General features: G+C 58.3%; 1 protein-coding gene and 1 long non-coding RNA gene across 3 annotated transcripts; both read right to left on the reverse strand.

The window, feature by feature from the left end:
* Positions 1 to 21,935: 21,935 nt before the first annotated feature.
* On the reverse strand, positions 21,936 to 24,456 carry NPBWR2 (neuropeptides B and W receptor 2). 2 transcript variants are annotated; one of them, XM_048498009.1, is made up of 2 exons: positions 24,334 to 24,456; positions 21,936 to 23,836 (listed from the first exon to the last, which is right to left on the reverse strand). In XM_048498009.1, exon 2 carries the CDS (start codon positions 23,276 to 23,278, stop codon positions 22,280 to 22,282), a length of 999 nt encoding a protein of 332 aa, XP_048353966.1. In that variant the 5' UTR covers positions 23,279 to 23,836; positions 24,334 to 24,456; the 3' UTR covers positions 21,936 to 22,279. The 2 variants fall into 2 exon arrangements, with proteins under 2 accessions (XP_048353966.1, XP_048353967.1); XM_048498010.1 differs by having other exon boundaries at positions 24,081 to 24,400.
* A 4,349-nt stretch (positions 24,457 to 28,805) lies between these two features.
* LOC125432464 lies at positions 28,806 to 48,915 on the reverse strand. The gene is made up of 3 exons (XR_007244477.1): positions 48,902 to 48,915; positions 38,887 to 38,890; positions 28,806 to 29,039 (listed from the first exon to the last, which is right to left on the reverse strand). It is a non-coding gene; the product is annotated as an uncharacterized LOC125432464 (long non-coding RNA).
* Positions 48,916 to 69,465: the final 20,550 nt, after the last annotated feature.

Below are 69,465 nucleotides of genomic sequence, written 5' to 3' on the forward strand. Positions count from 1 at the left end.
ACAGGACCTTGAAGTGTGATGTTAAATGTTGATGTTATATGTTATATGTTAAGAAAGTAAACCATATTGTTTTTAAAATTTGTTGTTGCAAACTCATTCCAAGTTCTGCCCCACAGAACCCACAAGTAGAGGTTACACTACCAGGGTAACTTTTAATGATTCAAAGTGATTTCAGCTCTCGGTAGCGCGGAGGAACAGAAATGGGACCCAACACAGCGAGTATAGGAAAACAGCAGAATTCTTTATTGAGATACTCCGTTCCACAGCAACTGCGCTGCCTAGCAGCCTTACAAGCCGTTTTAAACACTTTCTTTCGCCGGGGCAAACCGGGAGACTATGGAACAACCCACCACCATTCAGTAACAAATACAGAAACCAATCACAATCCAGAGGGCAGTCCTTTCTTGAATTTCGGGGCAGAATCCAGAGCGAGGCACTGACGTCAGCACTGTTAAATCCAAGGCGGGAAAAACACAAAGGATTTACTAGGTGATGAGATCAGGGCAGGCTGATGTCCGTCTTCCGAGGCTTCCTTTGTTACAATTCTGGTCTCAGTTTGTGAATGAAAGGCGATTTCTAAGGTGGAGCGTACACAAATACAGAACAAATCCTATCTTCTACCTAATACAAACATTATTTCTATGCTTACAGAGAAATAAAATACAGTTTCATTTTTATTTGGGGGGGAAAAAAATCAGAAATGGGTTTCTTTATTTCTGACACCGCTATCACATTCACCTTCGCTTCTCCTAACTGAACCCACCAGGCTACCGAAGTCTCTCCTCATAGGGCTTTGACCATCCAGAACTTTGACCATTTTGGTCACCCTCCTCTTGACCCATTCCAGCTTGTCAATATCCTTCTTGAACTGTGGTGCCCAGAACTGTACACAATATTCCAGGTGAGGTCTGACCAGCACAGAACAGAGAGGTACTATTACATCCTTCAATCAAGACCAGTGATGGTGAACCTTTTCGAGACCGAGTGCCCAAATTGCAACCCAAAACCCACTTATTTATCGCAAAGTGCCAACGCGGCAATTTAACCTGAATACTGAGGTTTGAGTTTAGAAAAAATGGTTGGCTCTGAGGTGTGCGTTACTCAGGAGTAAGCTTGGTGGTAGTTGTTGGCCTTGCTTTGAAGCAACCATGCAACTCTTCCAACGGGTGAATCACAACCCTAGGAGGGTTTACTCAGAAGCAAGCCACATTGCCAGCAACTGAGCTTACTCCTAGGTAAATGATCGTGCTTTAGTTGTTTGCATGAAAATCAGTGGGGTTTAACAGCACTTAACAGGGTTACCTACACTGCTTCTCCAAAACTAGGTCTTAGGTTTAATGCTAATAATCGAGCCCAGCGGCCCAGGCCAGCCTAGATGTGTGTGTGTGTGGCGGGGCGATTTCCCCCCCACATGATGAACTCTGTTTGGGCGTGCCCACAGAGAGGGCTCTGAGTGCCACCTCTGGCACCCGTGCCATAGGTTCACCATCACTGCTCTAGACTCTAGACACCAATTGATGTAGCCCAGGATGGCATTGGCTTCTCTTGGCTGCTGCATCACACTACTGACTCATGTTCAGTTTGTGGTCTATTAAGACTCTTAGAATCTTTTGTCTACTAAGAGCCCATAGACAAAAGCAGTATTGTTACCCGCAATAAAATAAAAGAAGCACAATTTTTATTTTATATCGTTCCCTGTTTATTTAGCCATATTTGCTTAGATCAGTGATGGCAAACCTTTTCGAGACCGAGTGCCCAAATTGCAACCCAAAACCCACATATTTATCACAAAGTGCCAACACAGCAATTTAACCAGAATACTGAGGTTTCAGTTTAGAAAAAACTGGTCGGCTCCGAGGCATGCGTTACTCAGGCGTAAGCTTGGTGGTAGTCGGTGGCTTTGCTTTGAAGCAACCATACAACTCTTCCAACTGGTGAATCATGACCCTAGGAGTGTTTGCTCAGAAGCAAGCCTCGTTGCCAGCAACCGAGCTTACTCCCAGGTAAAGGATCGCGCCTTAGTCCTTCGCATGAAAATCAATGGGGTTTAACAGCGCTTAACAGGGTTACCTACACTGCTTCCCCAAAACTAGGCTTAAGTTTAATGCTCAATAATCGAGCCCAGCGGCCCAGGCCAGCCTAGATGTATGTGGGGGGGGGGGGGTGCAACTCTGTGCGTGCCCACAGAAAGGGCTCTGAGTGCCACCTCTGGCACCTGTGCCATAGGTTCGCCACCACTGGCTTAGATAGTTTAGTTAGGCTTTTATTTCTTAAGGCCTCCATCGTGCACGTGACTTTTGGAGGCACTCAGGCCGACTCACGAAGCTACACCCTCCCCTTTAATGGCACTGCAGCTGAAACATAAAGGATGTAACATCACAAAAGGGTGCAGGACTTGTGACTGTTCTACCAACCGCACCCAGGAAGAACACCTTTCGCAGTGGCTACCACCTTTTGTCTCCTGATGGGATCAAACCGAGAAGGTCAAGGTGGGAACCTTGGGCCACCTATGAGATCACCTCCAGCAGAGAAGACCTTGTGTAACCCCCATGCCCAGAATGGGTTGGCCCAGAATGGGTTGACCCAGTAAGGGGGTGGAGACTCGGAGCAGCAGAGAGGCTGCAAGAGCTCTTTTGCAGAAGAAGCAAGGCTACCAGACTCGGACCTTGATTTCTATAAGCCCTTAACACCTTGTTAAGGTAATTTCAATATTGTTGGGGGTGCAACTCTGCATGTGCCCACAGAAAGGGCTCTGAGTGCCACCCCTGGCACCTGTGCCATAGGTTCGCCACCACTGGCTTAGATATTTTAGTTAGGCTTTTATTTCTGAAGGCCTCCATCATGCACGTGACCTTTGGAGGCTCTCAGGCCGACTCACGAAGCTACACCCTCCCCTTCAATGGTCCTGCCGCTGAAACATAAAGGACTCGTGTAACATCACAAACGGGTGCAGGACTTGTGACTGTCTTACCAACCGCACCCAGGAAGAGCACCTTTCGCAGTGGCCACCACCTTTTGTCTCCTGATGGGATCAAACCGAGAAGGTCAAGGTGGGAACCTTGGGCCACCTATGAGATCACCCCCAGCAGAGAAGACCTTGCTCCACCCCCGGACTTGCCTTCCACCAATCAGAAAATAGGACCTTTTATTATTGACCCTCCTCCTTTGTGTTTGAATTCTTCCCCTATAAATTGTGTTGCGTGTGCCTTGTTTGGGGCGGTCGTTTTAGCAAAGTGCTCCTGAGTTCAAGATTCTCAGAGCCGGCTGGATCAGCCCAGAGTCCATGTAGCCCATCTCTCTGCTACTCGCAGTGGCCCACCAGGTGCCTTTGGGAGCTCCCAGGCAGGAGGTGAATTTGACGGAGCTGCTGCTGCTGCTATGAAATGCTTTAGTACAGGAGGGAACGGACAGCAAAGAAACAGACAATTTCGAAAGTCGCAATTCAGCCCACGAAATCCAAGCGGAGGTTTTTTTCTCACCTAGCATCCACACACATTGCCTTGTCGAGCTGGTCCAAAATGGCTCAGGTCCAAAATTGCTCAGTTCTGCCGACGTGGGGAACAGTCTCGAATGTCCCAACGGCACTTTGCTGTCCAGACCTAGCCCATTATTTCTGCTTTAACTCTCTTCAAACTCTTTGGCTAACTTCTATCCCATTAGCCAGAACGGCTGCGAGGATTTCTTTCTCTCCTCAGCAGATGTCGAAAACGCAAAAGCGTCCGTGTATGTCCAGCAAGCCTCGAGCCAAAGTTCCTGTCACTGCGGCCTCTTCCACATGTGCAAAATAATGCACTTTCAATCCACATTCGCAATTGTTTGCTAGTGGATTTTGCTACTCTGCGCAGTAAAGTCCATAAGAACATAAGAACATAAGAACTAGCCTGCTGGATCAGACCAGAGTCCATCTAGTCCAGCACTCTGCTACTCGCAGTGGCCCACCAGGTGCCTTTGGGAGCTCACCTGCAGGAGGTGAAAGCAATGGCCTGCTGCTGCTGCTGCTGCTGCTGCTCCCGAGCACCTGGTCTGCTAAGGCATTTGCAATCTCAGATCAAGGAGGATCAAGATTGGTAGCCATAAATCGACTTCTCCTCCATAAATCTGTCCAAGCCTCTTTTAAAGCTATCCAGGTGAGTGGCCATCACCCCCTTCTGTGGCAGCATATTCCAAACTCCAATCACACGTTGCGTGAAGAAGTGTTTCCTTTTATAAGTCCGAATTCTTCCCCCCAGCATTTTCAATGAGTGCCCCCTGGTTCTAGTATTGTGAGAAAGGGAGAAAAATTTCTCTCTGTCAACTTTTTCTACCCCATGCATAATTTTATAGACTTCAATCATTTCTCGCAAAACTGTCCAGGTCAACTGCTGTGGCTCCGGGAATCTTTCTGGGGCTGTTCTGTCCCTCCCCTCCGGTTATCCACACCGGAGGGTCAACATCTTCCTATGTAGAACCAGAGCATTCCTCCAGGGGTTAAGAAGAATAATGGTCGAGTGATTGCTTACTCAACACGGCGTCTTTTCTCTCCTGGGGTTTCCATCGGATCCAACCTTGAACACGACCCTGTGAGGTTCGCAGCCCCTCGCTGCTTCTCTGGATGCTTCCCTGTTCTGCACTTCTGTCTTTCCAAACACTCTGCAGTTCTGAAGGACACTCAGATGCATCTGCTTGGATGGATTCGTTCTGGCTTCATCCTGGGCCGTTTCAATGAGTCGCCTCTTGAGTGGCCAAACAGAGGCCGTGCCTCTCCCCGTGACGCCGGGCCTGGTGTCCATCCCGTTTCATGAAGCTCCTTGAAGTCCAACCCTGCATCCTGCTTCAAAGGGTGCCTGGCAAACTGGCCTTTCATAAATGCGACAACTCCTCCGGCACCCCCCGGCCTTGCCAAATATGGCACAGCTTGACCGCCACGTAGTCCTTTAAGGCTTCTTCCTGTAGAAGAAAAGACCACAAATCATCCCGATTCCTTTTTTTCCACTCCAGGAAAGAGTCGAATAGTTTCCTTCCCCCCCATATCCACCCCACCACCCCCCATCCCCAGGGTCAGGTCGACCGGGTTTCTCACCTCCTCCGCTGCCTCCATGATGCCATATGCCTGGCCCAGGAGTGAGTAAGTGAGGAAGAGCCCCCCCACCCTCACCCACTCCTGGTCCAGGCGCCCGACCATCGCCCAGGAGGCCTTGAGATACTCGGCCTCCTGGGAAGGGGTGAGGTGGGGCCCCAACACCTGAAACCAAAAAGAGACCCTATTAGGACCCTTCCATTCATGAACCCCCCCAAAAAAGCCCTCTCCTGGGGTCTGCCCCTCTGGAGACTCCGACTTTCCCCCGGGCCCCTTCCAGGGCCTCCACCCCTTTCCTGCTGGAGATTGTAAGCTCCTTGGGGGCAGAGACTCATCTTCCCAGCTCTTCCTATTTGGTCACAGCTGACCTTGGAAAGGGGGCCCCCTCCTCCTTACCTCGCCCACTCGGATCAGGTCGAGACACCTGCGCCTCCAGGGCTGCCCCTTGCCCAGGTGCCACACGAGGGGGGCAGCCCTGCCGCTGAGCCCTGGAGGAAGAGAGCAGATGGTCAAGCTCGGTGGTCCACCCCAGCACAGCCCTCCCCCTTGTTCCCACCTTCCCACCCGCTCCTTTGTTCCCACCCGCTCCCACCTTCCCACCGTTCCCACCCGCTCCTTTCTGACCAGCGCACCCCTCAGACAAGACGGGGACAGGATGCGGGGGCCTCGGACACCCCCGTCCCCCTGCCCCTCCCCATCTCACCCCACGAGCCCCGGCGGAAGGAAGGGGGACCTTCAAGCACCCCCCTTTTCTCTCCTGAGCCAGGCCCCAAGCGTGGCTCTTGTTCCTAGCCTCAGACTCCTACCACAGCGACTCAGGAGGGGGCCGGGAAGAAAAAGGGGGGTGCTTGAAGGTCCCCCTTCCTTCTGCCTGGGCTCGTGGGGTGAGGTCTGTGCCGAACAGCCTCTGGAGAGGCGGCTGACTCAGCTGCAGGGGGCCGAGTCGGAGGGTTGGGAGACGCAGTGGGAGAAACCCCCAAAGCCTGGCTGGTGCCAGAAGTCCCCCTGGAGGGTCTGGGGCCCCTGGGGGGGTTCCATTCAGAGGAGTTCTTCCAGTCCCCATGAGACCATCATGCCAGGACCATCCGGTTTGAGACAGTTTGTCACAGTTTGGGACAATTCAGATCCAATGGGGGGGACAATCTTTCCTCTGGCTCCAGTGGGTCGTTTGCATTGTGAACTGCCAGCGCCACAAGGGGGGGTCTGACACAAAACCGCTCGTGGCACAACAGGAAACCACCCCCCTCCATCCCCTTGGACTTACCCCGCTGGCGGAGCAGCAGCACGTAGAGCCAGCCGACGGCCTCCCGGACCCTTCGCCGGATCTCCGGTTCGGGGTCGGCCAGGGAGACCGCCAGCTGGGCCACCAAGCTACCGAGGAGGGGCTCAGCGACGTTCTGGCGAGGAGAGAAAGAGGAGACCCTTGTGGTAGGACCCTGTGGAGCCCGACCACTCTCTGCCCCCTCCTGCTCTGGGGTGGGAATGTGGGGAGGTCTAGGGGCACTCACCTGGAAGGAGGGCAGGTGCAGCGCGAAATGCAGCAGGGCACTGCCGAGGGAGATGGCCTTGCGCCGGACCCCGGCCTGCCTGCTCTGCATCCAGCGGGACAGATGCTGGGGAGAGAAAGAAGCAGCCGCTCAGCACCAGCCGCCAGCTGAGGACTCTGCTCCTGTGGAATAGCTGCCTGTATCCATGTGCCCTCAGGTGGGGGCCTCGGGGGTGGGGGAGAGAAGTCGTCCGGGGGCCGGGGGGCGGGGAGAGAAAGCCAGGAACCGACTCCTTCCCCAAACCTATCCGGGGCACACTCAGGAAGGCTGGAGGGGGTGTCCACTCTCCCCACTGCACCCCACAGAGGTCCAGGCCACCTGGGGGGGGGGTGGGGGGGGGGGGGGGTGGGGGGGGGGGGGGGTGGGGGGGGGGGGGGGTGGGGGGGGGGGGGGGTGGGGGGGGGGGGGGGTGGGGGGGGGGGGGGGTGGGGGGGGGGGGGGGTGGGGGGGGGGGGGGGTGGGGGGGGGGGGGGGTGGGGGGGGGGGGGGGTGGGGGGGGGGGGGGGTGGGGGGGGGGGGGGGTGGGGGGGGGGGGGGGTGGGGGGGGGGGGGGGTGGGGGGGGGGGGGGGTGGGGGGGGGGGGGGGTGGGGGGGGGGGGGGGTGGGGGGGGGGGGGGGTGGGGGGGGGGGGGGGTGGGGGGGGGGGGGGGTGGGGGGGGGGGGGGGTGGGGGGGGGGGGGGGTGGGGGGGGGGGGGGGTGGGGGGGGGGGGGGGTGGGGGGGGGGGGGGGTGGGGGGGGGGGGGGGTGGGGGGGGGGGGGGGTGGGGGGGGGGGGGGGTGGGGGGGGGGGGGGGTGGGGGGGGGGGGGGGTGGGGGGGGGGGGGGGTGGGGGGGGGGGGGGGTGGGGGGGGGGGGGGGTGGGGGGGGGGGGGGGTGGGGGGGGGGGGGGGTGGGGGGGGGGGGGGGTGGGGGGGGGGGGGGGTGGGGGGGGGGGGGGGTGGGGGGGGGGGGGGGTGGGGGGGGGGGGGGGTGGGGGGGGGGGGGGGTGGGGGGGGGGGGGGGTGGGGGGGGGGGGGGGTGGGGGGGGGGGGGGGTGGGGGGGGGGGGGGGTGGGGGGGGGGGGGGGTGGGGGGGGGGGGGGGTGGGGGGGGGGGGGGGTGGGGGGGGGGGGGGGTGGGGGGGGGGGGGGGTGGGGGGGGGGGGGGGTGGGGGGGGGGGGGGGTGGGGGGGGGGGGGGGTGGGGGGGGGGGGGGGTGGGGGGGGGGGGGGGTGGGGGGGGGGGGGGGTGGGGGGGGGGGGGGGTGGGGGGGGGGGGGGGTGGGGGGGGGGGGGGGTGGGGGGGGGGGGGGGTGGGGGGGGGGGGGGGTGGGGGGGGGGGGGGGTGGGGGGGGGGGGGGGTGGGGGGGGGGGGGGGTGGGGGGGGGGGGGGGTGGGGGGGGGGGGGGGTGGGGGGGGGGGGGGGTGGGGGGGGGGGGGGGTGGGGGGGGGGGGGGGTGGGGGGGGGGGGGGGTGGGGGGGGGGGGGGGTGGGGGGGGGGGGGGGTGGGGGGGGGGGGGGGTGGGGGGGGGGGGGGGTGGGGGGGGGGGGGGGTGGGGGGGGGGGGGGGTGGGGGGGGGGGGGGGTGGGGGGGGGGGGGGGTGGGGGGGGGGGGGGGTGGGGGGGGGGGGGGGTGGGGGGGGGGGGGGGTGGGGGGGGGGGGGGGTGGGGGGGGGGGGGGGTGGGGGGGGGGGGGGGTGGGGGGGGGGGGGGGTGGGGGGGGGGGGGGGTGGGGGGGGGGGGGGGTGGGGGGGGGGGGGGGTGGGGGGGGGGGGGGGTGGGGGGGGGGGGGGGTGGGGGGGGGGGGGGGTGGGGGGGGGGGGGGGTGGGGGGGGGGGGGGGTGGGGGGGGGGGGGGGTGGGGGGGGGGGGGGGTGGGGGGGGGGGGGGGTGGGGGGGGGGGGGGGTGGGGGGGGGGGGGGGTGGGGGGGGGGGGGGGTGGGGGGGGGGGGGGGTGGGGGGGGGGGGGGGTGGGGGGGGGGGGGGGTGGGGGGGGGGGGGGGTGGGGGGGGGGGGGGGTGGGGGGGGGGGGGGGTGGGGGGGGGGGGGGGTGGGGGGGGGGGGGGGTGGGGGGGGGGGGGGGTGGGGGGGGGGGGGGGTGGGGGGGGGGGGGGGTGGGGGGGGGGGGGGGTGGGGGGGGGGGGGGGTGGGGGGGGGGGGGGGTGGGGGGGGGGGGGGGTGGGGGGGGGGGGGGGTGGGGGGGGGGGGGGGTGGGGGGGGGGGGGGGTGGGGGGGGGGGGGGGTGGGGGGGGGGGGGGGTGGGGGGGGGGGGGGGTGGGGGGGGGGGGGGGTGGGGGGGGGGGGGGGTGGGGGGGGGGGGGGGTGGGGGGGGGGGGGGGTGGGGGGGGGGGGGGGTGGGGGGGGGGGGGGGTGGGGGGGGGGGGGGGTGGGGGGGGGGGGGGGTGGGGGGGGGGGGGGGTGGGGGGGGGGGGGGGTGGGGGGGGGGGGGGGTGGGGGGGGGGGGGGGTGGGGGGGGGGGGGGGTGGGGGGGGGGGGGGGTGGGGGGGGGGGGGGGTGGGGGGGGGGGGGGGTGGGGGGGGGGGGGGGTGGGGGGGGGGGGGGGTGGGGGGGGGGGGGGGTGGGGGGGGGGGGGGGTGGGGGGGGGGGGGGGTGGGGGGGGGGGGGGGTGGGGGGGGGGGGGGGTGGGGGGGGGGGGGGGTGGGGGGGGGGGGGGGTGGGGGGGGGGGGGGGTGGGGGGGGGGGGGGGTGGGGGGGGGGGGGGGTGGGGGGGGGGGGGGGTGGGGGGGGGGGGGGGTGGGGGGGGGGGGGGGTGGGGGGGGGGGGGGGTGGGGGGGGGGGGGGGTGGGGGGGGGGGGGGGTGGGGGGGGGGGGGGGTGGGGGGGGGGGGGGGTGGGGGGGGGGGGGGGTGGGGGGGGGGGGGGGTGGGGGGGGGGGGGGGTGGGGGGGGGGGGGGGTGGGGGGGGGGGGGGGTGGGGGGGGGGGGGGGTGGGGGGGGGGGGGGGTGGGGGGGGGGGGGGGTGGGGGGGGGGGGGGGTGGGGGGGGGGGGGGGTGGGGGGGGGGGGGGGTGGGGGGGGGGGGGGGTGGGGGGGGGGGGGGGTGGGGGGGGGGGGGGGTGGGGGGGGGGGGGGGTGGGGGGGGGGGGGGGTGGGGGGGGGGGGGGGTGGGGGGGGGGGGGGGTGGGGGGGGGGGGGGGTGGGGGGGGGGGGGGGTGGGGGGGGGGGGGGGTGGGGGGGGGGGGGGGTGGGGGGGGGGGGGGGTGGGGGGGGGGGGGGGTGGGGGGGGGGGGGGGTGGGGGGGGGGGGGGGTGGGGGGGGGGGGGGGTGGGGGGGGGGGGGGGTGGGGGGGGGGGGGGGTGGGGGGGGGGGGGGGTGGGGGGGGGGGGGGGTGGGGGGGGGGGGGGGTGGGGGGGGGGGGGGGTGGGGGGGGGGGGGGGTGGGGGGGGGGGGGGGTGGGGGGGGGGGGGGGTGGGGGGGGGGGGGGGTGGGGGGGGGGGGGGGTGGGGGGGGGGGGGGGTGGGGGGGGGGGGGGGTGGGGGGGGGGGGGGGTGGGGGGGGGGGGGGGTGGGGGGGGGGGGGGGTGGGGGGGGGGGGGGGTGGGGGGGGGGGGGGGTGGGGGGGGGGGGGGGTGGGGGGGGGGGGGGGTGGGGGGGGGGGGGGGTGGGGGGGGGGGGGGGTGGGGGGGGGGGGGGGTGGGGGGGGGGGGGGGTGGGGGGGGGGGGGGGTGGGGGGGGGGGGGGGTGGGGGGGGGGGGGGGTGGGGGGGGGGGGGGGTGGGGGGGGGGGGGGGTGGGGGGGGGGGGGGGTGGGGGGGGGGGGGGGTGGGGGGGGGGGGGGGTGGGGGGGGGGGGGGGTGGGGGGGGGGGGGGGTGGGGGGGGGGGGGGGTGGGGGGGGGGGGGGGTGGGGGGGGGGGGGGGTGGGGGGGGGGGGGGGTGGGGGGGGGGGGGGGTGGGGGGGGGGGGGGGTGGGGGGGGGGGGGGGTGGGGGGGGGGGGGGGTGGGGGGGGGGGGGGGTGGGGGGGGGGGGGGGTGGGGGGGGGGGGGGGTGGGGGGGGGGGGGGGTGGGGGGGGGGGGGGGTGGGGGGGGGGGGGGGTGGGGGGGGGGGGGGGTGGGGGGGGGGGGGGGTGGGGGGGGGGGGGGGTGGGGGGGGGGGGGGGTGGGGGGGGGGGGGGGTGGGGGGGGGGGGGGGTGGGGGGGGGGGGGGGTGGGGGGGGGGGGGGGTGGGGGGGGGGGGGGGTGGGGGGGGGGGGGGGTGGGGGGGGGGGGGGGTGGGGGGGGGGGGGGGTGGGGGGGGGGGGGGGTGGGGGGGGGGGGGGGTGGGGGGGGGGGGGGGTGGGGGGGGGGGGGGGTGGGGGGGGGGGGGGGTGGGGGGGGGGGGGGGTGGGGGGGGGGGGGGGTGGGGGGGGGGGGGGGTGGGGGGGGGGGGGGGTGGGGGGGGGGGGGGGTGGGGGGGGGGGGGGGTGGGGGGGGGGGGGGGTGGGGGGGGGGGGGGGTGGGGGGGGGGGGGGGTGGGGGGGGGGGGGGGTGGGGGGGGGGGGGGGTGGGGGGGGGGGGGGGTGGGGGGGGGGGGGGGTGGGGGGGGGGGGGGGTGGGGGGGGGGGGGGGTGGGGGGGGGGGGGGGTGGGGGGGGGGGGGGGTGGGGGGGGGGGGGGGTGGGGGGGGGGGGGGGTGGGGGGGGGGGGGGGTGGGGGGGGGGGGGGGTGGGGGGGGGGGGGGGTGGGGGGGGGGGGGGGTGGGGGGGGGGGGGGGTGGGGGGGGGGGGGGGTGGGGGGGGGGGGGGGTGGGGGGGGGGGGGGGTGGGGGGGGGGGGGGGTGGGGGGGGGGGGGGGTGGGGGGGGGGGGGGGTGGGGGGGGGGGGGGGTGGGGGGGGGGGGGGGTGGGGGGGGGGGGGGGTGGGGGGGGGGGGGGGTGGGGGGGGGGGGGGGTGGGGGGGGGGGGGGGTGGGGGGGGGGGGGGGTGGGGGGGGGGGGGGGTGGGGGGGGGGGGGGGTGGGGGGGGGGGGGGGTGGGGGGGGGGGGGGGTGGGGGGGGGGGGGGGTGGGGGGGGGGGGGGGTGGGGGGGGGGGGGGGTGGGGGGGGGGGGGGGTGGGGGGGGGGGGGGGTGGGGGGGGGGGGGGGTGGGGGGGGGGGGGGGTGGGGGGGGGGGGGGGTGGGGGGGGGGGGGGGTGGGGGGGGGGGGGGGTGGGGGGGGGGGGGGGTGGGGGGGGGGGGGGGTGGGGGGGGGGGGGGGTGGGGGGGGGGGGGGGTGGGGGGGGGGGGGGGTGGGGGGGGGGGGGGGTGGGGGGGGGGGGGGGTGGGGGGGGGGGGGGGTGGGGGGGGGGGGGGGTGGGGGGGGGGGGGGGTGGGGGGGGGGGGGGGTGGGGGGGGGGGGGGGTGGGGGGGGGGGGGGGTGGGGGGGGGGGGGGGTGGGGGGGGGGGGGGGTGGGGGGGGGGGGGGGTGGGGGGGGGGGGGGGTGGGGGGGGGGGGGGGTGGGGGGGGGGGGGGGTGGGGGGGGGGGGGGGTGGGGGGGGGGGGGGGTGGGGGGGGGGGGGGGTGGGGGGGGGGGGGGGTGGGGGGGGGGGGGGGTGGGGGGGGGGGGGGGTGGGGGGGGGGGGGGGTGGGGGGGGGGGGGGGTGGGGGGGGGGGGGGGTGGGGGGGGGGGGGGGTGGGGGGGGGGGGGGGTGGGGGGGGGGGGGGGTGGGGGGGGGGGGGGGTGGGGGGGGGGGGGGGTGGGGGGGGGGGGGGGTGGGGGGGGGGGGGGGTGGGGGGGGGGGGGGGTGGGGGGGGGGGGGGGTGGGGGGGGGGGGGGGTGGGGGGGGGGGGGGGTGGGGGGGGGGGGGGGTGGGGGGGGGGGGGGGTGGGGGGGGGGGGGGGTGGGGGGGGGGGGGGGTGGGGGGGGGGGGGGGTGGGGGGGGGGGGGGGTGGGGGGGGGGGGGGGTGGGGGGGGGGGGGGGTGGGGGGGGGGGGGGGTGGGGGGGGGGGGGGGTGGGGGGGGGGGGGGGTGGGGGGGGGGGGGGGTGGGGGGGGGGGGGGGTGGGGGGGGGGGGGGGTGGGGGGGGGGGGGGGTGGGGGGGGGGGGGGGTGGGGGGGGGGGGGGGTGGGGGGGGGGGGGGGTGGGGGGGGGGGGGGGTGGGGGGGGGGGGGGGTGGGGGGGGGGGGGGGTGGGGGGGGGGGGGGGTGGGGGGGGGGGGGGGTGGGGGGGGGGGGGGGTGGGGGGGGGGGGGGGTGGGGGGGGGGGGGGGTGGGGGGGGGGGGGGGTGGGGGGGGGGGGGGGTGGGGGGGGGGGGGGGTGGGGGGGGGGGGGGGTGGGGGGGGGGGGGGGTGGGGGGGGGGGGGGGTGGGGGGGGGGGGGGGTGGGGGGGGGGGGGGGTGGGGGGGGGGGGGGGTGGGGGGGGGGGGGGGTGGGGGGGGGGGGGGGTGGGGGGGGGGGGGGGTGGGGGGGGGGGGGGGTGGGGGGGGGGGGGGGTGGGGGGGGGGGGGGGTGGGGGGGGGGGGGGGTGGGGGGGGGGGGGGGTGGGGGGGGGGGGGGGTGGGGGGGGGGGGGGGTGGGGGGGGGGGGGGGTGGGGGGGGGGGGGGGTGGGGGGGGGGGGGGGTGGGGGGGGGGGGGGGTGGGGGGGGGGGGGGGTGGGGGGGGGGGGGGGTGGGGGGGGGGGGGGGTGGGGGGGGGGGGGGGTGGGGGGGGGGGGGGGTGGGGGGGGGGGGGGGTGGGGGGGGGGGGGGGTGGGGGGGGGGGGGGGTGGGGGGGGGGGGGGGTGGGGGGGGGGGGGGGTGGGGGGGGGGGGGGGTGGGGGGGGGGGGGGGTGGGGGGGGGGGGGGGTGGGGGGGGGGGGGGGTGGGGGGGGGGGGGGGTGGGGGGGGGGGGGGGTGGGGGGGGGGGGGGGTGGGGGGGGGGGGGGGTGGGGGGGGGGGGGGGTGGGGGGGGGGGGGGGTGGGGGGGGGGGGGGGTGGGGGGGGGGGGGGGTGGGGGGGGGGGGGGGTGGGGGGGGGGGGGGGTGGGGGGGGGGGGGGGTGGGGGGGGGGGGGGGTGGGGGGGGGGGGGGGTGGGGGGGGGGGGGGGTGGGGGGGGGGGGGGGTGGGGGGGGGGGGGGGTGGGGGGGGGGGGGGGTGGGGGGGGGGGGGGGTGGGGGGGGGGGGGGGTGGGGGGGGGGGGGGGTGGGGGGGGGGGGGGGTGGGGGGGGGGGGGGGTGGGGGGGGGGGGGGGTGGGGGGGGGGGGGGGTGGGGGGGGGGGGGGGTGGGGGGGGGGGGGGGTGGGGGGGGGGGGGGGTGGGGGGGGGGGGGGGTGGGGGGGGGGGGGGGTGGGGGGGGGGGGGGGTGGGGGGGGGGGGGGGTGGGGGGGGGGGGGGGTGGGGGGGGGGGGGGGTGGGGGGGGGGGGGGGTGGGGGGGGGGGGGGGTGGGGGGGGGGGGGGGTGGGGGGGGGGGGGGGTGGGGGGGGGGGGGGGTGGGGGGGGGGGGGGGTGGGGGGGGGGGGGGGTGGGGGGGGGGGGGGGTGGGGGGGGGGGGGGGTGGGGGGGGGGGGGGGTGGGGGGGGGGGGGGGTGGGGGGGGGGGGGGGTGGGGGGGGGGGGGGGTGGGGGGGGGGGGGGGTGGGGGGGGGGGGGGGTGGGGGGGGGGGGGGGTGGGGGGGGGGGGGGGTGGGGGGGGGGGGGGGTGGGGGGGGGGGGGGGTGGGGGGGGGGGGGGGTGGGGGGGGGGGGGGGTGGGGGGGGGGGGGGGTGGGGGGGGGGGGGGGTGGGGGGGGGGGGGGGTGGGGGGGGGGGGGGGTGGGGGGGGGGGGGGGTGGGGGGGGGGGGGGGTGGGGGGGGGGGGGGGTGGGGGGGGGGGGGGGTGGGGGGGGGGGGGGGTGGGGGGGGGGGGGGGTGGGGGGGGGGGGGGGTGGGGGGGGGGGGGGGTGGGGGGGGGGGGGGGTGGGGGGGGGGGGGGGTGGGGGGGGGGGGGGGTGGGGGGGGGGGGGGGTGGGGGGGGGGGGGGGTGGGGGGGGGGGGGGGTGGGGGGGGGGGGGGGTGGGGGGGGGGGGGGGTGGGGGGGGGGGGGGGTGGGGGGGGGGGGGGGTGGGGGGGGGGGGGGGTGGGGGGGGGGGGGGGTGGGGGGGGGGGGGGGTGGGGGGGGGGGGGGGTGGGGGGGGGGGGGGGTGGGGGGGGGGGGGGGTGGGGGGGGGGGGGGGTGGGGGGGGGGGGGGGTGGGGGGGGGGGGGGGTGGGGGGGGGGGGGGGTGGGGGGGGGGGGGGGTGGGGGGGGGGGGGGGTGGGGGGGGGGGGGGGTGGGGGGGGGGGGGGGTGGGGGGGGGGGGGGGTGGGGGGGGGGGGGGGTGGGGGGGGGGGGGGGTGGGGGGGGGGGGGGGTGGGGGGGGGGGGGGGTGGGGGGGGGGGGGGGTGGGGGGGGGGGGGGGTGGGGGGGGGGGGGGGTGGGGGGGGGGGGGGGTGGGGGGGGGGGGGGGTGGGGGGGGGGGGGGGTGGGGGGGGGGGGGGGTGGGGGGGGGGGGGGGTGGGGGGGGGGGGGGGTGGGGGGGGGGGGGGGTGGGGGGGGGGGGGGGTGGGGGGGGGGGGGGGTGGGGGGGGGGGGGGGTGGGGGGGGGGGGGGGTGGGGGGGGGGGGGGGTGGGGGGGGGGGGGGGTGGGGGGGGGGGGGGGTGGGGGGGGGGGGGGGTGGGGGGGGGGGGGGGTGGGGGGGGGGGGGGGTGGGGGGGGGGGGGGGTGGGGGGGGGGGGGGGTGGGGGGGGGGGGGGGTGGGGGGGGGGGGGGGTGGGGGGGGGGGGGGGTGGGGGGGGGGGGGGGTGGGGGGGGGGGGGGGTGGGGGGGGGGGGGGGTGGGGGGGGGGGGGGGTGGGGGGGGGGGGGGGTGGGGGGGGGGGGGGGTGGGGGGGGGGGGGGGTGGGGGGGGGGGGGGGTGGGGGGGGGGGGGGGTGGGGGGGGGGGGGGGTGGGGGGGGGGGGGGGTGGGGGGGGGGGGGGGTGGGGGGGGGGGGGGGTGGGGGGGGGGGGGGGTGGGGGGGGGGGGGGGTGGGGGGGGGGGGGGGTGGGGGGGGGGGGGGGTGGGGGGGGGGGGGGGTGGGGGGGGGGGGGGGTGGGGGGGGGGGGGGGTGGGGGGGGGGGGGGGTGGGGGGGGGGGGGGGTGGGGGGGGGGGGGGGTGGGGGGGGGGGGGGGTGGGGGGGGGGGGGGGTGGGGGGGGGGGGGGGTGGGGGGGGGGGGGGGTGGGGGGGGGGGGGGGTGGGGGGGGGGGGGGGTGGGGGGGGGGGGGGGTGGGGGGGGGGGGGGGTGGGGGGGGGGGGGGGTGGGGGGGGGGGGGGGTGGGGGGGGGGGGGGGTGGGGGGGGGGGGGGGTGGGGGGGGGGGGGGGTGGGGGGGGGGGGGGGTGGGGGGGGGGGGGGGTGGGGGGGGGGGGGGGTGGGGGGGGGGGGGGGTGGGGGGGGGGGGGGGTGGGGGGGGGGGGGGGTGGGGGGGGGGGGGGGTGGGGGGGGGGGGGGGTGGGGGGGGGGGGGGGTGGGGGGGGGGGGGGGTGGGGGGGGGGGGGGGTGGGGGGGGGGGGGGGTGGGGGGGGGGGGGGGTGGGGGGGGGGGGGGGTGGGGGGGGGGGGGGGTGGGGGGGGGGGGGGGTGGGGGGGGGGGGGGGTGGGGGGGGGGGGGGGTGGGGGGGGGGGGGGGTGGGGGGGGGGGGGGGTGGGGGGGGGGGGGGGTGGGGGGGGGGGGGGGTGGGGGGGGGGGGGGGTGGGGGGGGGGGGGGGTGGGGGGGGGGGGGGGTGGGGGGGGGGGGGGGTGGGGGGGGGGGGGGGTGGGGGGGGGGGGGGGTGGGGGGGGGGGGGGGTGGGGGGGGGGGGGGGTGGGGGGGGGGGGGGGTGGGGGGGGGGGGGGGTGGGGGGGGGGGGGGGTGGGGGGGGGGGGGGGTGGGGGGGGGGGGGGGTGGGGGGGGGGGGGGGTGGGGGGGGGGGGGGGTGGGGGGGGGGGGGGGTGGGGGGGGGGGGGGGTGGGGGGGGGGGGGGGTGGGGGGGGGGGGGGGTGGGGGGGGGGGGGGGTGGGGGGGGGGGGGGGTGGGGGGGGGGGGGGGTGGGGGGGGGGGGGGGTGGGGGGGGGGGGGGGTGGGGGGGGGGGGGGGTGGGGGGGGGGGGGGGTGGGGGGGGGGGGGGGTGGGGGGGGGGGGGGGTGGGGGGGGGGGGGGGTGGGGGGGGGGGGGGGTGGGGGGGGGGGGGGGTGGGGGGGGGGGGGGGTGGGGGGGGGGGGGGGTGGGGGGGGGGGGGGGTGGGGGGGGGGGGGGGTGGGGGGGGGGGGGGGTGGGGGGGGGGGGGGGTGGGGGGGGGGGGGGGTGGGGGGGGGGGGGGGTGGGGGGGGGGGGGGGTGGGGGGGGGGGGGGGTGGGGGGGGGGGGGGGTGGGGGGGGGGGGGGGTGGGGGGGGGGGGGGGTGGGGGGGGGGGGGGGTGGGGGGGGGGGGGGGTGGGGGGGGGGGGGGGTGGGGGGGGGGGGGGGTGGGGGGGGGGGGGGGTGGGGGGGGGGGGGGGTGGGGGGGGGGGGGGGTGGGGGGGGGGGGGGGTGGGGGGGGGGGGGGGTGGGGGGGGGGGGGGGTGGGGGGGGGGGGGGGTGGGGGGGGGGGGGGGTGGGGGGGGGGGGGGGTGGGGGGGGGGGGGGGTGGGGGGGGGGGGGGGTGGGGGGGGGGGGGGGTGGGGGGGGGGGGGGGTGGGGGGGGGGGGGGGTGGGGGGGGGGGGGGGTGGGGGGGGGGGGGGGTGGGGGGGGGGGGGGGTGGGGGGGGGGGGGGGTGGGGGGGGGGGGGGGTGGGGGGGGGGGGGGGTGGGGGGGGGGGGGGGTGGGGGGGGGGGGGGGTGGGGGGGGGGGGGGGTGGGGGGGGGGGGGGGTGGGGGGGGGGGGGGGTGGGGGGGGGGGGGGGTGGGGGGGGGGGGGGGTGGGGGGGGGGGGGGGTGGGGGGGGGGGGGGGTGGGGGGGGGGGGGGGTGGGGGGGGGGGGGGGTGGGGGGGGGGGGGGGTGGGGGGGGGGGGGGGTGGGGGGGGGGGGGGGTGGGGGGGGGGGGGGGTGGGGGGGGGGGGGGGTGGGGGGGGGGGGGGGTGGGGGGGGGGGGGGGTGGGGGGGGGGGGGGGTGGGGGGGGGGGGGGGTGGGGGGGGGGGGGGGTGGGGGGGGGGGGGGGTGGGGGGGGGGGGGGGTGGGGGGGGGGGGGGGTGGGGGGGGGGGGGGGTGGGGGGGGGGGGGGGTGGGGGGGGGGGGGGGTGGGGGGGGGGGGGGGTGGGGGGGGGGGGGGGTGGGGGGGGGGGGGGGTGGGGGGGGGGGGGGGTGGGGGGGGGGGGGGGTGGGGGGGGGGGGGGGTGGGGGGGGGGGGGGGTGGGGGGGGGGGGGGGTGGGGGGGGGGGGGGGTGGGGGGGGGGGGGGGTGGGGGGGGGGGGGGGTGGGGGGGGGGGGGGGTGGGGGGGGGGGGGGGTGGGGGGGGGGGGGGGTGGGGGGGGGGGGGGGTGGGGGGGGGGGGGGGTGGGGGGGGGGGGGGGTGGGGGGGGGGGGGGGTGGGGGGGGGGGGGGGTGGGGGGGGGGGGGGGTGGGGGGGGGGGGGGGTGGGGGGGGGGGGGGGTGGGGGGGGGGGGGGGTGGGGGGGGGGGGGGGTGGGGGGGGGGGGGGGTGGGGGGGGGGGGGGGTGGGGGGGGGGGGGGGTGGGGGGGGGGGGGGGTGGGGGGGGGGGGGGGTGGGGGGGGGGGGGGGTGGGGGGGGGGGGGGGTGGGGGGGGGGGGGGGTGGGGGGGGGGGGGGGTGGGGGGGGGGGGGGGTGGGGGGGGGGGGGGGTGGGGGGGGGGGGGGGTGGGGGGGGGGGGGGGTGGGGGGGGGGGGGGGTGGGGGGGGGGGGGGGTGGGGGGGGGGGGGGGTGGGGGGGGGGGGGGGTGGGGGGGGGGGGGGGTGGGGGGGGGGGGGGGTGGGGGGGGGGGGGGGTGGGGGGGGGGGGGGGTGGGGGGGGGGGGGGGTGGGGGGGGGGGGGGGTGGGGGGGGGGGGGGGTGGGGGGGGGGGGGGGTGGGGGGGGGGGGGGGTGGGGGGGGGGGGGGGTGGGGGGGGGGGGGGGTGGGGGGGGGGGGGGGTGGGGGGGGGGGGGGGTGGGGGGGGGGGGGGGTGGGGGGGGGGGGGGGTGGGGGGGGGGGGGGGTGGGGGGGGGGGGGGGTGGGGGGGGGGGGGGGTGGGGGGGGGGGGGGGTGGGGGGGGGGGGGGGTGGGGGGGGGGGGGGGTGGGGGGGGGGGGGGGTGGGGGGGGGGGGGGGTGGGGGGGGGGGGGGGTGGGGGGGGGGGGGGGTGGGGGGGGGGGGGGGTGGGGGGGGGGGGGGGTGGGGGGGGGGGGGGGTGGGGGGGGGGGGGGGTGGGGGGGGGGGGGGGTGGGGGGGGGGGGGGGTGGGGGGGGGGGGGGGTGGGGGGGGGGGGGGGTGGGGGGGGGGGGGGGTGGGGGGGGGGGGGGGTGGGGGGGGGGGGGGGTGGGGGGGGGGGGGGGTGGGGGGGGGGGGGGGTGGGGGGGGGGGGGGGTGGGGGGGGGGGGGGGTGGGGGGGGGGGGGGGTGGGGGGGGGGGGGGGTGGGGGGGGGGGGGGGTGGGGGGGGGGGGGGGTGGGGGGGGGGGGGGGTGGGGGGGGGGGGGGGTGGGGGGGGGGGGGGGTGGGGGGGGGGGGGGGTGGGGGGGGGGGGGGGTGGGGGGGGGGGGGGGTGGGGGGGGGGGGGGGTGGGGGGGGGGGGGGGTGGGGGGGGGGGGGGGTGGGGGGGGGGGGGGGTGGGGGGGGGGGGGGGTGGGGGGGGGGGGGGGTGGGGGGGGGGGGGGGTGGGGGGGGGGGGGGGTGGGGGGGGGGGGGGGTGGGGGGGGGGGGGGGTGGGGGGGGGGGGGGGTGGGGGGGGGGGGGGGTGGGGGGGGGGGGGGGTGGGGGGGGGGGGGGGTGGGGGGGGGGGGGGGTGGGGGGGGGGGGGGGTGGGGGGGGGGGGGGGTGGGGGGGGGGGGGGGTGGGGGGGGGGGGGGGTGGGGGGGGGGGGGGGTGGGGGGGGGGGGGGGTGGGGGGGGGGGGGGGTGGGGGGGGGGGGGGGTGGGGGGGGGGGGGGGTGGGGGGGGGGGGGGGTGGGGGGGGGGGGGGGTGGGGGGGGGGGGGGGTGGGGGGGGGGGGGGGTGGGGGGGGGGGGGGGTGGGGGGGGGGGGGGGTGGGGGGGGGGGGGGGTGGGGGGGGGGGGGGGTGGGGGGGGGGGGGGGTGGGGGGGGGGGGGGGTGGGGGGGGGGGGGGGTGGGGGGGGGGGGGGGTGGGGGGGGGGGGGGGTGGGGGGGGGGGGGGGTGGGGGGGGGGGGGGGTGGGGGGGGGGGGGGGTGGGGGGGGGGGGGGGTGGGGGGGGGGGGGGGTGGGGGGGGGGGGGGGTGGGGGGGGGGGGGGGTGGGGGGGGGGGGGGGTGGGGGGGGGGGGGGGTGGGGGGGGGGGGGGGTGGGGGGGGGGGGGGGTGGGGGGGGGGGGGGGTGGGGGGGGGGGGGGGTGGGGGGGGGGGGGGGTGGGGGGGGGGGGGGGTGGGGGGGGGGGGGGGTGGGGGGGGGGGGGGGTGGGGGGGGGGGGGGGTGGGGGGGGGGGGGGGTGGGGGGGGGGGGGGGTGGGGGGGGGGGGGGGTGGGGGGGGGGGGGGGTGGGGGGGGGGGGGGGTGGGGGGGGGGGGGGGTGGGGGGGGGGGGGGGTGGGGGGGGGGGGGGGTGGGGGGGGGGGGGGGTGGGGGGGGGGGGGGGTGGGGGGGGGGGGGGGTGGGGGGGGGGGGGGGTGGGGGGGGGGGGGGGTGGGGGGGGGGGGGGGTGGGGGGGGGGGGGGGTGGGGGGGGGGGGGGGTGGGGGGGGGGGGGGGTGGGGGGGGGGGGGGGTGGGGGGGGGGGGGGGTGGGGGGGGGGGGGGGTGGGGGGGGGGGGGGGTGGGGGGGGGGGGGGGTGGGGGGGGGGGGGGGTGGGGGGGGGGGGGGGTGGGGGGGGGGGGGGGTGGGGGGGGGGGGGGGTGGGGGGGGGGGGGGGTGGGGGGGGGGGGGGGTGGGGGGGGGGGGGGGTGGGGGGGGGGGGGGGTGGGGGGGGGGGGGGGTGGGGGGGGGGGGGGGTGGGGGGGGGGGGGGGTGGGGGGGGGGGGGGGTGGGGGGGGGGGGGGGTGGGGGGGGGGGGGGGTGGGGGGGGGGGGGGGTGGGGGGGGGGGGGGGTGGGGGGGGGGGGGGGTGGGGGGGGGGGGGGGTGGGGGGGGGGGGGGGTGGGGGGGGGGGGGGGTGGGGGGGGGGGGGGGTGGGGGGGGGGGGGGGTGGGGGGGGGGGGGGGTGGGGGGGGGGGGGGGTGGGGGGGGGGGGGGGTGGGGGGGGGGGGGGGTGGGGGGGGGGGGGGGTGGGGGGGGGGGGGGGTGGGGGGGGGGGGGGGTGGGGGGGGGGGGGGGTGGGGGGGGGGGGGGGTGGGGGGGGGGGGGGGTGGGGGGGGGGGGGGGTGGGGGGGGGGGGGGGTGGGGGGGGGGGGGGGTGGGGGGGGGGGGGGGTGGGGGGGGGGGGGGGTGGGGGGGGGGGGGGGTGGGGGGGGGGGGGGGTGGGGGGGGGGGGGGGTGGGGGGGGGGGGGGGTGGGGGGGGGGGGGGGTGGGGGGGGGGGGGGGTGGGGGGGGGGGGGGGTGGGGGGGGGGGGGGGTGGGGGGGGGGGGGGGTGGGGGGGGGGGGGGGTGGGGGGGGGGGGGGGTGGGGGGGGGGGGGGGTGGGGGGGGGGGGGGGTGGGGGGGGGGGGGGGTGGGGGGGGGGGGGGGTGGGGGGGGGGGGGGGTGGGGGGGGGGGGGGGTGGGGGGGGGGGGGGGTGGGGGGGGGGGGGGGTGGGGGGGGGGGGGGGTGGGGGGGGGGGGGGGTGGGGGGGGGGGGGGGTGGGGGGGGGGGGGGGTGGGGGGGGGGGGGGGTGGGGGGGGGGGGGGGTGGGGGGGGGGGGGGGTGGGGGGGGGGGGGGGTGGGGGGGGGGGGGGGTGGGGGGGGGGGGGGGTGGGGGGGGGGGGGGGTGGGGGGGGGGGGGGGTGGGGGGGGGGGGGGGTGGGGGGGGGGGGGGGTGGGGGGGGGGGGGGGTGGGGGGGGGGGGGGGTGGGGGGGGGGGGGGGTGGGGGGGGGGGGGGGTGGGGGGGGGGGGGGGTGGGGGGGGGGGGGGGTGGGGGGGGGGGGGGGTGGGGGGGGGGGGGGGTGGGGGGGGGGGGGGGTGGGGGGGGGAGGGGGGGGGGGGGGGGGGGGGTGGGGGGGGGGGGGGGTGGGGGGGGGGGGGGGTGGGGGGGGGGGGGGGGGGGGGGGGGGGGGGGTGGGGAGGGACGGGGGGGGGGCAGGGGGGGGGGGGGGGGGGGGGGGGGGGGGGGTGGGGGGGGGGGGGGGGGGGGGGGGGGGGGGGGGGGGGGGGGGGGGGGAGGGGGGGGGGGGGGGTGGGGGGGGGGGGGGAGGGGGGGGGGGGGGGCTGGGGGGGGGGGGGGCCGAGCATAAACAACCTTCAAAATTAAAGGGAGATGTTAAAAAACAAAGTTAGACGCGTTTTTCTAGATACATTTAATAGCTTTTCCAGAGCTGTCCCCTGAGCAGATAAGTTCTAGGGTTGCTAACCTCCAGGTGAGACCTGGAGAGCTCCTGGAAATACGAGTGGATCTCCAGATGACAGACACCAGTTCCATCGGAGGACACAGATGCACTGAAGGGCAGGCTCTGCGCCATTATGCCGTGCCCTTCCCAGTCTCTACCTCCGAGGCCACCAGGCATTTCCCAACTCAGAATTGGCCACCTCAATTGGCCACCCTAAGACGCATCTAAGAGCCGTGGGTCCACGTTTCAAGCCGCCTGGCATTCCAGCATCTTCCTGAAACTTTTCTGAAAACTGTCGTCCAGGAAGGCGTACAGGAACGGGTTCAAGCACGAGTTGGCGTAGCTCAGGCTGGTGATGAAGTAGGAGATGCCGATGACCAGGGAGGTCTGCGGCAGGTCGGTGGTCAAGGCCACGATGGTGGCCAGGTGGAACGGCGTCCAGCAGAAGAGGCACACGGCCAGGACGACGAAGACCATCACCGTGACTTTCTTCTTGGCTTTGTCGAGGGCCTTGGCGTTGGAGTTCAGGTGCATGCTCCTCAGCTTGTACAGCATCATGGAGTAGAGGATGCAGATGGTCGAGACGGGGATGGCGAAGCCCAAGATGAGGGTGTAGATCCGGCTGGCTTTGAACCACAGCCTCTCGGGCTTGGGGAAGTTGAGGCCGCAGCTCTGGATGCCCAAGTCGTCTTTGTAGACGTTGGCGAAGATGAAGAAGGGGAAAACGATGAGGGTCACCAAGACCCAGATGCAGCAGCTGACGATGCGGGCCGCCCGGTAGGTACGGTGAGGCATCCGCTTCGACTGGACCGTCGAGAGGACCACCAGGAACCGGTCGATGCTCATCACCGTGAGGAAATAGATGCTGGAGAAGATATTGTAGTGGTCTATGGAGAGGATGATTTTGCAGAGGACCTCCCCGAAGGGCCAGTAATGCAGGAGGTGCTCGGCGATATTTATGGGCAGGACCAGCGTGAACAGGTCGTCCGCTATGGCCAGGTTCAGGATGAACATGTTGGTGACCGTCTTCATCTTGGGGGCCTTGAGGATCACGTAGATGACGGCCGTGTTGCCGGTCAGACCCACAGCGCAGATCACGGAGTAGATGACGGGGAGGACGATGTAGAAGTCCGGGGACTGCTCTTGGGCGGTGAAGTTGAACCAGGTGGCATTGTCCGCGACGCAGCTGTTGCCCGTTCCGTTGCCTGCAGTGGGCACCTCTCTCATCTCGGTGGAGTTTGCCATATCTGGGTGGCAAATCGTTCTTCAGGCTGCATTGTCATCGAACAAAGCTTGGAGTTCATCCATGATGAAAAGACATCCCAGAACAGGGGGTGGCTTTCAGAAGGCTTAGCCAAGATGACTTCTTGATCTTCTTGAACTTCTTAGCTCAGATGGGAACGGGGCAGAGAAGGCCGTGCCCCAGAGTTCTCCAATAACAAAATGCTGGAGCAAAGCACAGTTAGGACAGGAAAACGAAAGCGATCTTCGTTGTTCCACACAACAGCTGCCTCCCCTGCAGGTTCAGGTAGTTCAATACCTATCCTCCAACTTCTACCCCAAACCAGAGCCGATCATGTTCCAACCAAAAAGCGGACAGCGAGCTTGACTTGTGTAGTGAATCAGTTGACCTTTCCCGCCTCAGGAACGGCGGAGGATAATAGCGTTTGCTTTCAGCTATGTCCCACTCGCTTATGGCATTTTGCTCCCTGCTGGCTCATTTGGAGAAAATAAAATGCGCGGTTTGACCGGTGCCTCCCAGCTGAGATTTCATTCCTCCCCGGGGAAACCCAGTCTGAGTCCCTGCAGAAAATAAAAGGGGGCAGAAAAGGACACGGAGAACAGATTAAGCCACAGGGAAATTCCAAACACAGTTAACCCGACAGTCAGTAGACCTTTTCTAACCCTTTGTGTCAGCCTATTAAAATACACACATCTCTCTCAACCACTCTCAGACCCCCCAAAATGTCCATTCCTGTGGAACATTCAAAAGCAACCTCCGAGAACAAAGAAGAACACCTGTCAAACAGGAGAATCCCACCCTTACCTTGGCTGAGTTGTCTGATGCCTGTTCCGGGTCAAATTCCTCAACAGGGGGCACGTCAAAACCCTGCAAAACCCCAAACCTCTTCTTCTTCCAGCTTTGCAGAGAGGAACGAGGGGGAAACCCACCAGATTTCAGCCGTCGGGTTGCTGCAATTTCCCTTTCCTATGAAGGACTGAGCCAGTGGAAGCATACCCGAGCAAGAAGCCTACCCCATCCTTAAAACAAACCACGGGTGCCGAGTTCCCCCTCTTACCAGATTGAGCCGGGATCTCTGGCTTTTCGCTCCAGCGTTTCCTGCTCGGTCAATTTGCACTGCTCACGCTCTCCTGTTGAACGCTGAGCTGGAGGAGGTTTCCTCAGCCAGGCTGACGTTGTGTATCCCTGCTGTGCGTGTTTGTGTGTTTGTGTGGTGTGTGTGTGCCCTTTGGGGAATGAGGATAACTAGAGGCAATAAATTATACTGGGGGATAATTATTTATATCTGCTTGGGTGTAATAACCCCGGCGGCACTGTAAAATAACAGATGGGATATGTTATTTCTTCTTCCCCGCCCCAGCACCCGAACGTGCAGAGTAAAAATACTTAGCAGTTACTTTACAAAAATGAGAGGAACGGGGATTTAGGATGAAGGGTCCAGAAGACTCTGTAGAACTAGAACCCTGCTTTCCGGTCCTAAATGTGTCAGCGATTGGATAATGAGAAGGACAACGTAGAGAGATGTGGAGGGTGATTTTTTTTCTTTTTTGCTGCAAAGACAGGGGTGCCAACTCAAGTTAGGAAATTCCAGGAGGTTTGGGGGAGAAGTCAGAAGAGGACAGGCTTGCGTGTGTGTGTGTGTGTGTGTGTGTGTGTGTGTGTGTGTGTGTGTGTGTGTGTGTGTGTGAAGCCTGGTGAGGAAAGGGGCCTCAATGGGGCACAAAGCCATAGAGTTTAGAAGAAGAAGAAGAAGAAGAAGAAGAAGAAGAAGAAGAAGAAGAAGAAGAAGAAGAAGAAGAGGAGGAGGAGGAGGAGGAGGAGGAGGAGGAGGAGGAGGAGGAGGAGGAGGAGCAGTTTGGATTTATATCCCCCCTTTCTCTCCTGAAGGAGACTCAAAGGGGCTCACAATCTCCTTGCCCTTCCCCCCTCACAACAAACACCCTGTGAGGTGGGTGGGGCTGAGAGAGCTCGGAGAAGCTGTGACCAGCCCAAGGTCACCCAGCTGGCGTGTGTGGGAGTGCCCAGGCTAATCTGAATCCCCCAGATAAGCCTCCACAGCTCAGGCGGCAGAGCTGGGAATCAAACCCGGTTCCTCCAGATTAGATACACGAGCTCCTAACCTCCTATGCCACTGCTGCTCCTCCAAAGTATCCCCTTCCTCCAAGAGAACTGATAATTATGGGGGATCCCCGGCTCCTATCTGGAGGCTGGCATTGCTGTAGGATAATTATGTGTGGTTCTGCCATTTGATTCTCCCCACAAGCCTTTAAGCTAGACAAAGCTGAAAAGAGCAATAGGTTTAGGGTCATCCAGAATCCATTCCTTCCTTCCTTCCTTCCTTCCTTCCTTCCTTCCTTCCTTCCTTCCTTCCTTCCTTCCTTCCTTCCTTCCTTCCTTCCTTCCTTCCTTCCTTCCTTCCTTCCAGTGGCGTAGGAGGCTAAGATCTCGTGTATCTAATCTGGAGGAACCGGGCCGATTCCTGGAAGCCCCGCCTGAGCTGTGGGAGGCTTATCTGTAACCCAGATTAGTCTGTACACCCCACACACAGCTGGGTGACCTGGCTGGGGTCAAGAAGCCTGAGCTCTCAGCCCACCCCACCCCACAGGGTGTTTTTTCTGTTGTGTGAGGGCAAGGAGATTGTCAGCCCCTTTGAGTCTCCTGCAGGAGAGAAAGGGGGGAATATAAATCCAAACTCTTCTTCTTCTTCTTCTTCTTCTTCTTCTTCTTCTTCTTCTTCTTCTTCTTCTTCTTCTTCCTTCCTTCCTTTCTTCCTTCCTCTTGCATACCATTCCTTGGCAAAAACGTGGGTGATGAGGTTTTTACCATGTCAAAAATGCAACTCATGAACCAATTAAAAAAATCCTAACCAATCCTAAAATCCAGTAATAACCATGTGAACAATTTTTAAAAAAAATCAAGCTAGATTTTTAAAAAAAATACTGTGGGGTCAGCCTGGTGTGCCAAGTAACAGTAAAATCTAGAGTGACAAGTAGCAGTGAAATCTGGAGAACGAGGTTCGGTTGCCCAATCCTCTACATGAGTGGCAGAATCTTATCTGGTGAACTGGATTTGTTTTCTCACTCCTCCACATGAAGCCTGATAGGTGACTTTGGACCCAGTCACAGTTCTCTCCGAACTCTCTCAGCCTCACCTGACTCACGAGGTGTCTGTTGGGGGGAGAGGAAGGGAAGGAGTTTGTAAGCCACTTTGAGACAGCAGAGAAAGGTGGGGTGTAAATTGAAACTGTTCTCTTCTTCTTCTTTAGTGGAGTGTAATGCCACAGTGTCCAGCCTCCAAGGCACCCACTACACTGCACTGCTCATGCCAAAATATATAAATACCTGTTGTGGGTATAGGGGATAGGAAGGAAGAACATTTTCGCACCCACATCAGACAAGACTGGGGTGACGTGCCAGGCAAGAAGTGAGGGGGACGGAGGCGGGGAGGGGTGATTTTTCCACCCACCCCCATGTGACTCCCATGGGGCATCCACGTGGGGGGGGGGTTGGAACGTAGGGGGGGGGCGGGCGGAAAACAGAGTTCACACCGGGTACAGCATGGCCCAGCTACTCCTCTGAACTTACCCTTGTCACATGAAGTTTGACCAGGCCAGGCAGAACTACTGAGTTGGGCCTGCCCAGACTGTGTTTGCCAAAAGCCTGCCGAGAAAACTCAGCGGCCAAAATAGCCAATACGCTACTGCTCTAACTATTGCTTTGGCTGTGAGTTTTCCACTGTAATAATGTTTCTTGGCCTGACAACTTAATTGGCCTGAATCATACCTCCTTCCTCCTAGTTGTTGCTACCTTTGCATGTGTAAGGATTGCACCTAGTTGATTAAGATGCATTCCTAGCTCAATGTAGCGTTACAAAATATATGGGCGGTGATGGCATCTAGTTGATTAAGATGCATCCCCGCTTCAATGTAAACGCTACAAGATATATGTATTCAGCCTGCTATATGCTACCACTGCTGTAATGGGGCATTCTTCCCTTCAACTCTCCTTGCGCGGTTTTCCATGCTGTGGTGGATAACTGGGTTTGCCCCCCGACACCTTCTCGGGTTCCATGCGTACAGGATGTTTCCGTTGCTCTGTGGGGACAAGAGTCCAGGTGGCTTTATCTCTAGCTGTCACCAGCCTTGGGGTGCCTCGGCTCCGAAGTAACCCTTTCTCCCATTCTTTGGGAAAACGGAAAGGAATAGAGGAGATAAAAAAAGCCAGGTTTACTAGAACTGGCTTTTTTATAAGCTGGGTGCTTCGTTGCTTTCCAATAAACGCAGCTGATCAACAATTCAGAGTCTGTTTATTGATTCCAGGTTTGGGACCTAACAGAAAAAATACAACGCGGAAGTCTTTTGAAGAAGAAGAAGAAGAAGAGTTTGGATTTATATCCCCCCTTTCTCTCCCGCAGGAGACTCAAAGGGGCTTACAGTCTCCTTGCCCTTCCCCCCTCACAACAAACACCCTGTGAGGTAGGTGGGGCTGAGAGAGCTCCGAGAAGCTGTGACTAGCCCAAGGTCACCCAGCTGGCGTGTGTGGGAGTGCACAGGCTAATCTGAATTCCCCCGATAAGCCTCCACAGCTCAGGTGGCAGAGCTGGGAATCAAACCCGGTTCCTCCGGATTAGATACACGAGCTCTTAGCCTCCTACGCCACTGCTGCTCCTTAAAGACTAACAGATTTATTTTGGCACCTTAAAGACTAACAGACTTATTGCCGCAGAGACTTGCTCGGATCTCGGCCTGCGCAAGTGTTAATCGCCGGCCTAAAAAAACCCGCTAGCCTCTGCAGAGTCGCGTCATCTATCACTGTCTCTAATTAGCCAATTTGGTGGCACAGTCATTTTACGGAACAATAAACCGACATCTCCTCATCCTGGATCCGATCCAGCGGCAGCGTAGAAGATGCCGTCATGACGGATGAAAGGGAAGCCATTCTGTTTATCCCTTTCAAACCCAAAGAAGCTCGCTTCTCTTCCCCACCTGTTCGGTAGGCACCTGTGGACATACAGCTGAGGTTCCAGCCAACTGCACATTTTTAATTACCCTCGCGTAATATCTCTCCCGACAAGCGGAGCATCTTTTCAGAGCATCAACTGCCACAGCCTGTGGGCGCATCAAACACACGGTCCACCAGTCCGATCATTTGTTGTTCCCACTGAAGCGACGCCCCAGATGAAGAGTCCAGTGTTGGAAAGTTGCTGCCAAGAGAGTTTCTGGTGTGGTAGAGTGGGTTGCGAGCAGGTGGGTTCTAATCCCGTGAAAACCAGGTTTGGATTCCCTCACTCCTTCACCTGAGCGGCAGAGGCCATTCTGCGAATCAGATGTATTTCCACACCCTCTGCCTTCTTCCTAGCGACCTTGGGTCAGTCACAGTTCTCTCGGAACTCTCTCAGCCCCACCTACCTCACAAGATGTCTGTTGTGTGGAGACTGGAGAACCATACACAGATGCAGTAGGTTAAGACACTCTCTATCGCACAGCGGTAAAAGGACACCAGGAGTTTTCCATTCAGTTGTTGTTTCCTTAAAAGTCTCAGATAGTACAGTCTTTGCTGGGCCTTCTTAACCACCGCGGCAGTCTGTACGCCCCAGGTCAAGTCCTCTTTAACTACGATGCTCCAGAATTGTGCAAACCAGCCACCCGCTCTACTTGACTTCCATTTATAGTCAAGCGCTTTAAACTTGTTTTGAGCTATTCCTTCTATAGTCCACCATAAAGCCTCCTTTGCCTTGTTAGTATTAAGAACCAGGTTATTTTCCCTCAACTACATGAGTCTTCTGGAATAGTTTACAGGCAATCTTCATGCAGCCATTCGGAAGACTCACTTGACCAGTCATTGCTGACATTTTTCTGATACCGAGCTGGAGGGGGCGGGGAGGGGGAAGTCTGGAGTCTGTTTGAGACACCCCAAGAATTTGGAGGGAAGTCTTGCCTTTTACATCCTCAGCCGATGGCTCATTAAATCGCCCCCCGCCGCCGACGTGTGCTTCTTGCGCGCTATCATGAAGTCTAACTTCCAACCTGACTCCCCGTGCAGACTGGCTTCTCATTTCTATTCATTTCTTCCTCGGAAGAGAACAGCTTCCTGAGAAGAGAGCACGGCCGGTGGGGTTTTCTTCCTAATTAGAGCAAAATCAGGAGACTGAGATTTACAATCCAATCCTTAATAGAGTTATACCCTTCCGAGTCCACTGCGGTCGTAGGAGGGTAAAACTCAGCTAGGGGGTTGAAATATTGATTAACTTGGAGAAGGCAGCCGGCTGCTTCTGAAATCCTCTGCGAAGAAGAAAAGGAGGAGGAGGAGTTTGATTTATATCCCACCTTTCTCTCATGTCAGGAGACTCAAGGTGGCTTACAAGCTCCTTTCCCTTCCTCTCCCCACAACAGACACCTGGTGAGGTAAGTGGGGTTGAAAGAGCTCCGAAGAACTGTGACTAGCCCAAGGTCACCCAGAAGGAAAGTAGGAGCGCAGAAACACATCTGGTTCACCAGATAAGCCTCCGGCACTCAGATGGGGAAGTGGGAGAATTAAACCCAGTTCTCCAGATTAGAATCCATCTGCTCTTAACCACTACACTACACCATGCTGGCAACCAATTTTGATCCTCCTTGATCTGAGATTGCAAATGCCTTAGCAGTGGAAAGGAAGAATGAGGGCAAGACTAAACCAAGAGACAAGGAACAAGGTTGGCCACACAACACAACACAAAAAACTTGCCACACAACAGGAATTGCACAAGGAAGTGTTAATACCAACAATGACTAAAGTGCATAAATGCAATATTCACAAAATAACATAATCAAGAATGAAATCATTCCATGGGTCCATAAGGTTCTCCCAACCGTAATTCTATAAATATTTCATTCACAGTCCAATGGATTCCACCAGATTCCACCTTTTTTCCATTGGACTGTGGTGTTTGGAATATGCTGCCACAGGAGGGGGTGATGGCCACTAACCTGGATAGCTTTAAAAAGGGCTTGGACAGATTCGGAATAGACGCCATGATATAAATGATCCGCGATACCAAATCTTGGATCCTCCCTGATCTCAGATTTCAAAATTAGCAGACCAGGTGCTCGGGGAGGCAGCAGCAGCAGGAGGCCATTGCTTTCAACTCCTGCACGCGAGCGCCCAAAGGCACCAGGTGGGCCACTGCGAGCAGCAGAGTGTTAGATCAGATGGACTCTGGTCTCGATCCCAGCAGGCCTTTCTTATGTTCTGGTGTTCCGGCGAACAGGAGAAGAAGGAGGAGGAGGAAGAGGAGGAAAGCCATTTCTAACTCCCCAGAATGCGCTGAACAGGAAAGGACAGAAAGGCAGACATGTGAGGGAAGAATGCCAGATTCCCCATGGAAATGTATTGTCAGGCTTTCACGGCCAAACTCAACTGGTTTTTGTGGGCTTTCTGGGCTGTGTGATCATGGCCACACAGCCTGGAAAGCCTCAATAATAACCAGACCACTTTGTTCCTGAGTTTCCACGACAACTGGTGACCACGGGCCACACAGCCCGGAAAGCCCATGCTACTCTACAACCAGACCACTAATTACAGCCCAGAAAGCCCGGCCACAAACTGGTGACCACGGCCACACAGCCCTCGGGCCTGCCATGATAACCAGAGATTCATGGCTACACAGCCCGGAAAGTCCATGACAACCGGATCACGGCCACACAGCCTAGAAAGCCTCACACAACCTGACCACGGCCAGCCAGTGTTTTCCAGAAAGCCTTACAGCAATCCCGGACTACACGGGCCACACAGCCTCAATAACAACCGGACCACGGCTACACAGCCCTAAAAGCCCATGAACAGAAACGGTATTCCACGGCCATGCCCGGAAAGCCCACGACAACCAGACCACGGCCACACAGCCCGGAATACCGGTTAATCAGACTAATGGGCTGGTAGCCCAGAAAGCACATGACACACCAGACCACGGCCACACAGCCTGAAAAGTCCACTACAACTGTGACTACGGCCACACAGTTTCGAAAGCCCATACACAACCAGACTACCGCCACATGTTCCTTTGAAAGCTCATTAACAACTTTCAGACCACGGCCACACAGCCCGGAAAGCGCACAACCACCAGACCACGGCCACACAGCCCGGAAAGCCCACGACAACCAGACCACGGCCACACAGCCCAGAAAGCCCATGACAACCAGACCACGGCCACACAGCCTGGAAAGCCCACTACAACCAGCCCACGTGGAAAGTTTGTAAGCAGACAGTGAAGGAAAGCAGTTGTTCATATGTAGTTTCTCCTCTCATAACATAGAGAGGTCGTTCTTTATTATATAATAATGCCATGTGTGATCGAGCACTGCCATTTTCATAGTTTTCTAGAGCCTGTGGCATTTTCTATGTCAACAACTAAGTCAGTGGTAGTTTATGAATTCATGAAATAGCACGCGGCCTCATATCTGTTCTTGTGGGACTCCACAGCCTACCTCTCTCCGGGCTGGAGGACCGTATATGTGGACGACAACTCCAAACCATAAAACACAAGCTGTCAGACAGATTCCTTGTATAGGCATATCCATTTCAACCAGAGGCAGGAACAGCTGTTTCTTTTCTCTCACAGAACAGTTTTAATATATATATAAAAAGTTTTAATTAATCCATCCGGTATACATACAAACTTGCCAGGATAATAAAACTGTTGCTCCTGTACAGCCACACACTAGTTAGGCATCTGTTTTTGATTAATGCCTACTCTGCTATAAGGCAGAAATTAATTCAGCCACAAAAAATAAGAGTTAAACCCCCCTGCGGACTTACAGGATTTGGTGATTGCACGAAACGAAAGCAAAGAAAGAGCACAGAGTCTAAGGTTATTTGCTCCTAGCTGTAATCCCTTGCCACAATAGCAACCCAGTGAAGCTAGACCAAGGGGAGAGCGTGGCTAGGCCAAGGTCACCTGCGCATCTAACATACAAGAGCAGAGTGAGGATTCCAGATCCAGAACTCTCACCATCCTAGACAAAGGCAACCATAACACTCCTGCCTTGGCTTCATCAACCAAAATTAGAAAGAAATACTTAGGACTGCTAGGATATGGAGCGCCGGGGTGGGGGGGGGGGGGAAGGCCAAAATAAATTTGAGATATAGGAGAGATATATAGGAGGAGAGGAGCGAAGAAGGAAGAAGAAGGAGAAGGAGAAGGAGAAGAAGAAGAAGAGGAGGAGGAGGAAGAGGAAGAAGAGAGGAAGAGAAGAAGGAGAAGAAGAGAAGGAGGAGAAGGAGAAGGAGAAGGAGGAGAAGAGAGAGAGTGCATGGGACAGGAGGAGGAGGATAAAGGAGTGGAGAAGGAGAAGGAGAAGAAGAAGAAGAAGGAGAAGGAGTAGTAGTAGTAGTCAGGGATTTACATCCCCTCTTTCCCTGTAAGAGAGAAAGGGGGGACTCAAAGGGGTCTTCAAATCTCCTTTCCCTCTCCCTCCCCCCACAACAAGCACCCTGTGAGATGGGTGGGGCTGAGAGAGCTCCAAAGAACTGTGACTAGCCCAAGGTCACCCAGCTGGCACGCAGCTGGAGCTCACAAGCCAATTCCGCTTCACCAGATAAGCCTCCACAGCTCAAGTGTCAGGCCCCTTCCGCACACGCAAAATAATGCATTTTCAAACCACTTTCACAACTGTTTGCAAGTGGATTTTGCTATTCCGCACAGCTTCAAAGAGCACTGAAAGCAGTTTGAACTATTCTGCATTATTCTGCAGTTTGCATTATTCTGCATTTGCAGAATGAGCCTCAGAGTGGGGAATCAAACCCAGTTCTCCAGATTAGAGTCCACTTGCTCTTAACCACTAAACATCCCTGATGTTGTGCCTTTTAGTGGTTTTGCGCCGTATCTTCAAGCATCGGGCATGCATGGATGGGACCTGCGCCCCAAACCAAGCAATTTGCGAGTAAGATACCGTTGTTTTTCTGTTTCGGGAAGAGACCATTGCTTGAAAACTTTGCTAGCAGGTTGTGTTTTACGGCTCGGAGCTGCAGCCTGTACATCCGCCCTCCAGCGAGCACTGCCAGGTTGCTAACTGCCCATTTCAAGCAGAGCTTCTGCCAGGAGGACCGAGCCGTGAGAGTCCCTATTCTCTTCCTGCTCCTGTTTCGTGATTTACATTGTTCAGTTTAACGCAACAGACGAGAGGCTCCTGCCAATGGCAAAACCGCACATTGCAGCAAATGTTCCAGTTTACCGGTGCTGCGAAAAGGAGAGATTCTCGCCTCTCCTTTTGCTGACGTAAAAATTAAACGTCCTTTGGGGTGGACTAATATATCTTCGAGAATCTCGGGCACTCAACAGACCGCGGCCGTCGGCAATGTCAAGGAGTTGAGTTAATTTGAGAGCAGCCGGGAGGCGGATCGATAGACTCCCCTCTCCGGTCTGACTCATAACTGAATCCCCAAATTGGTTGTAATTGCAACGTATAAGCAGAGCAATTTACTAGCTGTAGAGAATTACCGGGGGGAGGGGTGGTGGTGGTTCGGATGCAGACCCCTGTGCTAGACTCTGTTCCCATAGGGTGTGATAATGGGGCGATTTACACGTTAGGCTGCCACCCGGAGCCCGCTGTCAATCAGTGGCCATGGTGGTTGCTATCATGTAGAAGTGCCAGTCTCCAGGACAGACCGGAAGTTCTTAGTAGACAAGATGAGCCAGAAACAGTATAGATATTGCAAAAAAGAAAACCTCCGTCTGGCTCAGTGTTAAGGCGATACCTTTAATAGAAATAATTCAAAAGTCTCTGTATCAAAAGACCAAAAGACCAACAATAAAGAAAAATACAAAACGTGGATAACACGTTACAAAAAGAAAGGGGGTCCCAAAATGGACACATAGAACTCAAAGTCTCTGCATAAATGATATCCCTTCAGTGAAAATCCAAAAAGGGACACAAGCTGGAAGGATTCCAGTTGCCAGGTATTCCACTGGATTCCACTTCAGGAGATAGTAACTGATGCCATACAAACATCTACTTACAGATGACATGCAAACATCAGTTGTTAGAAACATCAGTTAGTGGTGGCAAGGAGCAGCAGTGGCGCAGTGGTTAAGAGCAGGTACATTCCAGGGGCGTACCTAGGCAAACTGGCGCCCGGGGACAAAACCTGAGTTTGGTGCCCCCCCCGCCTGGCGTATGGGCGGCCACCCTCCCGCACCATGACCAAACAATGACTTTTGTTCCAGCTCACAAATCACCTCCCACTCCCATCAAAACATACATGGCTCTCTACCCACCAACTCTTTTCCTAATTTCCTAATCACAACAACCCTATGAGGTAGGTTGTTAGCCTGAGAAACAACTCCAAGCTAGTGCAAGTGGGTATTAAGCATGTAAATCTCTCACAAATCACCCCCAGCAAAACATTTACCAAACAAATGTCAGCATCATCTCTCACAAAACACCTTCATTGGTGTTTAAACTAGGGAGCTCAGATTCTTCTTTTAAATCTACCTTAAAGGGAGAATCTGGGGTCCCCGGTTAAAACAAAATTGAAAGTGATGCTTTTGGGGGTGGATTCTCCCCCATCTTGAAACAGCATCACTTTTGAGGGTTGGAGATTCAGATGAAACAAATAGCAGATTCAGCTGGAATCTGGACAAATTGGGCACATTCAGACAAAAATTGTCTGATTATGTCCTGCCCAAAAATTACCAAATGCGAATGCAAAGTATTTGGGTTTGGGGGGATATTTTTGGTGTTTTTTCAGCCTGTAGGGAGACAACCAGACCACGGCCACACAGCCCTGAAAGCCCACAACAACCAACCCGCGGCCACACAGCCCGGAAAGCCCACCACAACCAGACCACGGCCACACAGCCCAGAAAGCTCACAACAACCAGCCCTCATGGAAAGTTTGTAAGCAGACAATGAAGGAAAGCAGTTGTTCACCTGTAGTTTCTCCTCTCATAACATAGAGGTCGTTCTTTATTATATAATACGTTGCGTGACTGAGCACTGCCATTTACAGTTTTCTAGAGCCTGTGGCATTTTCTATGCACAACGGCTTCAGTGGTAGTTTATGAATCTATGAAATAGTACGCGCCCCCATATCTGTTCTTGTGGGACTCCACAGCTTACTTCTCTCCGCTGGGAGGACTGTATATGTGGACAACTCCAAACCATAAAACACAAGCTGCCGACAGACTTTGCAGGCAACGATTTCAACCAGAGGCAGGAACAGCTGTTTCTTTCTCACAGAACAGTTTTAATATATATATAAAAGTTTTAATTAACGAATCCGTACACATAAACTTGCCAGGATAATAAAACTGCTGTTCTATGGCCAGCCAATACTAGTTAGGCATCTGTTTTTGATTAATGTCACTCGGCAGGCGGCAGAAATTAATTCAGCCACAAAATAAGAGTTAAACCCCCTTGCTGACTTCAGGATTTGTCAGAAATGAGTTGTGGTGAAAGAGCACAGAGTCTAAGGTTGTTTGCTCAGCTTTATCCTCACAACAGCAATCCTGCGAGGTGGGTTAGACCAAGGGAGAGCGTGGCCAGGCCAAGGTCACCCAGCGATCTACCATACAAGAGTGAGGATTCAGATCTGGGAATCTCACATCCTAGACAAAGAACTATATCACTCCTGCTCTGGTTTGTCAAGCAAAATTAGAAAGAAATACTTAGGACTGGTAGGATATGGAGGGGGGGAGGCCAAAATAAATTTGAGGAGGAGGGAGAGGAGGAGGAGGAGGAGGAGGAGGAGGAGGAGAAGAAGAGAAGGAGGAGAAGGAGAAGGAGAAGGAGAAGAAGAAGAAGAGGAGGAGGAGGAGGAGGAAGAGAAGGAGGAGGAAGAGAAGAAGGAGAAGGAGAGAAGGAGGAGAAGGAGAAGGAGAAGGAGAGAAGGAGGAGGAGGAGGAGAAGAGGAGGAGGAGGAGGAAGAGGAGAAGGAGAAGGAGAAGAAGAAGAAGAAGAGAAGGAGTAGTAGTAGTAGTAGTTTGGATTTATATCCCCCCTTTCTCCCTTGTAAGGAGACTCAAAGGAGTCTTCAAATCTCCTTTCCCTCACCCTCCCCCCACAACAAGCACCCTGTGAGGCTGAGAGAGCTCCAAAGAACTGTGACTAGCCCAAGGTCACCCAGCTGGCACGTGTTGGAGTTCACAAGCTAATCTGCTTCCCCAGATAAGCCTCCACAGCTCGAGTGTCCAAGTGGGGAATCAAACCCAGTTCTCCAGATTAGAGTCCACCTGCTCTTAACCACTAAACATCCCTGGTTTTGTGACTTTTAGTAATTTTGCGCTGCATTTTCCCGCATCGGGCAGCGCATGGATGGGATTCGTGCCCCAAACTGCGCCCCCCCCCCCCCCCCAGTGAGTAAGATACGGTTGTTTTTCTGTTTCGGGAAGAGACCATTGCTTGAAAACTTTGCTAGCAGGTTGTGTTTTATGGTTCGGAGCTGGAGCCTGTACATCCGCCCTCCAGCGAGCACTGCCAGGTTGCTAACTGCCCATTTCAAGCAGAGGACCAAGCCGTGAGAGTCTTTATTTTCCTCCTGCGCCGGGGATGACATTAAAGGTTCAGTTAAATGCACAGACGAGAGGCCTTGCTGGCTGGCAAAACTACATTGCAGCAAATGTTCCAAGTCGTGGCTCGAAAAGGAGAGATCTCGCCTCTCCTTTTGCTGATTGGAAACAAACGTCCTTGGGGTGACTAACAGACCCGAGAATCTCGCACTCAACAGACCGCGGCCGTCGGCAATGTCAAGGAGTTGAGTTAATTTGAGAGCAGCCGGGAGGCGGATCGATAGACTCCCGTCTCCAGCCTGACTCATTACTGAATCCCCAAATTGGTTGTAATTGCAACGTATAAGCAGAGTAATTTACTAGCTGTAGAGAATTGCCAGGGGGGGTCTGGATGCAGCCCCCTGTGCTAGACTCTGTTCCCATAGGGCAGTGATGGTGAACCTTTTCGAGACCGAGTGCCCAAATTGCAACCCAAAACCCACTTATTTATCGCAAAGTGCCAACACGGCAATTTAACCTGAATACTGAGGTTTTCGTTTTGAAAAAATGGTTGGCTACGAGGCATGCGTTACTCAGGAGTAAGTTTAATAAGCAACCGTGCAATGCTTCAAATGGGTGAATCACGATCCTAGGAGGATTTACTCAGAAGCAAGTCCCATTGCCAGCAACCAAGCTTACTCCCAGGTAAAGGATCATGCCCAGGCCAGCCTAGATATGTGTGTGTGTGTGGGGGGGTGATTTTCCACCCCCCTCCCACATGATGAACTCTGTTTGCACGTGCCCAAAGAGAGGGCTCTGATTGCCACCTCTGGCACCCGTGCCATAGGTTCGCCACCACTGCCATAGGGTGTGATAATGGGGCGATTTACACGTTAGGCTGCCACCCGGAGCCCGCTGTCAATCAGTGGGCATGGTGGTTGCTGTCATGTAGGTGCCAGTCTCCAGGAGAGACCTGGAGTTCTTAGTAGACAAGATGAGCCAGAAGCAGTATAGATATTGCAAAAAAGAAAACCTCCGTCTGGCTCAAAGAACAGTGTTAAGGCGATACCTTTAATAGAAATAATTAAAAAGTCTCTGTATCGAAAGACCAAAAGACCAACAATAAAGAAAAATACAAAAAGTGGATAACACGTTACAAAAAGAAAGGGGATCCCAAAATGGACACTTAGAACTCAAAGTCTCTGCATAAATGATATCCCTTCAGCGAAAATCCAAAAAGTGACACAAGCTGGAAGAATTCCAGTTGCCAGATGTTCCGCTGGATTCCACTCCAGGAGATAGTAACTGATGACATACAAACATCTACTAACTGATGACATACAAACATCAGTTAGTAGAAACATCAGTTGTTAGGAAAATCAGTTAGTGGTGGCAAGGAGCAGCAGTGGCGTAGTGGTTAAGAGCAGGTGCATTCTAATCTGGAGGAACCGGGTTTGATTCCCAGCTCTGCCGCCTGAGCTGTGGAGGCTTATCTGGGGAATTCAGATTAGTGTGTACACTCCCACACACACCAGCGGGTGACCTTGGGCTAGTCACAGCTTCTCGGAGCTCTCTCAGCCCCACCTACCTCACAAGGTGTTTGTTGTGAGGGGGGAAGGGCAAGGAGATTGTCAGCCCCTTTGAGTCTCCTGCAGGAGAGAAAGGGGGGATATAAATCCAAACTCCTCCTGTTCCTGTTCCTGTTCCTGTTCCTGTTCCTGTTCTTCTTCTTCTTCTTCTTCTTCTTCTTCTTCTTCTTCTTCTTGGTGGGGCCCTGTTTTCCCAAACCAGCTGAAAAACTCAGTGTCAGGCTGCCCCATGAGTTTCGTTTCTTCCAACTAAAGTAAGCGTCTGAAGTGCTTGGTGCCCAGTGAATTACTCTCATATAACTTGTATGATTAAATACAATGGCTTAAAACATCATAAACTGTATGTCCATATCAACCCTGCGAAGACTCTGCTTCCCTCTGCTGCAGAAGGTTCCTTCTTTGAGCTAGCAGGCGTGCGCTTCTCCATTTAACTTGCAACAGCTCCCTGCGTCGCTGCCTCTGTTGACATGTGGGCTCAGGTGAGCTAGGTGCTTGAGTCTCTGCAACTGGAGCAGGGCTGGATGCACGGCCTGCTTCTGCAGGCATCTCTGGCTCTCGACCTGCCTCGTCACCCTGTAATGCCTGCAGGGGCCCTGACTACTCCTAGCCTAGTCCTTGTTGGTTCTCAACCTGGTCTGGGCTTACTGGACTCTGCTCATCGTTCTCCAGGGGATGGCCCACAACACTTGATGGGAAACCATTGCTCTTGAGAGCAGCAGTGGTGTAGTGGCTAAGAGCAGGTGAACTCTGATCTGGAGGAACCGGGTTTGATTCCCAGCTCTGCCACCTGAGCTGTGGAGGTATATCTGGGGAATTCAGATTAGCCTGTGCACTCCAATACATGCCAGCTGGGTGACTTTGGGCTAGTCACAGCTTTTCGGAGCTCTCAGCCCCACCTACCTCACAGGGTGTTTGTTGTGAGGGGGGAAGGGCAAGGAGAATGTAAGTCCCTTTGAGTCTCCTGCAGGAGAGAAAGGGGGGATATAAATCCAAACTCTTCTTCTTCTTCTTCTCGACCATAGGTTTGGCAGAACAACTCTGTCTTATAGGCCCTGTGAAGTTGCGTTGTAAATACAAAAAAAACTAGGCTAGTGCAAAACAAATTGGAGCATTTTCTCTTGATCTTAACTCAATTTCTTCATGGAAATGGGCACCCATGTAAAGAGAGAAACAGGGATAAAACAGACCCGGTTTTTACAATACCAAATGTAACCCGGCATAATTACGCTGTGCGGAATCCTGAGCTAAAACGTGTGATGCGAATGTAGAAGGTCCGAGGTTTGATTGTTGACATTTTCAGCTAATGGCAAAGAGAGGATTTGAGGGGTGCTCGTGTAACCCCCATGCTCAGAATGGGTTGACCCAGAAAGGGGTGGAGACTCAAAGCAGCAGAAGGCTGCAGAGCTCATGTAGTTTGGAGGAGATGAGGCTACCAGACTCGGACCTTGATTTGTATAAACACCTTGTTAAGGGTTTTTATGTTTGTAAGGGGTAAGAGTTCTCCTGGAAACCTTCATCATGTTGAATCCTGTTCACCAAGCCCTTGGAGTCTTCAGGAACCAACCCACTTGCAAAGAAGAATTGGACTTGGCACGATCAGTAGACTGTAAATATAAGGACTTGAAAATGCAACCTGAACAGGACCTTGAAGTGTGATGTTAAATGTTGATGTTATATGTTAAGAAAGTAAACCATTTTGTTTTAAAAATTTGTTGTTGCAAACTCATTCAAAGTTCTGCCCTACAGAACCCACAGTTAGAGGTTACACTCAGGGTATTTAAAAATCTATCTGCAAGTAGCTGGTTTGTCATGTAGTTTCTTTTTATGCAACGAAGGCCGTTTCCGCACGAATGCGGAAGCGGCCGGGTCAGCGTTTCCGACGCCGACCCGACGACGCTGGGACCGTCCGCACGGATGGTCCTGGAAACAGCCGGGCAGCCGGCACTGCGGAGCGCCGGTGCCCGGCCGACCCGGCATGTCTCCGGGCCTCTGCCGCATCGCTGAGGCCTGGGGACACGCCCCCTGGCCCTGCGCGCCTGCTCCAGCGGCGCAGGGCAGGGGGGCATGTCCCCAGGCCTCGGCGACGCGCCGGAGGCCCAGGGACAAGGTAAGTGCCGGGTGGGGGAGGCGTCTCGAAGCCGCTGCCGTTCGCTCGGCAGCGGCTTCGAGGCGGCGTTTCCCCAACAAGAGTGCTTCCGAGCGCTCTGGGGAAATGCCGGCTTTGGGCCGTGCGGGCAGTGCGAGGGCGGCGTGGCTGCGATGCAGCTGCGCCCCCTGTGCGAATGGCGGCCTGGAGATGGCGTTTTTGCCATTAAATGCCTGTGCGGAAACAGCCAAAGCTTTGTACATTCATTTTTTGCCAGGATACTGCAACATGCCACAAACACGTTGTCAGACTCTCCATTACATGCTAAGTGAGGCCTCTGAAGTGAAAAAAACCTGGGATTTTAAGGGGAGCGTTTTCCAGACTCAAATGTCTGAGCCTCAGGAGCAGAGTATTGTTCACCTAATGGAGACTACAAGTCAGAGAGAGAGAGAGAGAGAGAGAGAGAGAACAGGCCCACAGATAATTTATTAGCTTCTTTTCTGCATCTTGCATTTGAAGCCGTTTACAATTAAATCATAACATTGCCAAAACAATAAAAGGACATTTCCATTTTTAAAATGAATGTCAATAGCCATAAAGCAGCAGGTAAAACCAGCAGACGAGTGAACGAGCATAAGAATATGATAGATGACGGCTATAAAGAATAGCGCATAAAAATAATGCATGCAACACTGAGGTAAAATAGCTTCAGCTCCAAAGAAGCCCATTGGCGAGAGAGGCCTGCAGCCCACTAACAAATGGCGCTAAGGAAAAACCCAAGACAATAAGAATGTGTTTTGCCCGGCGCCTGACACATAGCCAAGCAGACATCGGGGAAATTTCTGTGGGCAGCTGTGGCTGAAATTCGTGCCACAATTCCCAATTCCATTCACTTTCCTGCAGCCTAACAGCTTTTAGGGGAGGGAAGGCAGTGTAGTATGGCCCAGTTTCATCAGAGAAGCCTTGTATGGCCCAATTTCATCAAAGCTTGGAAACTAAGTAGGGGGTCTTAACCTAAGTAGGTAGTCTCCACTTTGGTGGTGGGGGGGGGGGAACTGGGTGGAGACAGAGAGGCCCCTTCCGCACATGCAGAATAATGTACATTCAATCCACTTTCACAATGGTTTGAAAGTGGATTTTGCTATTCCGCACAGTCAAAACCAGCTAGAAGTGCATTGAAAGTGGATCGAAAGTGAATTATTTTGCACGTGCGGAAGGAGCGTGAGAGACGCGGTAACTGGGGTCAGTCATTTATGTATCTCAGGATAGTCCTGAGTGAAAATTCCCAAATGAGCAAGCAGTTATTTCAGTTAAGATATGGTTTTATTAAAGAATAAAAACAGAAGAAGAGGAAGAGAAAAAAGAAGAGGAAGAGGAAGAGGAAGAAGAAGAGGAAGAAGAAGAGCAAGCAGTTATTTCAGTTAAGATATGGTTTTATTAAAGAATAAAAACAGAAGAAGAGGAAGAGGAAGAGGAAGAGGAGGAAGAGGAAGAAGAGGAAGAGGAAGAACAAGAAGAAGAAGAAGGAGAAGAGGAAGAACAAGAAGAAGAAGAAGAAGAAGAAGAAGAAGAAGAAGAAGAAGAAGAAGAAGAGGAAGAGGAAGGAGGAGGAGGAGGAGAAGGAGAAGAAGAAGAAGAAGAAGAAGAGGAAGAAGAAGAGGAGGAGGAAGAGGAAGGGGAAGGAGGAGAAGGAGGAGGAGGAGGAGGAGGAGGAGGAGGAGGAGAAGAAGAAGAGGAAGAGGAAAAGGAAGAGGAAGAGGAGGACGGAGAGGAAGAAGAGGAAGAGGAAGAAGAAGAAGAAGAAGAAGAAAAAGAAGAGGAAGAAGAAGGAGGAGGAGGAGGAGGAGGAGGAGGAGAAGGAGAAGAAGAAGGAGAAGAAGAAGAAGAAGAAGAGGAAGAGGAGGAGGAGGAGGAGGAGGAGGAGGAGGAGGAGGAGGAGGAGGAGGAGGAGGAGGAGGAGGAGGAGGAGAAGAAGAAGAAGAAGAAGAAGAAGAAGAAGAAGAAGAAGAAGAAGAAGAAGAAGAAGAAGAAGAAGAAGAAGAAGAAGAATTCCAAATGCGCTTGCAGGCTGAAAATGGTTGGGGACACTTTGGCCTAAAGTGCCACTGTAATTCTATTCCATTTGCCTCTCTCTGCCACGAATGTCTCTTTCATCTTCCTTTTCTCTGTCAGCTCTCCTCCCAACCTCCATTATTTCCTTCTGCTCTGGAACAGGCAAAGGGGATAGAAGCTTAATTATGCGCCAGGCTCAGAAATGTCTGCTTTATGATTCTGTCCATGCTTTCACTCACACTGCTCTTCAGTATAAGTGCTAATGGAGTATCACCAATGAATAGGATGTTCGATTTGTGGAAACGGCAGCGGGAGGAAGGCAGAAAGACTGAGCGACCGCAACAGCAGGGCTGGTCGCTCAGCAGACGGTGATTTGGTTTTTTAAAAAATCCATTCCATTTGTATTGTGTTCAGCTTTTCATTGTTTGCAGAGAATTTCTGAGCTGTAATAATCGGTAGCCTTTGGAACTAGATTCTAGGCATTTGATGCTGCAATACTTAACATACTTGGCAGTAAATCCCACTGACATCGATATATGCACATAACAGGCTGGAGCCAGCTAGCTTTTATGCTAGTAAAAAATGTGGGGTTGGGGGGCTTTTCGCATCACCTACAGCCAGACATTTTCAACTGGAGATGCCAGGAATTGAACCTGGGGCCTTCCGCATCCCAAGCGGATGCTCTACCACTGAGCCAAAAAGAAGAAACATGTGGGAGGGGCTCAATATGTAAAACTGTGTAGGCATTGAAAGCTTTCAAGTTGCTCTTATCTGCTGTTGTTCGTAAACAAAATGACTAAGCTGTTAATAAGACTCTTATTGTCATGCCTCCACAGAGGCTTTTGTTATTTCCCCATTAAGTTTCAGTTTCCCCATCGTTGGCATGGTTTTAGTTCATTGTTAAGTCTTCTAAGGGAGGGTATTTTAGTTAGCCCCTGTCCCTTTAAGACATTTCCCAATAGAAAATGTTGACAGAGAGAAATTTTTCTCTCTTTCTCACAATACTAGAACCAGGGGGCATTCATTGAAAATGCTGGGGGGGAAGAATTAGGACTCATAAAAGGAAACACTTCTTCACGCAACGTGTGATTGGTGTTTGGAATATGCTGCCACAGGAGGTGGGGATGGCCACTAACCTGGATAGCTTTAAAAAGGGCTTGGACAGATTGATGGAGGAGAAGTCGATGTATGGCTACCAATCTTGATCCTCCTTGATCTCAGATTGCAAATGCCTTAGAGACCAGGTGCTCAGGAGCAGCAGCAGCAGCAGCAGAAGGCCATTGCTTTCACATCCTGCACGTGAGCTCCCAAAGGCACCTGGTGGGCCACTGCGAGTAGCGGAGTGCTGGACTAGATGGACTCTGGTCTGATCCAGCAGGCTAGTTCTTATGTTCTTAATAGGCAGTTTCCTTCCTTTAGCCAGCAATCCCCTGCTTTAGCTCTTGCCAATCAGTCAGAGCGAGGTGCCAAGGGTAGCTGGAGACTGGAATATTTGTGACGTATACAGTGGTCCATAGAGCACAAGTTAAGGTTAACAGCAGTTAGAACCAGTCAAGGACTGAAAGAACTGAAAGGAACCAAGACACGGTGGACTTCCTTGAAAGCAGCCAAGAGAAGACACAGTCTACAGCTTCAAATATGCACAAGGCAAGCAAGTACTCTGATTTAGATAGACCCAAGGGAGGAGTTAGGGTCTTGATTCTCTCCAGTAATAAACCTATTGTTGAACTGTTGAACCTGGCTTGTGTCTCCCCGACTCTGCCCTAGCCAAGTACAGGGCACCAAAAACAGACCTACTTGGGGGGCAGAACACTTATTAATAGTACCATATCAAAACGAAATACACATTAGGAAGATATGGATAGCTACCGTCACCTGATCCCCAATATTTATTTTTTTCAAAATATACATAATTTATTTATTTTTATTTATTTATTATTTGAATTTATAAACCGCCCAATCCCCGGGGGGCTCTGGGCGGTGTACAACATTATATACACAATATATAACAAGGGTCACAATGGTGACCAAATACACTAAAATCCATTAAAACCATTAAAACCATTTAAGCAGCGGACAAAAACAGTAACAACAATAATGATGATGGCGTCCCGTAACCCAATTCCTTAAACCGCCCCAAAAAGGAGGGAGCGGCCAGACTCTTCTTAAAATAACAATAAATATACAAATAAATTATAAAATAGAGAGCAAAAGCCCAAGGAGCAAAGCAAAGGAGGGGGGAGGGGGAGGGGGCGCACCTCAGCGACTGGACACTCCAAAGGCCCGGCGGAACAACTCAGTCTTACAGGCCCTGCGGAATTCACCAAGGTCCCGCAGGGCCCGGACAGCTGGAGGGAGAGTGTTCCACCAGGCTGGGGCCAGGGCCGTAAAGGTCCTGGCCCGTGTGGAGGCCAGCCGCATCATTGAGGGGCCAGGAACCACCAGCAGATTGGCCTCTGCCGAACACAGAGGCCGAGTAGGGACATATGGGGTAATGGGGTAAACAAGTATTAATCCCTATTGGTAATCAATTTACACCCAAGCTGATAAAGGGTCACGAAGCATACATCATAGCTCATTTACACTTCATAACAAATTCAGATCGATTCCTTTCACAGAAGGATTCTCTCTTTAAACACGGAAAGCCAAGAATGGTGGCAGCTGGCACGACAGCTCCCAATGGCTAACGTTGCCTGCTTTTGAAGGAGATGATTTCTTAACCCAGAAGTAATTTTGTCTTTCAGCCAATACTATGCAAAAGGGAAAATCTGCACTTTCTAATGATGATGATGCCAGCTACTAATGTTGCTCAGTGGATCCAAACCATTTGATATTTCGGGAGTTCCACAAAGAATAATTATCCTTATTACTGGAGGAAACGTTCTGCGATATGAAAGCACCTTCTATTTTTGTCCTCTGGGTCTCATCCCAAGACCGAGGGGTGGTGCATATCCGAGGCTAAAATAATCTGTACGAAATGTGCTGTAAATACCTTTTCCTTGTATGATGGAAGGTGAGGTTGATTTGTTATTTCCTGCTTCCCCTGAAGACCCATTTTCCAAAAGCCCCTTCCGCACACTCAGAATAATGCATTTTCAATCCACTTTCAATGCACTTTGCATCTGGACTTTACTGTGCGGAGTAGCAAAATCCACTAGCAAACAATTGTGAAAGTGGATTGAAAGTGCATTATTTTGCACATGTGGAAGAGGCCAAAGTGACAGGGACTTTGGCTCGAGGCAGTGGTGGGATCCAAAAATTTTAGTAACAGGTTCCCATGGTGGTGGGATTCAAACTGTGGCGTAGCACCAATGGGGATGGGTGGGGATCGATAAGGGTGTGGCCGGGCATTCTGGGGGTGGGGCATTCCTGGGCGGGGCTGTGGCAAGGACGCAGCCGCTGCATCGGTCCTTGGGCGGGAAACGAATGCAAGCAGGCGCAGGCTGCCACGCACGCTGGCGCACCTCCTGCTAGACTACTTCAAGTTCTGCGCACTACTGCTGAGAGGAGGGGCATAACTGAAGCAAAAATCACGTGGCAAAATCACCAATTAGTAACCCCCTCTCGGCACACACAAATAATTAGTAACCTACTCTCAGGAACCTGTGAGAACCTGCTGGATCCCACCTCTGGCTTGAGGCTTGCTGAACATACATGGACGTTTTTTCGTTTTTGACATCTGCTGAGGAGAGAAAGAAATCCTCGCAGCCGTTCTGGCTAATGGGATAGAAGTTACCCAAAGAGTTTGAAGAGAGTTAAAGCAGAAATAATGGGCTAGGTCTGGACAGCAAAGTGCTGTTTGGACATTCAAGACTGTTCCCCACATCTGCAGAACTGAGCAATTTTGGACCTGAGCCATTTTGGACCAGCTCGACAAGGCCATGTGTGCGGATGCTAGGTGAGAAAAAAGCCTCAGCTTGGATTTTGTGGGCTGAATTATGACTTTCAAAATTATCTGTTTCTTTGCTGTCCATTCCCTCCTGTACTACAGCATGTCATAGCAGCAGCAGCTCCGTCAAATTCCTGCTGGTAGCGGAATACTCCAACTGAGCTGGGCAATTTGACTAAAAGGAACGACAAGAATGACTTTTTTTTGCTTTGCTTTACTTAATTCTTCTGCAATATTTTCTCCCAAAGAAGAAAAGTTTGTACCCTGCCTTTCTCAAAAAGTCTCTCACAGTGCCTTACAAACTCCTTTCCTTTCTCTACCCACAACAGACACTGTGTGAGGTAGGTGGGGCTGAGAGAGTTCTGAGAGAACTGTGACTAACCCAAGGTCACCCAGCAAACTTCATGTGGAGGAGCAGGGAAATAAATCCAGTTCACCAGATAAGAGTCCGCCGCTCATGTGGAAGAATGGGGAATCAAACCTGATTCACCCGATTAAATATAGTGCTTTTGCCAGATTTTTGGGTAAAATCCTGCCTGAAATGGCACTACAGTTTATCAATGGTTAATGGTGTTTTGTGGCTGTTCTGTGTCCCAGCCACATTATGTAATTATGCATCAGTTATACTTTTCTCCCCAATGGAGGCACAAAAAGAGCTTACAACATTCTCCTAAACATTAGGAAGAACTTCCCGATGGTAAGGGCTGTTCGACAGGGGAATTCATTCCCGATGGTAAGGGCTGTTCGACAAGGGAATTCATTCCCAATGGTAAGGGCTGTTTGACAGGGGAATTCATTCCCGATGGTAAGGGCTGTTCGACAGGGGAATTCATTCCCGATGGTAAGGGCTGTTAGACAAGGGAATTCATTCCCGATGGTAAGGGCTGTTCAACAGGGGGAATTCATTCCCGATGGTAAGGGCTGTTAGACAGGGGGATTCATTCCCGATGGTAAGGGCTGTTTGACAGGGGGATTCATTCCCGATGGTAAGGGCTGTTTGACAGGGGAATTCATTCCCGATGGTAAGGGCTGTTTGACAGGGGAATTCATTCCCGATGGTAAGGGCTGTTTAACAGGGGAAGTCATTCCCGATGGTAAGGGCTGTTCGACAATGGAGTTCATTCCCAATGGTAAGGGCTGTTTAACAGGGGAATTCATTCCTGATGGTAAGGGCTGTTCGACAAGGGAATTCATTCCCAATGGTAAGGGCTGTTTGACAGGGGAATTCATTCCTGATGGTAAGGGCTGTTCAACAGGGGAATTCATTCCCGATGGTAAGGGCTGTTAGACAAGGGAATTCATTCCCGATGGTAAGGGCTGTTCAACAGGGGGGATTCATTCCCGATGGTAAGGGCTGTTCAACAGGGGGAATTCATTCCCGATGGTAAGGGCTGTTAGACAGGGGGATTCATTCCCGATGGTAAGGGCTGTTTGACAGGGGAATTCATTCCCGATGGTAAGGGCTGTTTGACAGGGGAATTCATTCCTGATGGTAAGGGCTGTTTGACAGGGGAATTCATTCCCGATGGTAAGGGCTGTTTAACAGGGGAATTCATTCCCGATGGTAAGGGCTGTTCGACAATGGAATTCATTCCCAATGGTAAGGGCTGTTTGACAGGGGAATTCATTCCCGATGGTAAGGGCTGTTTAACAGGGGAAGTCATTCCCAATGGTAAGGGCTGTTCGACAGTGGAATTCATTCCCAATGGTAAGGGCTGTTTGACAGGGGAATTCATTCCCGATGGTAAGGGCTGTTTGACAATGGAATTCATTCCCGATGGTAAGGGCTGTTCGACAGGGGAATTCAGTGCCTTGGATCCAGATTCTTCTAGAAGTCAACCAAATCCAGAATGCAGTGGGTTAGACAAGAGTAATGGCACAGGATTGAGCTGAGAGAATTAAAAAAAGGAAAATATTGCTATATTGGTTCATTGATTTGAAGAATGACAAAGCGGCAATATGCAGGGAACCCCCCTGAGAAATTTTCCTGCTCTTGTTGACATAATAACTTCCCTTTCATTTTCTGATGATTTTTCTTCTGGGCAAAACTTTCCAAATTTGGATTCAAAGGAGATTTGGTACCAACTCCCCAGCATCCTCATTCGCCAAGGATGACTCATAAACTAAACTTGGATGCCTCGTGTTGCATGACTGAAGAATGTTTTAATGGTTTTGTGCAGGGCCTCTTTTTGTACGCAAGGCTAAATTGTGGTGGCAACTGGCAAAAATGTGAACCAGGTTCGATTCCCCACTTCTCCCACTTCTTCTGCCTTTGGTCTGCATGTGCAGCCCCGTCAAATGTTTGATGGGTATTGGAAAGTGCCATTGTAACCTCAGCTTGTGGGATCTGTGGGGCAGAACTTGGAAGGAGTTTGCAACAACTACATTTTAAACAACATCGTTTACTCCAATATCCTGGGTTGAGTGAGGGAAATATCCCGGTCTGGGCCAGAAGTTCCTGGTCCTAAAGTGGGTTTGCCCTGCAATATTTCCCAATTTGGCTATTTTTTTTTCAAAAATCCTGGCGTGAACCCGCTATTGTGCAAACACCATGGGAGCAGAACCAATGTATTTTTCCTGCCCAGCTGCCTGATCTTCCTACCCTGCTGCCCACTGCCCTGATCTTCCTGCCTGAAGTTCATTCAAGCTGCCACTCAAAAACAACAGCCAATCAGAATGCGGGACACCGGGCATGTGTGGATATGCTTGCGGTGTAAATACAAAAGACCCTGGCTCGTGCGAAACAAACTGGAGTATTCCCTCCCGGTCTTTACTCGATTCTTTCACAGAAACGGGCAGCCATGCAAAGGGAGAAACTGGGTTAAAACAGACCTGGATTGTAAGAAACTGATTGGGAGCAGGAATAACTGTGCTGTGCGAAAACGGCCAGAGAAAAGATTGTGTTGCTGCTCCGGATCCTAGACGAAGGACCCCTTTCAGAGCTCCCAAAGTGTCTACTGCCACTTTTTAAAACCTCCCACTGAAGAGTGATGCTCTGGCGCCGGAACCATTCTTCCACTCTTTGAGCTGCAAACCTCCTAAAGACACTTGAAAAGATTCTCTGTGGTTGTTCAGATAAAAGAAGACAAGGATGTGAACCCTTCAAAGGCAGCTTCCTGAAGGCACTGCTCTTTAATAAGACCTCTCATGTCTCGGCGTGCTCACTTCCCAAGGCACTCCTGGCCCCGCTTGGCCACCCACGGTCCTTGTATAGACAAAACATCAAGCAAAGGGAAGCAAAGTGTGCAAAGACGCCCGCTTGATCTTCGTGGGCAGCAGTGATTGCTCGAGTCTCCTACATTGCAGGTGAAATTTTCGGTGGGAGCTATAAGGCTTCAGCTATGCAGAGGCAGGAAGGGAACAGGAAGATGAAGTAGATCCTTGTTGAAGATGCGCTTGCATAGGGCACAATCGGCAGCCATGACGACGCTGCAGTGGCTGCTGGTTCTTTCCCCCCCTCTCTATGCTGCTTCCCCCCCCCACACACACACACCCTTCCAATCCCCGCCAGCAACAGACTTCAGGGTGGAATGCAGGAAATTGTTTTCATCGATAAGAGGATGAGGAAATCAATTAGAAAAGGGCAAGGAGACCAAGCTGGCCATCTGGTGGGCACAGGAGAAAGGGCCTTTTCAGGGGCAGCCCCTCAGTTATCGGACGTGCTCAGGAGGGAGTTGAAGAGAGTTTTACTTAGGAGTGCCCTTGACTTGTGAAATGACATCCAGAACTGCACCTACTCTTCCAAATAGGGTTCCATCATCCTATGATATAAAAGGCTAGCCGGGGTGGCGACGACTCACTTCCAGCCAATCGCCATGCATGACTCACTTCCAGCCAATCACCACGCACACACCGCTCGGGGGCGGGGCTTGCATAGAATGGGTTTTAAAAACCACACAAACAAAACAGTGGACTGTGGTGGTTATAGAGGTGGGATCCGGCAGGTTCTCACCAGTTCCCGAGAGTGGGTTACTAATTATTTGCGTGTGCCGAGAGGGGGTTACTAATTGGGTCTGCTTTTCCGTTAGAAATCCCATTAAGTCCAAAAATCATAAAGCCTTGTTGTTTCCTATGTGGCTGGTTAGCGAAGGTAGAAAGCGGGATAATTCTCCCTGTTGGGCTGTTTTAAAAACATGTTTTAGTAATATGGTAAAGTTCCTTGTTTAAGGAAAGTATCCTTCTTTTGATTTCTAGAAGCAAAATTAAGTATTTGAAAGTATTAAACATTTGACAGGCAGTCAATTAGAGGAGAAGTAGTTGTTTCTGTTGGCAGTAGACGATAGGACTTGCTATAATGAGTTAAAATTATGGACAGAAAGATACCAGCTGGAAATTAGGAACTTTTTTTTTACAGTAAGAGTTTTTTTACAGTAACAGAGAAAATATTAATGCCCCGCCCCCGGAATGCTCGCCCACACCCCTGTCGTGCCCCACCCAGCCCCACCACTATGGGAACCTGTTACTAAAATTTTTGGATCCCACCACTGGGTGGTTACCCACTCTTTTGCACGCTCGCCCTTATCTCCTCTGCTGAATCATTACAGTCACAGTGCCATCTGTAGCTGCCTGAGGAATAGAAGGTGCAGGTGTTGGCCTCACCCCATGGGAGGGCTGCAACTGCTGGAGGCCGCAACTGTACTGTTAACTGTTACATGACATCCGAGAAGAGGAGCAGGCATCCGGGAACAGAAGGAGAAGGAGGAGGGACCTGGTGACATAGGGCCAAGGGGGAGAGAAGATAGGAGGGATCCCCAGTGGGCAGTTCCTCACACGGTCAAGTGGTGGCAGCAGTTTACCCAGGGGCTTTCCGCACAGCAGAGGCGACCTAGGTTCGACTCGTGTCTGTGGAAATTGTTACCTGATATCGACTCTTCTGTTAGCCAGCAAAGCAGCCGGGTCGTCTCTCTGGACCTGAGTTCAGAGGGCGGGGTTACCTCCTCGCATCTTTCGCTCCTCGTTCCCGATTGGCTGCTGTTCTATGGCAGGAAACGTGTGTGCGCGTCCCTTTTTTCGTTTTGCCACGTAGGAGCTACATTGTGACAACGTCACAAAGAGCCGATTTCCCGCCTGTCACAAACTGGCGGGAATCTGCATTTTCATGAGCCTTCTCTGTCGGAGCAGAACGAGCAGAGCTGAGCTGTTGCTTCGTGCACGAGAAGGGTTTTTTTTTGAAGGCGCGCTTTTCACCGCTGCGAGTCTCCCGTTCTGCGCATGGCCAAAATAGTGCACTGTGATTGGCTGGCCGGGAGAGTCGAGGCGAGGGAGATTCCGCACTGTGCCGGCTTCGGCTTGAGTGCAACCCGGGTTCGGCAAAAAGTCGTACCTCCCAGTCGAGCTTGAAAATTTGACGGTGAGAGTGGGGGAGCAGAGACAGACACAAGTCGAACTCTACGGCTGTGCGGAGTACCCGGGTCGAACCTACGTCAAACTAAGGTCGAATCCTACAGTGCGGAAGGCCTCCCAGAGAGAGAAAGCAAGCCTTTGCCAGGAAAAGGTGGGGCCCCCTGGTAGAGGCGTGGAGTGGGATGGGGCCTGTAGGGCAAAACAGGCCCGTTCTGCCCCATTCTGAACTTTTTCACTTGTAAGAGCAGCCCAAATTCAACAGGGTGCCAATTGACAACTCAAATATTTTTGAAATTAAAATGAAGAGTTCTAGAGTTTTTACCAGCAGGAGGGAGGAAGCTCTCGTTGTGTGGAAATCAATTAAGAATTAGGTCTCGGTGGGGATTTCGGAGGGACGTGTATTGCATGAAATCCCTGGCAAAACAGCTCAACAGGTTGAGAGCCCGTAAATGATACAGCTCGTTGTGGCCTGTTTTCAAATGCTTAAATGTGTTCATAATTACTTAACAGACACAGAATCGGATTATCCCCCGCAGCAGAATGTAGCTTTTTATTAGTTCTTGTAAGGGCTCACTGTTAGGAGCATTTTCTGGCTGTCTCAATCCACTCGTGTACGTTTTAATTGCGGAGGACCAAGCTAGCCAATTCTCTCCCCCTTTTTTTTGCGCCAGATCTGTTACAGGCATCAAATTTTTGGAAGTGGAATCCACATCTCAACTTACTCTACCTTCAGAGACCCAGTTCTACAGGCTTGTGTGTTCATCTCAGACTAGACCACTGGGAGAGGGAATGGGTTTCAGCCAGAGGTGGGATCCAGCAGGTTCTCACCAGTTCCCGAGAGGGGGTTACTAATGATTTGTGTGTGCCGAGAGGGGGTTACTAATTGGGTCCGCTTTCCCATCTCCACGCCCTCGCCTCCCTGAGAGGCATACTGCCTTTGAACGTGAAGGTTCCATATAGCAATTGCGACTAATAATGCAACTCCCTGAGCTGGGTTAATCCCTTTCAGGTACTGCAATTCTTGGATTCTCAGCCTTTTGTACCTTTTATCTCACCAGTCTCCATCAAAGAACCTGTGTGTTTCGCCATTGCTGTGTTCAGATTTGTGAGTTGGGGCATTTTCTATCATGTGATGATGATTTAGAAATGACCTGGTGCAAAAAAATTGGGGGAGGGGGGGTCATGGTGGGGTGGCTGCCCATGGGGGGGCATCCAACTCAGGTTTTGCCCAGGGCTCAGGTTTGCCTAGGTACGCCTCTGCCCCCTTTGCTGAGGGCTGGCTGGCAGGGAACCTGTTACTAAAATTTTTGGATCCCACCACTGGTTTCAGCTGTTGCCGGATGGAGAAAGGAACCAAAGCAGGCCTGGCCTCCTTTTCTTGCTAAAGGGAACCCCAGAACCTTCTCTCTCGGTGCAGGAGTTTGTGGCCCACAGTGGAGAAATGGCTCCTTCCCCCCCCCTTTTCCTCCTCCCCTTCTCCAACCAGGTATCATAGATTTGGAGGACTTAGACATTCCAGAGGAACATCAGGAAGAGCTACCTGACCTAGGGGGAAAAGATATCTTGGCCCAGCCTGACCAGATCAAAAGAGGGGTAGGGGTCTGGGAGGTGATAAAACTCTGGGAAGAGAGGGGCTAGGTCTCTTCTCTTACTCTTTCCGCTAGGTCACTGAAGGGAGCAGGCCTCTTGCCGCAGCTGTGAAGGAAGCAGCCATTTTTGAACCATGTGCTCATCCAGGGAGCTCACTCAGCCTGCCAGGTAATGAGAACTCTTTGAGAATTGCAACCTTCTAAGCTTTAAGGGCCTACCCTATTTTCAACATCTGCCAATGTATGTTTACGGAGAGGGGCAGAGGATTTGCATTTATACATCCTTTGTTTTGGAAACGCTTGCTCAATCTGGTGCAGTGCTAAAATATACTTGTAACCATTTTATTTTTTAATAAATACTTTTAAACCTTAGATGTGGAGAACAGTTTTCTGCACCACAGATGCCCCACCGTCTTGGATGCACTATCTGAATAGGAGGGAGGAGGAAGGCTGGCAGCTGGCTTAACAGCTTTTCCTCCAGGACAGAGGTTTTCAAACTATGGTCCTCCAGATGTTCATGGACTACAATTCCCATCAGCCCTTGCAAGCATGGCTAAGTGGCAGGGCTGATGGGAATTGTAGTTCATGAACATCTGGGGGGCCATAGTTTGGAGACCCCTGCTCCCGGACGTCCAATCTGCCCTGTGGAACCCAGGAGAGGGGAACCGAGGGAGACGGAGGCTAGGCCTCACGGTTGGAAAGGAAGTTGGGGAGCCCTGACCTTCCCCACAAGGCACTTCTTCAAACGGTCAGGTGGTTGTCAGCTAGCTTAACAGGGCGGTAGGATTTCTTTTGGGGTTATCAATGGGGAATAATAGCTCGGTTTGGCAAATATGTTGGGGAAAGGGCTTAGTTTGGCAGAGCAATAGGGAGAGCAACTTAGCTTGGCAGAGCTTTGAGGAGAGCAAACATGGTGGCAGCGGTTTGCCCAGAGAGAAAACTAGCCCTCCCCAGGAAACGTTGGCAACCTCTGGGAGAGGTTTGGGAGCAGAATAGGGCCTGCCAGGCAAAGCAAGCCCATTCCACCCAGGGGCGTACCTAGGCAAACTTGAGCCCTGGGCAAAACCTGAGTTTGATGCCCCCCCCCCATGGGCGGCTACCCTCCCCCACCGTGACCAAACAATGATTTTTTCCACCAGGTCGTTCCAAAGTCACCATCACATTATAGAACATCCCCAAACTCACAAATCTGAACACAGCAATGGGCCATGCCACACAACAGAAATAATTTTTGGAAAACATTTTCAAAATGCTTTCAAAATGTTTTATTACTGCTATGAAAAAATTTCATGGGGTTGTATCCAGTCCCCCCAATTGGGGGAAGCAGCATCACTTTCAATGTTATTTGAACTGGGGACCCCAGATTCTCCCTTTAAGGTGGATTTAAAAGGAGAATCTGGGCTCCCTAGTTTAAACAAGTGATGCTGGAATCCACCCACAAACTGCATCATTTTCAATGGTGTTCAAATTAGGGAGCCCAGATTCTCCCTTTAAATCCATGCCGAAGGGGGTAGTGTGTGGGAGTGTACAGGCTAATCTGAATTCCCCAGATAAGCCTCCACAGCTCAGGCGGCAGAGCGGGGAATCAAACCCGGTTCCTCCAGATTAGATACACGAGCTCTTAACCTCCTACGCCACTGCTGCTCCTCTTCTGCCCAGACCAGTTTGGGGTCAAAACTAGGTCGCCGTGTGCCTGTTTGTGGTGGGTAAACCCCCACTCTTGGGTCCAATTCTCTGCCCATGTGAAACTGATGAGCTAATAGGGCACACTTCCTGTTATTACTAATAACACTAATAACACTTCCTGTTATTACTAATAATACTAATAGGGCACACTTCCTGTTATTACCCAGAAGTGACATAGTGACATCAACAGGGTCGCTGACATCGCATGCCCTCCCCATGTCCCTTCCCCCAGCCCTCTCTCGACCACCCTCTCAAGCCAACAATGGTTGTGTTATTGGGCTCACACAAGTATATTACAGTCAGCAAGAGTCTCTTTAAATAGCCAGCTGCAATTTAACTGATGCTCACTAATTGCTGTCTTTCTGTCAGTGATATCCTCAGCGGAGACAAGTGAACAATCTCGCCAGAAGCGTCAACGTTGCCCCCTTTGAAACCTGATGCCATCTTTGTGTTTACTCCGGCTCCCTCCAAATGTTTTGTCTCTTTGATTTGCCGGTAGGATGACACTGAACACTTTAGGATGTGACAACGTGGAGTGCGGGGGGGGGGGGGGGGGGAGGAAATAAAAAAACAAGCCAGCAATTGCAACTTAAAGATGCTGCCATGTGCAGAACATGGAGCTGGCTCTAAAAGGACAGGGATTTTCAGTGTGGTGTGGTGGTTAAGACCGGGTGGATTCTAATCTGCAGAACTGGATTTAATTCCCCACTCCTCCACCTGAGTGGCAGAAGCTTATCTGGTGAACCAGATATGTTTCTGCACTGCTACATTCCTGCTGGGTGACCTTGAGTTAGTCACAGTTCTCTCAAAGCTCTCTCAGCCCCACCTACCTCACAAGGAGCCTGTTGTGGGGAGAGGAAGGCAAAGGAGCTTGTAAGCCACCTTGAGTCTCCTTACAGGAGAGAAAGGTGGGGTATAAACCCATACTCTTCTTCTTCTTCTTCTTCTTCTTCTTCTTCTTCTTCTTCTTCTTCTTCTTCTAGAAGGACAGGGATTTTCAAGTCACGTAGAACCAAATTCTTCATCCGCTGCTCCATCACAACATGCTCTAGGACATAGGTGTCAAACTTGCGGCCCTCCAGATGTTATGGACTACAGTTCCCATCATCCCCTGCCAGCATCGTGCTGGGATGATGGGAACTGTAGTCCATAACATCTGGAGGGCCACGAGTTTGACACCTGTGCTCTAGGAACATCAACATTATGGTCCAAAAATATTAAACGTCCTGTGTGCCAAATGCTAAAAGAGAATTGGTATAACTTGTTTCATACTTAGTACATAACTCCCGAAGTCATGAGGATGAGCAAACGTGGGCGCCTTCCGCACATGCAGGATAATGCGCTTTCAATCCACTTTCCCAATTGTTTTTAAAAAGTGGATTTTGCTATTCTGCACAGTAAGATCCAGTTGCAATTGTATTATTTTACGTGTGGAAGGGGCCATAGTTATGGTCTTTGTTGGAAATGTCAAGAATAATGTGTGTATATAGTTCTTATATAGAGTCCATTTTATTGTACGCTAAAGTGGACTTTAATCCTTGTGTGTGTGTGTGTGTGTGTGTGTGTGTGTGTGTGTGTGTGTGTGTAACTGCTATGTTAAGAATGGGATGACCCAGAAAGGGGTGGAGTCTGAAAAGAAGGAGAAGGCTGCAGAACTCATGAGGTTGGAGGAAGCAAGGCTACCGGACTGGGACCTGGATATGTTATTATAAGCTCTTAACATCTTGTTTAAGGTTGGAAACTAGTGGGAAGGGAGTTGTTTATTTTTTGCTATATTGTAAATGTTAGAATTTATTGTTTCAGGGTTTTTCGTGTGTGAATGGTGAGAGTTCTTTTGGGGACCTTCCTCATCTCGAATCCAGTACACCCAGCTTCTGGAGTCATCATGAGCCACCCATTTGCAAGAAGAAATGGACTCGGCATTATCTGACTGGATTTAGAGGGACGTGAAATGAAACTTAACAGGACTGTGAAGTCTTGTGTTAAATGTTAATGTTTAATAAGTGTTATATGTTAAGGAAAAGTAAGCCATTTTGTTTAAAATTTAGTTGTTGCAAACTCCTCCCAAATTCTGTCCTACAGAACCCATAACCTGAGGTTACATCTATGCACACTAGATATATATACACCAGACTTTCATGGCCGGAAGCAACCGGCTGTTGTGTGTTTTCCAGGGTGTGTGTCTGAAGTCTGGTAGTTTTTGCACCTCACATTTCGCCCGCATCTATGGGTGGCATCTCTGCAGACGTCAGACCCAGATGCAGGAGAAATGTTTGGAGGAAGAACTACCAAACCAAATTTAACAACCGGTTCCGGTGGGGGGATTAAAATTAATTTAACAACTGGTGGTTTACAAGCACCATTTTAACAACCGGTTCTGCCGTAGTGGTGCGAACCGGATGAATCCCACCACTGTTTGCAACCATTACTCTGTGAAATAACTTAAATGGTGCTCTCAGGCTCAAGAGGTTTGGGGACAAAAGTAAGGTGACCAGATGGTCACCTTTGTGAACTGGGACAAAAGGGGGGGGGGGGTAGGCAGCCGCAGGAGTACACTGCCTTCTGGGGCTTGCTGTTTCCCGCCCTGTCACAGGGCAGCAAACAGCGAGCCCGAGAAGGCCATGCTCCTGCGGCTGCGCGCACGGGTGGCTGCCGCACTGCTTTGCGCCCCAGAAGGCAGTGTGGCAGCCTCCCAAAAATCAGGACAATTTGAAGAACCCGCGGGACGTGGGACAAATTGTTTAAAGGCGGGACTGTCCCGCCAAAAGCGGGACATCTGGTCAGCCTAGGCAAAAGGCCTCCAGGGTGGTGATCTGCGGGCCAGAAGCCTGTTCATTTCTACAATGCAGTGGCACAGGAGCAGCAGTGGCATAGGAGGTTAAGAGCTCATGTATCTAATCTGGAGGAACCGGGTTTGATTCCCAGCTCTGCCGCCTGAGCTGTGGAGGCTTATCTGGGGAGTTCAGATTAGCCTGTGCCACACACGCCAGCTGGGTGACCTTGGGCTAGTCACAGCTTCTCGGAGCTCTCTCAGCCCCACCCACCTCACAGAGTGTTTGTTGTGAGGGGGGAAGGGCAAGGAGATTGTAAAGCCCCTTTGAGTCTCCTGCAGGAGAGAAAGGGGGATATAAATCCAAACTCTTCTCTTCTTCTTCTCTTCAGTGCGACAAAACTCCATTTGGTTTGTCTGGAGCATGGGTATCTTCTCCTCTCTCTCTCCCTCCTGACATTTGTAAATAAGATGCGGTTCCTATATATAGTTATGAAAGCAGAACACAAATGCAACGTCTGTCAGAGGTTTCAGACTATACTCCACGAGGCAATATAGAGGCTGTCAGAAGGAATGGATGGGTTAATTTGATTTTTTGACATTAAACTCTGACTCACGGTGGGGAGGTGAAAGAAAGCCTCCTTCTTCGCCGGCTACGATTGTCTGCGAATCACTTACACGCTCCTGAAATGTAGCCCGGGGCTCCGACGCAGGAGCCGGCAGAACGGCTTGGAGCATATTTTCATTGTCTGTCCCTCTTCGTGTCGTGGGTCACAAATGCCGAGCAGTGGGGTGACCCGAACAGCTATCAGCTAGGCCAAGACACTGGATATGAACAAAAGGCAGACTGCCAGATAGTGTCAAAGTGTATTTGCTGAGCTTGGGGGAGAAGAAAGCCGTTGAGATTTCCTCACTCTGGTATGTCTTGGAGATCGATGGAGTACAGCTACGCGCCGCTTCCAGAGACGGCGGGGATGCTTTCTGCTTTGGTGTTATGCCGTGGTGAAACAGCGGTTGTAAAAAATCATCTAAAGAGGCTTCATTTATCTATTAGTGTCCTTTTTGAGGCAGGGAAAAGTTGTGAAACTTCATAGAACATAAAAGTCACGGTCAGGAGAGAAGAGCAGACTTGACAAAGCACCGCTTTCTGAGGTCGGAATCAGTAGGCTGTGCTCGATGGAAACTTTGGCACAAAGAAAAAATGTGTTCGTCTTTCCGGTACAACGAGATTTCAGTTCGTTTTTGAGGCAACGCATGAACATGAAGAAGAAGAAGAAGAAGAAGAAGAAGAAGAAGAAGAAGAAGAAGAAGAAGAAGAAGAAGAAGAAGAAGAAGAAGAAGAAGAAGAAGAAGAAGAAGAAGAAGAGTTTGGATTTATATCCCCCCTTTCTCTCCTGCAGGAGACTCAAAGGGGCTTACAATCTCCTTGCCCTTCCCCCCTCACAACAGACACCCTGTGAGGTAGGTGGGGCTGAGAGAGCTCCGAGAAGCCGTGACTAGCCCAAGGTCACCCAGCTGGCGTGTGTGGGAGTGTACAGGCTAATCTGAATTCCCCAGAGAAGCCCCCACAGCTCAGGCGGCAGAGCTGGGAATCAAACCCGGTTCCTCCAGATTAGATACATGAGCTCTTAACTTCCTACGACTGGAACTAGCGCTGCCAACTTTGGGAAATTCCTGTAGATTTTGAGAAAGAAGGTGGGGTTTAGGGAGGGAAGGGACCACAGTGAGGTATATAATGTCACAAAGTCCACAACCAAACAGCCATTTCTTCTCCAATCACTACAGCCTGGAGATAAGTGGGAAAGCCAGGAGATCTCTAGCCCTTACCTGGAAATTGGCAACCCTGTCTGGAGTTGGTACCCCATCGTAGGCTTGAACAAATAATCACACTAATGCACCAATATATTGAGTAATAATGTAAAACACAATGGTAATGTCACCAATGACAATTCTCATCTACTCATAACCAATAAATTCAATACCATAATAATACAACGTGATTTTCAAAAATGTTTGAATATTAACAAAGTTTTGTTTAAGAAATTATAAATATCCATACTGAGTTTTGTCTAAGAAGTTATAAATATCCAAAAGTCCTTCTCCTCGAACGCTTCGCAGGTACTGAGGCGTTTTCGTCATCTTTTTCAAGAGAAGTAGACTGTTGAAATCATCCTTAGTAGACATTTCTTTTGTCATAGTAGTCTTCTATGTAGACAATAAACGCAGCAGTGGTGTAGTGGTTAAGAGCAGGTGCATTCGAATCTGGAGGAACCCGGGTTTGATTCCCCGCTCTGCCGCCTGAGCTGTGGAGGCTTATCTGGGGAATTCAGATTAGCCTGCACACTCCCACACACGCCAGCTGGGTGACCTTGGGCTAGTCACAGCTTCTCGGAGCTCTCTCAGCCCCACCCACCTCGCAGAGTGTTTGTTGTGAGGGGGGAGGGGCAAGGAGATTGTTAGCCCCTTTGAGTCTCCTGCAGGAGAGAAAGGGGGTATATAAATCCAAAAACTCTTCCTCTTATTGGAGGTTTATTTTTCTCTCCACGGGTAACATAATCCTGTCAGGCTTCATTCCAATTCAAAATCAAAATTGGATGGCTTTACCCCCATCCAATTTTTTTAAGGCTTTCAGATTTTTCTTGGGCCCACCGTTGGCAAAAAAAGAAAAAGTCTGCTTTCTTTCTCTTTTGCCCCAGTCTGCGGATTTAAGCATCTTCCAATGGGGGTCACACTTGGATTTGACAATGTATAAGGGACCCTGTGAAACTCATGAGGGGAATGCCATGTCTTGTCCTCCCCCCATTGCTGAGCCAGCTCAATTATTCACCTGTGAGACCCACCATGGAAGTAGCAGTATCTGGAAACTGCTTTGAGTCCGCAACTGCAGCCAACTCCAGGTCCAGAGTCAGTACTGGTGTCTACCACCAGGGGTGTACCGCCTATGGGAACATGGGGTCATATGTCCCTGGGCAGTGCCCATTTAGTCATGTGGGGGGCAGTGGCGTAGGAGGTTAAGAGCTCGTGTATCTAATCTGGAGGAACCGGGTTTGATTCCCCGCTCTGCCGCCTGAGCTGTGGAGGCTTATCTGGGGAATTCAGATTAGCCTGTGCACTCCCACACACGCCAGCTGGGTGACCTTGGGCGAGTCACAGCTTCTTGGAGCTCTCTCAGCCCCACCTACCTCACAGGGTGTCTGTTGTGAGGGGGGAAGGGCAAGGAGATTGTCAGCCCCTTTGAGTCTCCTGCAGGAGAGAAAGGGGGGATATAAATCCAACTCTTCTTCTTCAAAATCTGAAACACTTAAGAAAACAATACAGGTGATTTTAGAAAGGTACAAAATGCAGTGCCAATATAGAAGAACAATGCATGGATGGATGGATGGATGGATGGATGGATGGATGGATGGATGGATGGATGGATGGATGGATGGATGGATGGATGGATGGATGGATGGATGGATGGATGGATGGATGGATGGATGGATAGAGCATGCTTAGCCTTAGATGATAGAAAGAATAGTGTTTTACTATGATTTATTGTTTGTATAATTAGACCTTCCTAAATTGAGCCTGGCCTCATATATATTGTCGGCTGATGAAGACTTTACAAAATGTATATGTAAAAATCCATGTTCTGTTGATCTGGTTGCCAAACAGGCAGGAGTTTTGAATTGGAAGTCATCACAAAGGAAGCTAACTACAGGTTGGGGTACTGTGGGTTTTTCGGGCTGTATGGCCGTGTTCTGGCAGCATTCTCTCCTGACATTTTGCCTGCATCTGTGGCTGGCATCTTCAGAGGATCTGATAGTAAGATAGTCAGAAAGCCATACAGCCCAGAAACCACACAGCACCGCAGTGATTCTGGTCGTGAAAGCCTTCGACAATACATTTAACGACAGGTTCCTGGTTCTTTTCTTTTTCGTGCTTCTTTCAGACACAGAAAAGAACAAAACAAGACCTTGAGGAACAATCCTCTATTCCTATTAACAAACTCTTCTTCCTCCTCCTCCTCCCCCCTCCCCCCCACACTCCAAGCCACCAGCCAGCCCCACTTGAAGGTGGGCGAGCGCAGGAGCGGCAGTCGGGCCGCCCACTAGCTCCAGCAGGAGGGAAATGCAGCTGGGCCGGCTCCCTCAACGAAGGTATCTCCTGCTCTTTCCGGCTGAAGCTCGGGACCTGGAAGGCTGCCTTTCCCACCCACTGGGAGAAGGGCCTGGCAAGCAGACAGGGTGCCCCCCACACCTGTTCATGCAGAGCACCTGGCCAGCGGGCTGTCAGAGGGCCTGATTGGGACCAGCAGTGACCCCACACCACTGCATGTGTCCTCCCCATCACCCAGCCACGAGAAGCCTGGCTGAGCCCCTCCACTTCTGTGAGAAGGTGGGGGAGGGCAGCCACCAATGGGGGGAGGGGTGGAAAGCTCAGTTCTCCATATACCACTGTCTACCACCATTGCTGGACCTGGAGCTGTTTCTGGATACTGCCACTACTGTGACCAGGCCCAGAGCCAATCCCAGCATCCACTGCAGCTATGGCTCAGTCAAGAACTATATCCGGCCCCCACTCATCGTCCAACATGGTAGCCAGGCGTGGAGAAGATCTCTGTGGCAGTGACTGCCAGCAGAGAGCCGGCGTGGTATAATGGTTAAGAGTGGTGGTTGAAGAACCGGGTTTGATTCCCCACTCCTCCACATGAGCAGTGGAGTCTTATCTGGTGAACTGGATTTGAAAATAATCGCTCAAATAAGTCTATTAAATTCCGTAAACATGTGTTTAAGAGATCGTGCTATTTAAAAAATTGTTACAAGAGGAATTGAAATTGATTTTTAAATTGGAAACCCACCATTTCGCTTCGGGACTTAATTCTGATGTGGATTTTTTTTTCTTGTTTCCTTTAAAAAACATTTCAGTGTGGTTTGGTTTGGTTCTAAACCAGAGGTGGGATTCAGGGTTCTGTAGAACCTGTCGTTAAAATTTTAAATATCACTTTTTTAATACTTAAAATATTTTTTATTAAGTATTAATATTTTTTAATACTTAAAATAAAAAAGTGATATTAAAATATTTTTAAAATACTTTTCAACAGTCATTATTTGAATCCCACCACCATCGGAACCCGTTGTTAAAATGCTTGAATCCCACCACTGTACTAAACCCCTTTCATCACTTGAAGCTGTATCTCTTGGATTGTACCTGGAGAAGGTAAATGATGTTAAGCATTAACGACCAATTAACGCGTATACTTACCATTAAGATTTTTCGACGTAGCTGCACATCTGTTTCCAATTAAGCACTACTGCTTATATTGCTCCTGACAGTTTGAATAAGTTATACTTTGCTCAGTATTGTGCGTGGATGAGCCAGAGGGCAAGTAATACAGGTTAACTCCTTGATATTTATAAGTATATACTTACACTTAACTCCTTGATATTTACAAGTATAAATATACTGTATTGTCGAAGGCTTTCACGGCCGGAATCACTTGGGTGCTGTGTGGTTTCCGGGCTGTATGGCCGTGTTCTAGCAGCATTCTCTCCTGACGTTTCGCCTGCATCTGTGGCTGGCATCTTCAGAGGATCATCTTGACCGACCGACCGACCGACTGACCGACCGACCGACAGACAGACAGACACACACACAGACACACACAGAGACACACACACAGACAGACAGACACACAGACACACAGGTACGCACGCATTCACTTATATGTGTGTGTGTGTGTTTGTGTTTGTGTGTGTTTTACTATGATTTATTGTTTGTATAATTAGAGCCTGGCCTCATATATATTGTCAGCTGATGAAGACTTTACAAAACGTATATGTAAAAATCCATGTTCTGTTGATCTGGCTGCCAATCAGACAGGAGTTTTGAATTGGAGACATCCAAGTCATTAATCTTATCATGGGACAGCTGGAAGTCATCGCGTAGGAAGCGAACTACAGGTTTTCTTTTTCATGCTTTTTCCAGACCTTCAGCAATTATCTGTATCTCTCCACTGCATAACAGCTGAATAACAGCTTCAATTAAGATCCTCTGTTTTCTTCACATCTCTGCACTTAACTATTGCATAATGGCAATTTTTTGCTTTTTTCGAGACTTTCACTGATAATGGATGCCTAACAACAGAGAAACGAAGAAGGAGTTTACATTCCTGTTTGCAATTCAACGGGGAAGGATATGTAAAGTGCATTTATGACTCAGTATTGGTGGAGATAAATTGGATAATCTTATAGAAAGCTTTGCTTTTTTCAGAGAAACTGTATGCATTTTGTATTTTTAATGTGACTTACATAGCGTTTACTGTAAGGTGTATGTTAACATAAGAACATAAGAAAGAGCCTGCTGGATCAGACCAGAGTCCATCTAGTCCAGCACTCTGCTACTCGCAGTGGCCCACCAGGTGCCTTTGGGAGCTCACGTGCAGGATGTGAAAGCAATGGCCTTCTGCTGCTGCTGCTGCTGCTCCTGAGCACCTGGTCTGCGAAGGCATTTGCAATCTCAGATCAAGGAGGATCAAGATTGGTAGCCATAGATCGACTTCTCCTCCATAAATCTGTCCAAGCCCTTTTTAAAGCTATCCAGGTTAATGGCCATCACCACCTCCTGTTGATGCACGGATCACTTAAAAATATTTTTTCACGTTACAATCTGCTTTGAGGTACTTCATTATTTGCTTCTGTGTTTTTAGTTTGTACTGTACCTCTCTTTGGTTTTGATCACATAGGCATCGACTGCCAAGGAAAGAGACCGCTTTAAGGACGCTATATACTTGGACTGAGAACTTACCTCATTTATCCTCTGTCTTGGTGTTTGGAACTTCAAATGGACAAAATAGAAGTATACAGGAATTAAGTAATATCAGGTATTATTAACAGGAATAGAGGATTGTCCCTCAAGGTCTTGTTTTGTTCTTTTCTGTGTATTGTTCTTCTATATTGGCACTGCATTTTGCACCTTTCTATGTTAAAATCACCTGTATTGTTTTCGTGTTTGGATTTTGAAGAAGAAGAGTTGAAGAAGAGTTGGATTTATATCCCCCCTTTCTCTCCTGTAGGAGACTCAAAGGGGCTGACAATCTCCTTGCCCTTCCCCTCTCACAACAAACACTCTGTGAGGTGGGTGGGGCCGAGAGAGCTCACAAGTACTGTGACTGGCCCAAGGTCACCCAGCTGGCATGTGTTGGAGAATCTGGCTCACCAGATAAGCCTCCACAGCTCAAGTGGCAGAGCGGGGAATCAAACCTGGGTCTCCAGATTAGAGTGCACCTGCTTTTAACCACTACACCATGCTGGCTCTCTAGTGGATGCCAGAGGCTGACTCACACAATGTGTTGGAGTGCACGGGCTAATCTGAATTCCCCAGATAAGCTCCACAGCTCAAGCGGCAGAGCGGGGAATCAAACCCGGTTCCTCCAGATTAGAGTACACCTGCTTTAACCACTACGCCTCTGTTGCTCCAGTGGGCATAGTGCAATAGTTTTTTTTTATGCCGGTGCATAAAAGATTCTTCATAAATAGATTCTTCACATTTTTCCACATTGTTGTGCTTGGACCTAGTGTTGATATGCCCTAAAGCACAGATGTCAAACTCGCGGCCCTCCAGATGTTATGCACTACAGTTCCCATCATTCCCTGCCATCATGATGCTGGCAGGGGATGATGGGAACTGTAGCCCACAACATCTGGAGGGCTGCGAGTTTGACACCTATGCCCTAAAGGTACAATAGTCTTTCTTTCAATAATGAGGAAAGCAACAGAATTATTCCTAAGATTAACTTAGATGGTGGAGATGCTGTATACCCACTTGAGTCAGATTGGACCCAACTCCGGTGTATTAAAAAGAAAAAGATTAAAATGCATTACCTAGCTGAATATTTCAAAAACAGAAGAATCCCCCGTGGTTTGTGCATCTGGAAGGTGCCGACCTTATTTACTGACTCTGATGAATTTAAGATCAAATCGACCGACGGCTTAAATAAATGTGCTGATGACTTAATGTTGTTAATGATAGATAAGGCCGCACAGGAGGAGGAAGGTTTAGAGGGGGTTATTCAAAAAAAAAAATGGAAGCGGATTTAAAAACATCTAATCCCTATGAAGTTATATACCAGAAACTTGTGAAAATAGGGGAAACAAATCAAAGTCTTCAAAGACAAACTTAAAGAACTTTAAGGCAAAAAAAATTCAGCTGAGAAGAAGAAGAAGAAGAAGAAGAAGAAGAAGAAGAAGAAGAAGAAGAAGAAGAAGAAGAAGAAGAAGAAGAAGAAGAAGAAGAAGAAGAAGAAGAAGAAGAAGAAGAAGAAGAAGAAGAAGAAGAAGAGTTGGATTTGGGGGTTGGGTGGTCTATTAAATTTAATAAATAAGAACAATAATAATATATCCCCCTTTCTCTCCTGTAGGAGACTCAAAGGGGCTTACAAACTCCTTCCCCTCTCACAACAAACACCCTGTGAGGTAGGTGGGGCTGAGAGAGCTCTGAAGATCTGTGACTAGCCCAAGGTCACCCAGCTGGCGTGTGTTAGAATGCACAAGCTAATCTGAATTCCCCAGATAAGCCTCCACAGCTCAGGTGGCAGCCGGGAATCAAACCCGGTTCCTCCAGATTAGAGTACACCTGCTGTTAACCACTACGCCACTGCTGCTCCACTACGCCACTACTTCATAGGGATAATGAAACCAATAGAATTTATAAGAGGAATAATGATTCTCAACCCCCCAAAAAAGTCACCTGGGGCCCCTTCCGCACATGCAGAATAATGCACTTTCAAACTGCTTTCACTGCTCTTCGAAGCTATGCGGAATAGCAAAATCCACTTGCAAACGGTTGTGAAAGTGGTTTGAAAACGCATTATTCTGTGTGTGTGGAAGGGGCCTGGGAAGCTGGGTTTAATGCTTCTGATTTGGAACTGACAGGCAAAGATGAATACGCATCCACTTCAGAAGATGAGGGTGGACCCAACAGAGGACGAGGAGACAGGTCTGATAATTATAAAAGGAGCAGCCAACATACATTTTTCAGAACATTATGCCCGCCCACCCCCAACTGGCAGTGTGGTGTAGGGATTAAGAGCGGTGGACTCTAATCTGGAGAACCGGGTTTGATTCCCCACTCCTCCACTTGAGCGGCGGACACTGATCTGGTGAGCAGGATTTGTTCCCCCGTTCTGACACATGAAGCCTGCTGCGGGACCTTGGACCAGTCACAGTTCTCTCAGAACTCTTTCAGCCCCACCTTCCTCACAAGGTGTCTGTTGTGGGGAGAGGGAGGGAAAGGAGTCTGTAAGCTGCTTTGAGACTCCTTACAGGAGAGAAAGGCTGGGTATACATTCAAAACTCTCCTTCTTCTCAACCCAGTGTTGACAAACCCTGCGTGGAGAAGAAAAAAACGTGTTTGGGGAGGAAAACTAAAAATATCTGAGCCAATGGAGGCTTCTGTGCTCCTCTTCTTTACACGATTAGGGCAGCCCATGTGCAGGTACATGGAATTGTCCATGTCATGTATCCAGAGGTGGGATCCAGCAGGTTCTCACAGGTTCCCGAGAGTCAGTTACTAATTATTTGTGTGTGCCGAGGGGGTTACTAATGGGTGATTTTGCCACGTGATTTTTGTCTTAGTTACGCCCCTCCTCTCAGCAGTAGCGCGCAGAACTTGAAGCAGTCTAGCAGGAGGTGCACCGGTGTGTGTGGCAGCCTGCGTCTGCGTGCATTCGTTTCCTGCCCAAGGACCGGCACAGCGCCTGCGTCCTTGCCACAGCCCTGCCCAGCAATGCCCCGCCCCCGGAATGCCCAGCCACGCCCCCGTCGTGCCCCGCCCATTCCCATTGGCGCTACGCCACTGTTTGAATCCCACCACCATGGGAACCTGTTACTAAAATTTTTGGATCCCACCACTGCATGTATCCCTGAGCTCTCAGATTTTCCCATTTTTCTAAGTTCTGGTCAATCTTCATTCAGTTCTCCTTGTTGCTCATCCATCTGGTTCTGCCTCAGTACAACTGTGCTGGGGATAATTGCTTGATGAAGGCTGGTGGAATCTAAATATACCCTCATTGTTCCCAGAAGATTTATTAGCCAGACATGTTGAGGCATTCCTTTGTCTCAGGGCTCAACAGGGAAACAATGGTTTGTTTCACATAGCAATGGTTTCACATAACAATGGTTGTTTACGAACTGAAAAGTTGCCTGTTCCAAATGGGACTTGGAATAGCTGCACCTGAATATGGATCTACAAAATCCATCCTCCGGAAGTTGGAATGGGTCTGAGCTTGTGTCCTGCCCAAGAGAGGACTGTGGAGAAAGAGACTTCACTTGGGTTAATTCCGCACTTGCATTATTGACCTAAGTTCGAGCTGCGTTCGACCTAAATACTCCGCACAACCACTGGGATCGATGTGGTTTTGTACCAGCTTCGCCCCGTGTAACGGTCAAATTTCCAACTCTAGTTGGGGACTGCTACTTTTTCAGGGAACCACGCTTGAACTCTGCTCGATTCCAGTAAAGTGCGGAATCTCTGGTGCCAGGAGTCCCCCATTCAACCAATCACAGCTGAGTGTTTCGGGCATGCGTACAGCTGGCCAATCAAAAAACGCCACCTTCATCCCTCCATTCCTGTGGCAGTTTTTTAAATAACATGTGTGGGGATAGGCGGAACATGGCCGTAGAACAGCAGCCAATCGGAATAGAGCGGCGAAGAGGCACAGGATGATTCCGCCCTCCGAGCTGGGATCAAGCTGGTTGCAATGGGGAACAAAAATGGCTTCGACCTAGGTCAGTACCCTTCTCAGGGAACTGGGTCGAACCTATTTTACTCGTGTGCAGAATCGCCCTTGTAGCTTCAAGCAGGGTGGCTTCTGGTGCTGCTGGACCAATCTCAGCAGGTGCCTTGGTGATGCTGGGCCCTTAATTTATTTATTTATTTATTTATACTTTAGGCTTCTATACCGCCCCGTCCTCGGAGGGCTCTGGGCGGTGTACAGCATATAATAAATACAATCATAAAACCAGTATAATTGATTAAAACTTATAAAAGCAGCGAGACTAAACTAAACATTAGCATTTCATACAAGCATAAATATACACATAGGTGGCGCCTGATAACCTTCTCCCAAGGGAGGAACAGCAGGTCTCGCAGATGTTGTAGGCCCAGATGTAGGAGCCAAAGCGCGGGGGGGCACTATCAGCGGCTGGTCCCTCCAAAGGCCCGGCGGAACAGCTCCGTCTTGCAGGCCCTGCGGAACTCACCAAGGTCCCGCAGGGCCCGAACAGCTGGTGGAAGAGCGTTCCACCAGGCCGGGGCCAGAGCTGTAAAGGCCCTGGCCCGTGTGGAGGCCAGCCGCATCATCGAGGGGCCGGGGACCACTAGTAAATTGGCCTCTGCTGAACGTCCCTGGTCCTCCTCAGCCACCTGCTTTGGTTCCTTGGGCCCTTCCCCTGAGTTACGGGACTGGTCAGAGGAATCAAAGAATCAGAGAGTTGGAAGAGGCCACTAGGGCTATTGAGTCCAACCCTCTGCCATGCAGGAACTGCACAATCAAAGGAGATCACGCCAGTTCCTAGCTCAACTGTGTTACCGCAGGGTAACGGGTTCAAAATATTTAAGCCAAAAAGCTCAAGCCGACCATGAATAAAATCAAAGAAATATTTTATTCAGGTCAACAAAGGGCAAGCTGGTATCAGAGGAGCCACACCAAAATGGCTGCGGTCTCCTACTTTTCTAGGGTAA

This window comes from Sphaerodactylus townsendi, linkage group LG05 (assembly GCF_021028975.2).
Source record: "Sphaerodactylus townsendi isolate TG3544 linkage group LG05, MPM_Stown_v2.3, whole genome shotgun sequence".
NCBI lineage: Eukaryota > Metazoa > Chordata > Lepidosauria > Squamata > Sphaerodactylidae > Sphaerodactylus > Sphaerodactylus townsendi.

Coding starts and splice junctions, on each gene's coding strand:
- NPBWR2 (XM_048498009.1), bottom strand. CDS start 23,278: ATGGCAAACTCCACCGAGATGAGAGAGGTGCCCACTGCAGGCAACGGA.